The following is a 61949-nucleotide window of genomic DNA, read 5'->3' as shown; positions in this document are numbered from 1 at the left end:
CTTTGATGTATTGTGTTTCGGGGTGTTTAGGTTTGTGCAAACCATGGTCATGATATCCAATTTGACCCGTTAAAGTCTCTTAGTCGACTCTCCTGCAAGAGTGGATTGTATATAGACGAACACCATGTGTTGTTATCAGTTCATGTGTTGTTATCAGTTATATGGACTTTTAATGTATCAAAATGATGTTTTTTAAGTGTTCACATCGTTCTTATTTTAAGACTGTTTTCATTGGAGTGTTACCCTATATATATGACTTTTGTTGCTTACAACTGAGAAATGAAGTTCATTTATAAGTTTCATGATCTACACTATTTACGTCTAATATTTATGTCTAAGAAATGAAGTTCATTTATAGGTTTCATGATCTACACTATTTACGTCTAATATTTATGTCTAATAATTGCAGCGGACAAAAAAAAATCTACTTTAGGCATATAGACGAATAACTTTAACTAAGCTGATTATAGTTTGTTGGTCATCTTGAAAATTATTGTTATTTTATGTCATTGCTTACTTCTTTGTTTTTCATGCTTTTAGAAGTCCCTGTAAGTATTGTTAAAGGTGTGCGTGATGAAACGGCGACAACAACTTCTCGTAACTTTTTCGCTATTATCATTTGGTAAATGTGATATTTTTACAATACTAATGTAATATTTATTTATAACTATTTAAAATGATTTCATGTTAACAGTAACCATCGACGTGGATACTATTTAGTGGTCTTTCTTGATTTTTCGAAAGGGATATATAAGATTATTGTCAAATAATTAATAAAAGTGATTCTTGTTGGAGTGGCTGAAATACATACCTATTGAGTAATAGGTCATGTGTTTGATTTTTTTTAAATATACCCAATGTTTGTTGTAAAAGTCGATTTGAGATCCTTTTGGTTGTTTTTTTTTTTTTTTTTTTTTATTCTTTATTAGTTGTTTATAAAGTCTAGCTATATCTATAATAACTATGAATTTTCGAAAGAGATATATAAGATAAATGTCAAATAATTAACAAAAGTAATTCTTGTTGGAGTGCTGAAATATATACCTATTGAGTAACAGGCCATGTGTTCGAATATCCATGTGTTTTTTTGTTTTTATTCTTTAATATACCTAATGTTTGTTGTAAAAGTCGATTTGAGATCCTTTTGGTTTTTTTTTTGTGTTTTTATTCTTTATTAGTTGTTTATAAAGTCTAGCTATACCTGTAATAACTATGAATTAACATAATTAATATATATTTGTTGTTATTAGTGTTAAGATTAATATTACTAATTAGCATTCGAGATAACACAGTAACATTCAATTAGCCAGTATGTCTAGGATCTCAAAAATCTCCTAATAATCCATTCTTATAAATGAAGAAAAGTACGATTCAAACCATGATAAATTTTTTCCAAGTTTAAAACCTTACCAATGAGCCATCAACCCATTTATAGTAATACATATATTATTACTAATACAACAACTGACTTTTATCTTTATTATTACTGCTACTATCACTATTATGTTATTATTATAGTCGTAGCTGTTAGATCATTGTTGTATTGGTTTTACCATGATTAGTATTGTTGTTGTTTTAGTTTGAATTATTTTGTGCGTTTAGACTTATACTTTTTTTTTTCCATTTGAAACTATTTTACATATGACTTTAATGTCAAAGTTTTTGTATTTAGAATGCGAAATAAAATTATAAAGTAAATTCTTTTAAATAATTTGTTAATTAATAGCCGGGTATAACACTAGTTAGCTTTATTTGAATAGAAAAGAAATATGTGAAAGTCCATTAATAAAGTAGAGTTGTGCTAGAGTTACCTCCGTAGATCGTAAAGTATGGTTGATAATGATCATTTTGTATACTTGTATATAACTTTCAAAATAATTAAAACTAGACGTTTTTCAAAATATTGCAGTTAATGATGACTCCTAGTTATATAAGCGGCAAGAGTGTAGTGCCAAATTTTAGTCTTTGGCAAGTTTTTAACCAATAGAAAGATATCACGTGGATGTGTCAAAATATTGCTAACTCTTGCTAACAAGAAGCCAAAAGTGAAGGTATAACTTACTAATTTGCTAATGTTTGCCAATTTAGCAACGTGCCATGCCCCTAGTTCACATGGAAAGAGCCAATACATGCCACAATCGGCCAAAACCAGCCGAAACCAGCCGATATAACTTGTCAAAATTTGTCGATGTAATTTGCCGATGCATGTGCTACAGGCTTGCCAAAGAGCCGATACTAATCGATCCTTTTTGTCGATAAAACTTGCCGACTACACCCTTACCCCAATGTTTGATAAAAGTAATGATGTAGATTTGTGATTTAGTTCATGATATCCGCATGAATCATACGGTGTGAAATCAACAATATTTAGTTTAAGAAAAATGATAAATCCTCCTACTTAGTAGCCTAATTATCCTCTTAAAAGCCTTAAATCAAGAAAAGTGTAATCCATTTATTATTTCTCCTAAACTCATTCTTTGATTTCACTAAGTGTCATAATTACATAATTAAAAGGATTTTTAGTAGGATTAGTTAAGAAGATTAATCATTTTTTTTAATTTAATTGCATAAGTATTTGGTTCTGAAACCAATAAACTAATTCGATGTTTAGTTATATCTTTTACATCAACTGTCAAATATATTTACAAACATATTTACATTGAACAAATTTCTTTAAGTCAATTAGATTATCCCATTAATCCGATATAAATTGATTGAAAAAATTATGACTTTCACTTAGTCCATATCCGATATATCGTCGACTCACTACTACTACTAGTGACAAATCACAGATATTTAGTGTGAAATCAGGTTTGATGATAATAGCCCACGTGTCGGACAGTCCAAGTATCTTCTGATTCTCTACTTACAAACCAAACTAATAATATTATATTATAACTACAATTTATAAATAAAAAAAGCAGCCGCAGCGCCCAGTGTCCCTCACTCATTCCATCTTTTTTTATATTTTGGTTTTATTCTATTCTAGGGTTTATTAATCCATCCATCTTTAAAGTGGTAAATCCCAATTATTACTCATTTCTTTTATATTTTAATTCTGTTTTTCTTTTCTTTTTGTGCTTGTTATTATTACCAGTTATAATTCATTTCAATATACTAATACTACTCAATAGTAAGTAAATATGGAATGATTGTTGTTATTATTAATGATTAAGCTTTTCAATTTTATCACACTGAATATTAAACTTAGGGTTTAGAGTTTAGGGTTTTACATATGTAGTTTTGTTTAAATGGCCATACATACAGTAACTATTATAATTATATAGTTATGACCTATACATATAAGTTAGCTATATAAGAATAGGGGTAGAGCACATTTTGCATGTTAATTACTTAATGTTCAAGGGGTATTTTGAACCCAACTTATGAAACTAGTCTTTAGTTATTAGAGCTCTGCATACTTCCCAATTGGATGTCACTGATGTCTTGAATGCTAACTAGTAACTACTAACTCGCTGTTCCAAAAAAAAAAAATGAAACTAGTCTTTAGTTGTTAGAAATATTAGGTACTAATTTAGCGAGCTTAGACACACTTTTGGCTTACGTCTCACCTTTGAACTGAACAGGCAACTTGGACATTTTTAGCCCGAAAACGGGACTTTTTTTAAAAAATATAAGTAGGCATGTAAAAAATGGGGCCGAACGCCTAAATTTAAGTAGCTTTGCTCTTGAGACGACCCCGTGATGTTTTATATGTGAAAAAAAGGGTACATTACATAAAACATAGGATTTGTGAAAGTAGTTTCTATTACATTGCTGTTTTTGGTTTGGTAAATTGTGATACTCATGAGAACTCAAATATATATCGACTTCTATGTTCTGATGGCATCTCATTTTCAGGTTTTGGTTTTGAATAGTTGGTTTCTCTTGTTAGACAATATGGCTTCGGTTCATTGTCCTCGTATTGTTTCAAACCATCAACATGCTCATCCTGCTGGGCACATATCTAGTCTTCATTTACCTAGCTTTGCAGATAAAAATCTGCCTTTTAAATCCACCCTAAACTTTGGGTTTTCGTCTCTGAAATCAAAGCCTTTCAAACCTATTTTAAGGGCTGAATCACAGCTACTTCATTGTGCTGGGGGTGGTAGTGGTATTGGTGGCGTCGGACATAGCGGCGGAGGTGGTGGTGGTGGAGGCAGTGGCGATGGCGGTGGAACTTTAGATAGTCTTGGGCCGATGGGCTTTCTTCTTAGTGGGTGGAGAGCAAGGGTGGCTGCTGATCCCCAGTTTCCGTTTAAGGTCTTAATGGAGGAAGTGGTGGGTGTGAGTTCGGCTGTTATCGGTGACATGGCATCTCGTCCGAATTTCGGACTCAACGAGCTTGATTTCGTCTTTTCAACACTTGTTGTAGGATCCATTCTCAATTTCACGCTTATGTATCTATTAGCACCCACTATGGGATCTACAACAGCAGGCCTGCCTTTCATTTTTGCCAACTGTCCTACAAGCCACATGTTTGAACCTGGTCCGTTTAGCCTCATGAACCGTTTGGGAACACTTGTATACAAAGGAACTCTGTTTGCAGCTGTCGGTTTTGGCGCTGGCCTTGTGGGAACTGCTCTATCGAATGGGTTGATCAAGATGAGGAAGAAGATGGATCCCAACTTTGAGTCTCCAAACAAACCGCCACCCACATTGTTGAATGCTATGACTTGGGCAGCTCATATGGGTGTGAGTAGTAACCTAAGGTACCAAACTCTTAACGGAATCGAGTTCTTGCTGGCAAAAGCGCTGCCACCTGTTCTGTTCAAAGCTTGTGTGATTGGATTGAGAATGACAAACAATGTTCTTGGCGGGATGACGTTTGTGATGTTGGCAAGGGTAACCGGATCACAGAGTTCTGGTGCAGAAAAGGAGACCGAGAAGAATGCTAGTCTTCTTGATGAGGAGCATCGGGTTCAGCTCAAGTGAATGTTTATGTGTATTCATGTGTTTTTATATCAATCTATAAAAGGTAAATCGATATTAGGATCTATGAAAGCTGAATGATTTTTTGCCATGTTCCTTGAATTTGGGTATCAATCAGCTTACTTTTTGATCGTTTCTACCGCAATAAGAGGATCTGAGACAGTCGAGCTAGGTTTTTAGATTGTGTTTAGAGACTTGTTTTTAGCATTTTCCAGTATGGATAGTTGCGTTATTGCTTTCTTTGCATTAATAAAGTCCTCCAGTTTTACTTATATCGGCTTTTAACTTGTAATTTCTGTTTTCTGTATAAATTCTTGGGTCTTGTTATAGCCATTTATAATAGTTGATGTGTAGCAAAAGAGAGTAGAGTGGCTCCATCACAAGCATGGTGGTCGAGAGTCGAGAGTTAAGTTGCAGACAGTCCGAGTTAGTGACCCTGTCATCAGGACACATCACTTGGCCGAAAGGTATCTCATTTTCTTCAAGGCTGGACCTAAAGTCAAGGTTTGGAGTTTCCTTTTCAAGTTGATTATGCAGATAGTTATACAGATTATATAATAAGTAATATCAATGGACCAAGAGTAGCAGAAAAAGGATATGAAATAGATTGTCATCCTTCTAATTAAGTAATGAGTTTTAGTCTGAAAGTTGGATTTAATGTATATAACATGCACAAAGTAATGATGGCCGGCCGAAACTTGGCAGCTGACGATGGGGCCTGTGTGGGATGCTATGAAACTGTTCCATATTTTGGTTGAATCGTGCGGCTTGTAGCTTATGTGTGTTATGCTTCAGTGGGATGCATAGATTATGGTAGTTGATGTTTCTACTAGTTTATTCATGATGGGATCGGTTCAAGCATTAAACTTGCTTCGTGGAATATATATTTGGCTATTTGCACCTTTCTCAAATTGAATGGCTTAAAAAGTAATTTGAGTAGGAGTTATGCCGTATGCTCCATAGAAAATGCTTATACATTCTCATCTAATGTATATTTCTTTATACTTCAGTTAGATTAATCTTTTAACAGCATTTAGTAAGGTTTAATACAAAATAAAACTATTCGGATAACCCCGCTGGAATAAAAAAACATAGATACTAGAAATTAAATTTAACAAACCACACAGGATGATTTGTGAAATTTGCTCTCAAAAGTTCAAAATATTAGCCATTTTTACTGGAAAAAAGAGAGAAAGAAACGGAATAAAGTATTGCGATATGGTTTATTTATAAGTTTTTTATAATTCATTTTAGAGAGATGGGAAGATATTGCAATGCTAAAAACGATAGAGGGCAAATGACAAAAGGAACACAAAAGCAAAAGCCGACAGCAGCTCCAGCCTTAAAAAGAAAAGTAGTCGTAGCGAATAGCGATAAAAAAAAAAAAGGGTAAGAATGCATGCTGTTCGGGCTTGTATTCTAATGCAATGCACTTGTACGTTTCCTTACATCAAGAGACCATCCTGATGCGATATCTATCTACCAATTTTTCTGTTACTTTTGTTTAGGGGGCCGGTTTTCTCGCAACATCTCATTTCTCCTTTCTAACCAATCTTCATATGTCACTACTAATTTTTTAAATTTCTCACTCCTAATTGTCATTACAATTTTATTGGTAATGTCATCTTTCCTTGCATTTTATCCCTTATTACAATTAAATATATAAAAACCATTCAGGGACATTTTTATAATATATCAATCATTTATATGATATGTCGTGTGGCTGTGTCTATGAAATTTGCATTGCGTATTCGATTTTTTCATATTTTAAAGTGTAAAATCTAAGAAAATGATGGGTCCTAATCTAGTGATTTTAGAAAGGATTAATAATGGAGACTGAGACTAATGATAAAACTTAAGCGTAAATTTAAAATGCGATTTAAAGGTGTCCGTATGTGACTTAATCTAATGTCTTATAAAAAAGTCTTTTTACACCGAAATGCTACAAATTTTTAGAGGAAACAACCTTTTATAAATACGTAAATAATATATTAAAAGTGATTCAAAAATCTATATACAAGTTACCAGTGTTACTTTGTGCATTAACATTTGGAGTTTCAAATATTACGAGTAGTAGAAATGGTAATGTCGGATCATAACAGATGCCCATCTTCTACTCCTACTAAGTTTTGCAACTCCTTTGATAATCGGTATGTTGCTATTTTTATTTATTCATTATTTTTTGTTTCATGCATATTATATATTATGTATGTATGTATGTTACTGGTACTAATGTTTATTGTCATTCCAGCTTTAGCTGGGTGGTAGATTTCGGAATATTTGTGGTAATATAAGGAGTAAGAGTAAAAATGATGCAACATTTAGGTGTTAAAAAAGTAGTAATTTTGATTGCCTAGGGATGGGGATTGTGATTTATGAATTTTGGTAAAGTTAGGAAAGTGTAAATTCTTATTTATGTATCACAGTATCCAAATTCCGTAAAACTGTGACTCCTGTGTGTGAGTCTAGCGTACGTGCAGTGTAAACGCCGAGGTCAGAGGTTTAAATCTCGTCTTCGTGTTCCTTTTTAACTATATTGTTATATGATTTAGCTCTCTCGTGTTGGCTAAGGTACTAGTCGTTGAGGGTCAGTTAGGCTTTCTTTAGTAGGCTACCTACTAATTTAGAATCTCGTAGAGGGTTGGTGATGTGGCTGGCTCTACGGGTCTTTCAGGATGTCCGGGGTTTCCAGGTCACTAAATGTTCCCGGGAGCGGTTTCTTTTATGCAGGTAAAAAAGTAATAATAAAAGAAAAGTTTTCAAAGCAATTATGCGGGTTGGTAATTAGAAGCTTGTTTCCTGCAAAATTGGCTATCGAAGAGAACCAAAACATTCAAAGCAATAACTATAATTTTCAATAAATGCAAGCACATTGGAGTACATTCTCCATATGAAAAGAGTTAGATGTTTGTGTATAAACTCATGGATATTTTAGGGAAATTGACCCTATTCGTATGAATACTCATGCCGTTCACTCTTACTGCTTCAGAAGTTAGACTCGCCACACCAGTCCTATGTTACAGTCTTAGAATTTGGCCCAAAGCTACCCTCTGAAGAAAGACATACTTCTCTTCAGATCATGATTGTACACATTGCCTGCTCTGAATATACACTACTCATACACTATGTTAATATTGATAACATATAAGCTTAATTGTAATTAAGCAGCGCAACGATGTGTTGCAATATCTTTTTGTGTGATGCACATCGAAATGCATAATCCACATCTTCATGAGGCCTGTTGTTCATAACCTCTTGTCGTCACCAGATATACTAAACCACAAGTGTCATAATAATTGTTCTAAAATATTATACCCTCCTATTTCAGCATTAAGTACAATCTTCTCATTTTCCGGAGTTTCATCCTGTCATTATTTTAGTTTGTTTCTGCATCGATGTAGCGTATACTGTATTAAGTGTTAATGTGTTATACATGTTCCCAGAATCTTTTCAGATGTCCCTGGGGATATTACTATCACCGTTGATAACATCTCATTTCTACTCCACAAGTTCCCTCTAGTATCTCAAAGTGGAAAAATAAGGAAAATGGTGGCAGAAGCTAAGGACCCGAATCTTTCAAAGTTGGATCTCATCAATTTACCAGGTGGGCCCGAGGCATTTGAACTTTCTGCCAAGTTTTGTTATGGTATCAACTTTGAGATCACAACCGCAAACATAGCCCATCTTCATTGTGCCGCAGAGTACCTGGAAATGACAGATTATTACCGAGACGAAAACCTTATTACGCGTACAGAAGCCTATTTAGATTCAGTTGTGACTCAAAGTCTTGAAAAATCAGTAGAAGTCTTGTGTTCATGTGAGACAATACTACAGTTTGCAGATAATGTGGGAATTATAGACAAATGTGTTGATGCAATTGCCAACAATGCATGCAAGGAGCAATTAGTTGCAGGTTTATCTCGTTTAGAATGCAATAGTGGCCCCATAGAAGGAAATTCTAGGTTCCTAGAATGGTGGATTGAAGATCTTTCTGTTCTAAAAATTGATCTATATCAGAGGGTTATTTCAGCAATTGCAAGTAGAGGTATTCGACAAGATAGTGTAATTGCCTCTATAATGCATTATGCTCATTCATCTCTAAAAGGTATTGGGAAATCTCAAATTTGGAATCCAGCAAGAACAACTCCTGTTACAGTGGAGAAGGGTCAAAGGGTGATTGTTGAAACGCTTGTAAATTTACTGCCAACTGAGAAGAGTTCATCTATCCCAATCGATTTTCTCTTTGGGATGCTAAGAATGGCAATTATGGTGGATTCAAGTCTTGCTTGTAGGCTTTCTCTTGAAAGAAGGATTGCTGTTAGATTAGAGATGGTTTCACTTGATGATCTTCTGATTCCGTCAGTTCAAAATGGTGATTCTTTGTTTGATGTTGATACCATTCATAGAATATTAGTGCATTTTTTGCAAATAATTGAGCAGGAAGATGATGAAGATTGTGGGTATGAGTCAGATGGCGACATCGGTTCTCCCAGTCATGGTTCTTTGCTAAAAGTTGGGCGGCTGATCGATGCATATCTAGCAGAAATTGCTCCTGATCCTTACTTGAGTTTTCAAAAGTTTGTTGCTATGATTGAAGTATTGCCAGATTATGCTCGTGTCATCGATGACGGACTTTACAGAGCTGTTGATATCTATCTGAAGGTAACTTCCAATACAAAGTCTTCTATACCAAAAAACACTAAAGGTGACAAAATGGGCGGGTCAAGTGGTCTGGGTAACATGTCAAAATGGGTCTAGGTTCAATTGATAGGGTTGACTTGGAAACATTTTTTTGTCTGTATTGTCCATTATTTTGTAAATAGCTGATGCTTAAATCATGATTACAATAACCATGTTACTAATATATTAATTTAATTATTTAGTAGACTGCGATGTAGGAGGCTTTATCTTTAAAATTAAATTTTAAATGACTTTTGACCCATTTGATTCGATAGTGATAAACTAATACCCGACTGGTATCTAATCTCCGATTCTAGGACATTGATTCGTTTTCCACTACGGGCCTTGTATGTCGAGTCGGTCTTTCTGTGTTCCACTAGGGCCTTTTGGGTCTCCACTTAATGAAGTTAGAAGAAGTGCTTTCCGTTTATGAAATTTTTTTGTGTTACTGTTGTGGGATCTCATTTAGCTGAGTCTTATGTTAGGTGGTTTATTGATGTTAGGTGTTTATGTTGGTTCAAAGGTTAGGTGCTAGGTTAGGTCATTTAATCCCTATGTTATACTGATCCACAATTTCAGATATTACATATTATTCGCACAACTTCATATTTTGTTAATTTTTTTTGGGCAAAAGTCTTTACGCTTGGTTAATATTTTTTAGCCAAAAAAGGTTTTGTTCAGTTATGTCTTCCTTAATAGCATTTTGCAGTCCCAGATAAAAAATGTAGGCCAGGTCGACCCTTTCATAGAATGGGTAAAAATTGTCTTCTCTAACAGGATTCTTAGTGCTGCAGTCTAGTTCAATTCCTTACAAAACTGTAAACTGAAGTAACTCTACTTGGTTTCAACTTTTCTTACCCTACTTGAACTTCAAGTTACTTCAATCGAAACCGAAACAATTTTCTTTTCAGTTGAGTTTGTTGGTTCGAATCGTTTTATAGCTACTGCTTCATCTGATTTTGCAATGAGCAGAGGTGGTAAATGGGCAGGTCGGGTATGGACTAATGAGCGCAAATGATTGTAGGCCAGCAGGTTGTCTTGACTTAAAAATCTATATTTTTTCAGTAAATATTTTGCATCGCTGTATAACTACAAAAGCAAATAAAATAACTCATTGCATAAAACTTATTTAGGACATATAAATTTAAAAAAAAAACACACTCTAGAGATAAAAGACAACTCCAATTAAACGATTCAAAAGTGTTGATGCCAAATTTCTCTTATTATATTCGACTTGCAAAACTAACTGGTTATTGTGATGAATTAGGCTCATCCGATGCTGTCTGAACAAGAACGTAGGAAACTATGCAAAGTCATAGATTGTGAAAAGCTTTCCCAAGAAGCATGCAATCACGCAGCACAAAATGATCGTCTTCCAGCCCACATGGCTGTTCGTGTCCTGTACTTTGAACAGCTCAGACTAAAGACTGCCATAACTGGACCATCAGCTCTGTCAGGTTACATGTCCCAAAAGATGAGCAGCAGTGGCGCACCGAGTGCACCCATGTCTCCACGGGACACATATGCGTCTCTAAGACGAGAGAACCGTGACCTCAGGTTAGAGATTTCAAGAATGCGAGTTAGGCTAAGCGATCTTGAGAAGGAACAAGTTTGTATGAAGCAAGGGATGCTAGATAAATCAGGACATGGGAAGACTTTTTTGACTTCTCTATCGAAAGGGATTGGAAGATTTGGAATTTTCGGGGGTCCCACTAGTGGGAAACAACCCAAGTCCGGGAACGGGAGAAAGTCAAGGTCAACGACTCGGAAGAGGGGATACTCTATTTCCTGATTCGATATAAAATTGAAATCCTTAAACCTCCCTAAAGATGTGTCTAACAAGAAGATGAATTGACGCATGTCAAAATCAATGAAGAAGATAAAGTCCGAAAATGTATATGATATGTGTCAATTGTCGAATAGATTAGACATGTTTGTAGGCATATATAATTAGTTTATGTCAGATTACTCGACGTACTTATTCAGTTGAGATGCCATCAATCAGATTTGTTCCAAGTGAGATATTTTAGAATTTTGCTTTATTGGAGAAATGAAACACTCTCAAGGTCATAAACATATCTTGTAAACATGAAAACTACGTGATTCGTAAACGTAACAAATACACTCTTCAGATCCGTATGACTGTATGGGATTGCAACGAAAACACCGTGGAGTAAAACCGGTGGCGCGACCTCCGCATGATAGGGTATTTTCTCCTGTCTTGGTTTCCCGTTATTAACAAGAGTTTTTTACCCCCTTTTATGATTTTTGTAGTTAAGGTCTTGAGTTCGTTTATTGTATTTTATTGTAGAATTTTCTTTGTATCTGTTACTCTTATTTGTGATCTCTATTAACTTGCTAGTTGATCACCTTTTAATAATACTTTACTTATGGTTTTAAAAAACAACTAGGATTTGATTACATACAAAATGTCATGTTTAAAAAAATCGTGTTAATGTTTAATGAATATTTATTGATATTTTGGGGATGATAGGCCAATAAACAGTCGTAGTTAAGATGGGGTAGCTCACCCATACCAGCAAGCGTATGATTCAATATATATTTCATACATACATACGTTAATTTTCTTGTTAACCCAACACACAATATTATATTAAATTGCTACAATGTTTTTCAGGTAAACGACACTGACAAGTCCAACCTTCGTTGACCTTTTCATGATTGTATTATAATCATGTTGTATTAAAAATCATATATTACTTTAATGGGATCATACGACTTTTGATCTTTAATTGATAATCCCCAGAGTTTTTCAATACCGTTATTTGTTAGAGACACTCTCGATTTTATTCAAAACTAGAGTGAAGACCTGTGCAATGCACGGTTTGAATTTTATATTTTTGTCAAACGCTATATTAACGAACGTGGTTTCGTCTTATAAACACAAATATAAAACTTGGAAGGGGCTGTCTTGGAACGGTATATTTACTCAGTCTACCGCACCCTACACGGTTTAAAATCAAACTATAATTACCAGGTAGTCAAAGAAAGGGGCTGTCTTGGAACTGTTAAAACTATTGGTGCCAATATGATCACAGCAGTGGATTTATTCGCTTATGATTTCCAGTATTGTAAATGCATCCCAACTTGGAAAACTTGTCAATATTATCATCAAATCATAATATACAATTATATTCAATCCTAACACACAACTAAATTACAGTACTCCCTTATAAGAACAATACAAAAAAGGACATTTTCTTATGTAGTGTCTCAGTCCGGGCCCATTTTTACCCGCTACCCAACACGGCCCAAACTCTCCCATTTTATAGCCTCTAACCTAAACAGTTAGCAATATAAACACATTCAACTCGTTGCCCACCCGACCCGACTCACACACTTTACAGCCTCAAACCAAAACATAAGTAATAATGCAACCGTTTAAATCCATTGACCCATAGAACCAACTTGCCTCTCTTACAACCTCTAGACTAAATATCAAAAAAATAAATATAAATGAACTCATTTCAACCCATTGACCAAACTCAACAGAAAAATTTCCTAATTTACCACCTCTAACCTATACTTTATTTGAAAAAGGAAAACATGGATATTAAAAACGTGTTGATTATTATTTTCATTAGAAGTCAACCAATGATATATATCCAACACGTGTTGATCATTTTCTTCCTTTAAATTATTTATCCCTTTCAATGGGAAACAAAAGCTTCGATTGGAGTTGAAACCTGTTGCACGATCAGATAAATAGATTAGAGTTATAGCTAGTTAAACGATAACTGAAGACAATAAGATTCCTCGAGCCAATTTGTTTTGTAATGAAATGGATAACGTGAAAAGAGAGATATATAGAGGAGTGGATGATAGTTTCTAAATACCTATCATCTTGAATTGAAGTTAATGCTTTTACATCCTCAAACACTCTCTATACCCTGAAATAAGAATATCGGTTAAAGACAAACAAATATACAAATGCATATAAATCATTATCAAAGAATATGACTAACATAATACCAAGAATTCAGAAACCACTCTTTTAGGCATTTCATCAAACTCTTAAAGTGTAACCTTATAATATGGCACAACAAAAGCATTAAAAAGAAAAAAAACTCACAATTTTTAAGTACCTAAATTAAAAAAGAAGAGATGAAATAGAAACAGAGGAGTTTCAATCCAAAATTTTCATTCATTTTTCAATTTATAATAAATCAAAAAAATGGTCATAACCAAAAAGTAATGTCATAAACCGTATCTGTTCTTCACCTTATAGAGATGGATTGAAAGAACTGGTATGATAATTTTTGGAAGAAATTTTTGAGTAATAATGGTGGGAAATTGAATGGGTTAGTATGAGGGGCATCAACATTATAATTATTATTTGTTTGTATTTTGCAATTACGTAAGTGAAAGGATGGAGGCTGGGTTTATTTTTATAAAACCGATTGGAATCTTTTATGTTGGGCTGATGAATTATAAGGGATATCAAAAGGTTATAGTTAATGACTTAAATCATTTACTTGTACTATTATTGTCATACTAATACCAAATTACCAATATCAAAATGGTGAAATTATAGATTATTAATCCTTAATACTCCTTCATATATATAATTAAAACCTCATTTAATACCCTAATGAATGAAGTGCCAAAAAACATCAGGCCTTCAACTTTATATTATAATAGATTTTGAATTCGATCTTTATGAATGACAAACCTAAGGTTTTTTTTCCCTCCAGATACTTAACGGCTATGATACGTGCAAGACTTCACCATTATATGATGAGGTTCCCTAGTGTCATATCCCAACCGAGTGTTCGGAAAAAAAAATCCCCAAAAAATGCTAAATAAACATTGGATCCTCTAAAGCTATTGAATTATAAAATTAAAGATCAAAATTCAAAAGTTGTACTCGTATTTGAATTTCAAAAGATGCCTTAATATGATTGACCCACGTTGTAAATCAACGTATAACTTATCTAATTTAAAGGGAAAGATATATCAGAAATGAAATTACAAGGTGGTTTAGTGACTAGTCTATCCTGTTTTTTTAGGTTCAAAATTTCTTAAGTAAACATCTTGAGAGTGAAAAAACAAACTAGTCCGAAAGCTCATGGAAACATCCCCTTTTTAAAACGAACAAAAAAGACTTGACGTTTCCAAGTAACATAACATGAACATGAAAACCTTCTACGGTACCTATTTATACACATGGAAAATGCACATCTAACATCAACTACCATGTTATCATTCTCATCGAGTGAATTTATTCCATTATTTAAGTTTACAAAACAAAACATAAAATGCTTAAATTTTTTTTTTTTTAAAAAAAAACAACAACAAAAGGAAGCATGTTGACTAAAACGAAAACACGGTGTACGGACGTGACTAGTTTAGCACCTTGATTAATTCTAATTAAGAATTTTACTAGGTTGTGTGATTATGGTAGAACATTAATTTGTATAGGAATAAGTATTGGGGTTTGAGTATATAATAATATAATAATATAAAATAAATAAGATATGATTTAAATACACGTACGCAAAGATCGATGTAGCTAATATAATTAGCTAAAAAGTAGAGAATGTTGGGGGATTACTTGAGTGAAGGTATGACCAACAGAGTTGGGTGGGCAGTTCAGTCTACTCCATGACTAAAGTGATTGAGTGTGTAAACAATAAACACTAAATTTTCTTATAATCTCAACATGTTAGATTAATTCTCATGCATATGTATAAGTTTTGGACTCATTTCTATCCATTAATAACTTTTGGAAAATGCTAAATACAGCCTTAACGTGCATAAAAACACTTGTACTTTCCATATTAAAAGTCCACTCTTTAATTTTTATGATAAATATACAAATAATTTATGCACCTTAAATACAACCCTAAAAGCTGTATTTAGCAAACCCCATAACTTTTTTGGGAGTAAATTATATGATATCACCCCTTAATTTTATCAATTCTCAATAAATAACAACTCAAGTGGACCGTGACTGATTTTCATTTTTTTCGATTACTTTATTTTAAAAAAGTAAGCATTTTGTATTCTCGAATTAAGACTAGTTGGTATTAGAATATATACTCGCAGCAACGCAAGGCTTACTAACTTCTTTTGGTTAATCCGACGGGAAGCACTAACAAAATAAATCTCGTTGTAAACACTTTGGTGATGTGATGATATATGTTATTTATAGTTTTTTTTATTTTATTTTTTTGATTTACAGCAAAACTTAAATATCTAATAAACCATGCACTCGAATACTATAGAGGGTGGTTGCATAAGCTAAAAAGTCATAACTAACAAGAAGAATAATATAATACATATACAATTAGTTAATTAATAATAATGATAATTGTATATATTTTATCTGCAATTTGTGATAATTGGGGAGAGTTTATATATAAAAGGAGTGTGGGTCTAGGATGGATGAGCAGCTAGCCATAAATATATATTTTGCTCTCTAGCTACTCTGCCTGTCCCCAACATATATATCACCCCCGGCCCATTGTCAAACAGAGTGGTTAAGTTGCTTCTTCTACTCCCTTTCTTTATTCATTCATTACACAAACACACATTTTTGTCTATTTGTGTGTATGTGTGAGATATATAGAAAGAAACCATTATTTGAGCTCTCGAGATCTGTTTTCTTGTTTTTGCTTAATTAACCTTCCGTTTACTTCACGAACGTAGCAACTCAGTTTTTCTAGCCCCAACCATTTTCATTTTACACACATACACACACGTGTAGTGCATGTGTGTATATGTTGAGTTATAACATTTTCTTATCTGCCTGCTTCCAAATTTAGCTACTGCTAAATATGCTGATGCAACTTTGTTGAGCTATTTATTGTGTTACATAACATTCTATATATCTATATCTTGGTACTACATCTGAATTTCAGAGGAGTTCTAAAGGTAACACACTCTTGAATTATGACATTTTCTCATTCTCTCTATACATTCATAAATAATTTACACTCTTTTTTTTATATATTTATTTGTAAATCTTTTGCTAGCTAGCTAGGAAATGCATTAGTTTTATACTGTATTTTATGACGACATTATATAGTGTCAAGATCCATCAACGAATCGTTTTAGTCCCATGGTGGACAGGTTATTGTAAATATGTGTGGATTTTGTGTAGATGTTTACATAATTGTCTTTGTTGGAATAAACATGATTCGATTCGAGTGATAAAGCATCCCCAATCGTCCTGTGGAACCTGTAAGAGTATAAAGCATAATTGCTATTGATTTCGGGTTCCCATAACAAGATGATTGAGTAATAATGGGATGAACTCGACTAATGTTATGCACGAATTAGATGAGGAAGACACACGAAAATTAGTGAGGGATTAGTGTCTCATTAACCTTAACTTAGGGTTTATGACTCTCTATTTATAATTAGAGTATTTACACATTTAACCCCTTTGATGTTTAATGTGTGTAACATTAGTCCTCATAGTTCTAATCATCTAATGGAAAACCCTATAGTACGTCTTTAAGAGTAAATACCGTCCATTATATATTTATTAGACATAGGAATTTCAGTTATCGTCAATTATCATAGACGGTCACACTAACGTGGTTCCAACATGTCTATGAAAAAAAAATGAGAAAATGAAGATTTAGCAGTAGTGTCTAGCTATGGCCAGTTGAAAATTAAAATCTTCATAGTTATCAATTATTATTACGAGAGATAGTGTCCACGCGTTGCAGCGGTAAGATGGTGGGGTGGTAGGTAATAGCAGGTGATAAGGCATAGAGTATGATAGTTAAATGCCTTAGCCGTACGCCCTCGAATTTGAAAATTCATCGAAAGTATATCGAATGACATCTCTAATGAAAGAGTACGAAATTTTAAGAACACCCATGCAATTTTTATAATTTATCGATATACGGTTTTTGAGATAAAAGATCTTGAATAAATTAGAGGAATAAAATGATTTATGCAGGAGATAGAAAAAATGAGTGGTTGAGATTTGAGAAGAGAAAGAAAAATGAGTAGTTGAGATTTAAATGTATTATAGGTATATTAGGTAGAAATGTTTAAATTAATGAATAAAAAAGAGAGACAATTTAAGTACTTTAAATTCATCTTTTGAGAATTTCAAAAAAAGGGTCCTCCTTTATAATATATTATTATTATTATTATTATTATTATTATTATTATTATTATTATTATTATATTATTATTATTATTATTATTATTATTATTATTATTATTATTATTATTATTTTTGAACAGCTTCATAGTTATCAATTTGGTTATGGTTTTGGTGAACAAGAGTTTAGATTGTGTTTAGTCGTAAAAAAACTCAGTGTTTGTAAACAATTTGTTTGTAAGTGTAATATTAATATAGAAAGATTGTTCAAAAAAGATTATGATGACATATGATTTTTTAAAAATTGTATTCCTACACATCCTTTTAATTTAATTATGAAATCATCATACTTTTTTTTTGTTTTTTTTTTCCAACCAAATGTGTTTTAACGTGTGTCCATCACTACACAACTTTTGTTTCCGTTTAGTTTCATTTTTTACATAATAGTTTGTCACAACTTTCCAACTTATTTAACGATGTTATTATACATTTTAATATGACAACATATTTTAAAGCTATGAGGATATCATTCGGTTTATTTGCAAAACGTCTATTAGTTCGGGTTGATTAACTAGTACAAGTAAAGAATGAAATTTATGGGTATCATTTGGACAAATGGAAAGAAACATGAGATAGAATGTGTAAGGAATTGCAGTACCCATATATGTCTTTATTTGTAAAACAAAAATAAAAGAATAATAATCATAGCTGTTTAGTCTATTTCATTCCTTTGATGTTTCATGTATTACTGCTGTGCAATGGTACAATAATTGACTTGGCACCCTTTAGTTTTGTGTCTGCTAGATATATGCCAATTGGACTGTAGTTTCTTAGCATTTTGCCATGTTACTTTGAATTGGTCTATTTTAAGAATAAGGCCAACTCCTTTTGATCAGTTAAGAGCTGACCCTTTCTGTAGTTCTGTGTATACATCGATTCTTGAATTCGTTATATCATACATCGTTACTATAGTTTCTTATCATCCGATTCTATGATCAATGATTGTTAGAATCGACGGGGATTTGTCAAACTTTATGCATTGGTGTCATTGCAGGACTCATGCCTATAATCACCTCTGCGACATTTTATTGAGCTTGAGCCGAGGCAGAAAAAATGAAGCTGCATTCCGTTGAGGTTCAGTCTTTGCTGTTTTTCGTTCTGCTGATCTTGCCACTAATCACTGCTGATTTGAACTCGGACAAAATTGCCCTTCTGAATTTTGCTGCTTCTGTTCCTCAAGGTCGGAAACTCAACTGGAAAAATAAAACCTCAGTTTGTACATCATGGTCCGGTGTCAGTTGCAATGGCAGACGTGTAACTACTCTTCGGTTGCCTGGTATTGGACTCTACGGTCCTATTCCACCCAACACATTAGGAAACCTTGATGCACTTACTATCCTTAGTCTGCACTCTAATTTTCTTAATGGAAGTCTTCCATCTGATATTCTTTCCTTACCTTCTCTTAGCGATATATACCTTAACAAAAACTCGTTTTCTGGTGAAATACCTTCTGATCTCTCTTCACAACTAGTAACACTCGATCTTTCCTCCAACTCTTTCACTGGAAACATTCCTGACTCGATACAGAATTTGACAAATCTCAATACATTAAACCTTCAGAGAAACTTGCTCACTGGATCCGTTCCTGATCTCCAAAGTTCAAATCTTAAAAACTTGAATGTTAGCAATAACCAACTTAATGGATCGATTCCAACATCGTTAAAAAAGTTCCCTGCATCAGCCTTTGGTGGGAATTCCGGGCTTTGTGGGTCACCCCTTACCCAGTGTGTATCACCATCACCCGCACCCTCACCATCACCCACACCATCACCATCACCATCACCATCACCCACACCTAGAGCATCACCATCATCATCACCACCATTACCATCACCCTCAACTAATGTAAATATACCTCCTCCACGAATGCGTGTTCCTCCTGCCCAAAGATTACCTTCTCAACAAAAGGACAACAAGAAACTAAGCAAAGGCGCTGTAATTGCCATTTCCGTGGTTTCTTCTTCTGTGCTATTGCTTCTTCTTTTAACACTACTACTATTCTGTGCAAAAAAGAAAGAAGGTGTAGCAAGTGGGAGTAAAAGTAAAGCTTTAGGCATAGGGAGAATCGAAACGCCTAAAGAAGACTTTAGTAGTGGGGTGCAAGAACCAGCTGGGAGGAACAAGTTAGTTTTCTTTGACAGAACATCTTATAAGTTTGATCTTGAAGACTTACTTAGAGCGTCTGCTGAAGTTCTTGGAAAAGGAGGTTATGGCACCACTTATAAAGCGATTTTAGGAGAAGGGACAATGGTGGTTGTAAAAAGACTAAAAGAAGTTGTCGTTGGAAAAAGAGGATTTGAACAACAAATGGAGATTATTGGGAATGTTGCAAAACATCCAAATGTAGTTCCTCTTCTTGCTTATTACTATTCAAAAGATGAAAAGCTACTTATTTATGATTGTGCAACATCGGGTAGCTTGTCATCGCTATTACATGGTATGTCATCTATATTTTGCATCTACATTGTGAAATTGCTCTATGTTGATAATTTACTTGCTATATCACAAAAAAAATGTATATTTCATATAGCTATACATCGTGCACAATACTAGTACTTGTTCTGTATGGCTAAAATGTTGTATACTTACTGCTTCCCATGAAACATATATGACCCTTTTCTTTTTAAGCAACACAAGCAATCTTTAACCACAAGAAATTCCTTTTCATGATATAGGTAACAGGGGTTCAGGAAGAACGCTCGACTGGGAAACTAGACTAAAAGTTGCTCTAGGAACAGCAAAAGGAATAGCACACATTCATTTGGCAAATGGAGGAAAACTATGTCATGGAAACATCAAATCTGCCAATGTACTTCTCGATCAAGACAACCAAGGACATGTAACAGATTTCGGGCTAACTCCTCTTATGGGCATTCCTACTCTGCCTCCTAGAACATCAGGCTACCATGCACCTGAAGTAATAGATTCCAAAAAAGCCACTCAAAAGTCCGATATCTACAGCTTTGGAGTTCTATTACTTGAAATGCTGACTGGGAAAGCACCAGTCCAGTCATCATCTGCCGCGGGTCAAGATGAAGTAGTGGACCTCCCAAGATGGGTTCAGTCCGTTGTCAGAGAAGAATGGACTGCTGAGGTATTTGATGTGGACCTTATTAAGTATCAAAATGTAGAAGAAGAAATGGTTCAGATGCTTCAAATAGCCATGACTTGTGTGTCTAAAACACCTGAAACGCGACCAAAAATGGATCAAGTGGTTAGAATGATAGCCGAAATCAGGTTGTTGGATCATGAGTATCCTCAATCTTCAAGCCAAACGCCATGATTAAGAATTGTGTAATGTAACAGCATCTGCAGTTAAAATAGAATTCTCTTTATTTATCACTTGTTTGTTTGATTTTTAGAACATGTATGAAGGAAATGTATAATGTTGTTATAGAAATCATTATTCATCATTTGTTTTTGCTTTTAAACATTATAAAATTGTTTGTTTATCCAATTCAATTCAAAATGGTTCTTGTTAGTTTTTTAAGAGTTCTTTTTTTTTTGGAACGGTTTTTAAGAGTTAATTTAACTTTACGAAATTCAAATCTAGAAATCTAAATATACTAATTATAAAAAAAAAAAAAAGAAGAAGAAAACAAACTTTTAATTTTTAACAAGTGTTACTAATTTGAAAAGTACTTCAACTTGTACCAAATATTTTTAACTGATCATAAAAAAATTTGTACAGTTAGAAAAAAATGACTAGAACTTCTTTTGTGACCCCTTGACCAAGTACCGGTGAGGTGGTGATCATAATATGTTAAATTGATTTTATTTATTTTTTTAAACCCTATTTTTTATTCTTGCTTACATGTATATTCCATCACATTTTGTATATGAAACATAATATCCTAATCAATGGCGGAACTTGAAATATTTTTTGGAGGGGTCAAACTTCATTTGATGTTCGTGTGTTATGTATCGCATATTAAACATAATTTCATGATTATTTTTATATTTAGCTTATTGATGTACTCATTATCACTATCTATATTTGTATAACTAAACAAACAATACAGCTAGTTAAGTATATGTTTTATAAGTGATTTATAAAATTACATATATACTATTATAATCTATCATCAATCATCATGTATATATAATAAACTATAAATGAAATAGAATAGAAAAGGTTAAAATAGAAAGGAGGCCGCAATGGAAGATAATGAGAAATAACAAAAAAGGGGGGGGGGGGGGGGGGGGGTTGGGGTTCAAAGTTCAAACCCCTAACCTCTCAAACATAAAACAATATTTGTATTTACTAACAAAATATACATATCTTAACCTGAATTTTTTTTCACTGTGTTACAGTTCATTCCGTTGCATATCATTGGTGTATATAATAATATGTCTGTGATTCGAATTTATAAATTAGTATTATTTATTATTTAATTATTATTTATCTACTAATGTAAATAAATGTGATTGACAATTTTTAAAACAACATAAAACTACATTTTACCATCATGATTATAGATTACATAATATTATTACCAATATGTTCATTTGAATCCTTAATTTTTCATGAAACCCAAGGACCAAATCCTAGCCATTTGATCATCTCAATCAAAAGATATGATTGAAACTTATGCCTTAATTAAAAAAACATGGAGGAGCATATATGTAAATTTGCTTAATAAAAGAAAAACTTTATTTTTCCCTTTCCTCCCCCCGATGGAAACACACACAAACACACACTCTCTCCCTCTCTCTTCCTCCTTGGACGGTGACCACCACCACCATATCCGACCGCCGCCACCACCACTACCACTACAATCTGGATCTTTATGTCAAACCACTAGCAACAACAACAATAAGTGGAAGATGATGTTTTAGATATTATTAGAATGATACTTTATGTAGTTTATGTTTTTTTATATAAAAAATGGATAAACAAAGCATTTTTATCCATGATTTGTAGTTTTTTTCTCTTATTTTTGTTTTTTATATGATAAGAAGTTGTATCTTTGGTTGTTGTTGTTTAAAAATTTTATAATGAGTTTTGCCCACAAAGTGTTTGATGAAATGTTTAAACCAAAATGTATGTACTAAATCAAATTTGATTATATACGTATTTACTGATTGTACAGCCAATCATACTTGATTATACATAAATCTATTCTAAAATCTGAATTTGTTAAATTTGTGTTTTGTAACTTTGTTTGTGCAATCAAATTTGATTTTGTATTGAGGTTTTAGTTACTTGTGTTCTTATGCCTAGAATCATATTTGATTTTACTTTTACAGTGTAAAAATCCTATATATAATGAACTATACAAAATCAAAAATGATTTTACGCATACATTGCGAAAATCCTATTCAAAATCAACTATTCAAAATCAAAAATGATTTTACGCATACACTGGGGAAAACCTATACAAAATCATATATGATTTTTTATAACACATTGAGACAAAACCAAATGAGTTTCATACAAAGAAAACCATTTAAAATCAAAAATGATTTTACCCATAGAGTGTCAAAACCCTATACAAAATCATATATGAATTTATTCATACATCTAGCCAAAAAAAAGTGAGTTCGGTATCATTAAACATATTCAAAATCATATATGATTTTGTATATGCTTCTGTACAAATAAACTTATTCAAAATCAAAATTGGCTTTAAGCATACACTATGAAAATTTTATTCAAAATCATATGTGATTTTACGTATAAATTTGAGACAAGGCAAATGAGTTATATACAAATAAACCTATTTAAAATCAATTTTGATTTTATGCATACAGTGTGAAAAACTTATACAAAATCATATATGATTTTACGCATACATTAATTGTCAAGAAAATATACAAAATCATATATGATTTTGTGTAACACATTGAGTCAAACCAAATGACTTCCTTAAAAAGAAATTTATTCAAAATCATTTTTGATTTTAGTCATAAAGTCTGAAAACCTATTCAAAATGAAAATATTTTACGCATACATTAGGGAAAAGCTATACAAAATCATATGATTTTGTATAACACATTGAGACAAAACAAAATGAGTTACATACCAAGAAACCCATTTAAAATCAAAAATGATTTTAAGAATACAGCGTGAAGGCCCCCGTGATCACACTTCCCCCTCGGATTAGCTTTTAGCCCCCAAGGGTTTAAAGTTTATGGTTTTAGAATGCAATTTTTCTAAAATGTATACATAAAATCATATATGATTTTGCATTGATATTTAACATTATACATGTGAAATCAAATTTGATTAGCAATTAAGCTTTAGTTTAGGGTTTGAATTCATAGATTTAGCCTACGACTTCAAACCCTAAACTAAAGCGCGGGGCCGAAGGCCCCCGTGATCACACTTCCCCTTCGGATTAGCTTTTAGCCCCCAAGGGTTTAAAGTTTAAGGCTTTATAATGTAACTTTTCTAAAATGCATGCATAAAATTAAAAATGATTTTGCATAGATTTTTAACATTATACATGTGAAATCATTTTTGATTAGAAATTAAGCTTTAGTTTAGGGTTTGAATTCGTAGGGTTAGCCGTTAGACTTCAAACCCTAAACTAAAGCGCGGGGCCGAAGACCCCTGTTTTGGTCAAAAATTACCTAAGATAATCTACGTTGAAGACTTAGATTAATTATGTAACCAAACTTTCGTTCGTGAGGTTGTGTGCTTAAAGATCTTGAAAGGTCAGTATACTGAGATGTTAACATAATTGCGAAAATGTACCGTATTGCTAAATATTGAATAATCATGTAAAATAATGTTAAAATGAATATTTTTTTATCAAGATAGGACTGTAAAAGTAAAAACCTACTTATAAAATCTAATAAATAAACATTTAAAGTGCCAAGATCTTGAATAAAAAATGTTAAAACGTGATTATACTTAATAATTCGTTGAAAAATAATATAAATGCATAAAATATGATTAACTAAAGTATTTGAACGTAAATAAAAAGATTACTTTGTAAAAGTTGATCAGATTAAGCAAAACGTAAAGATATTAGCGATAATTGTAAGATAAACGATAAATAAAGTAAAATGCATAAAAGGAGTATGAACACCGTGATTTGTTGACGAGGAAAAGCCCTTAATCCTTCTGTTTTGCCGGCATAAAACCCCCGGAAGGAAGCAATCGTCCCTCTGTGCTACTTTTAATATTATAAATCTAAGATAATTACAATTCGAGAGCGTAAGTGATTGATCCAAGTGTTACAACGATGAAAAGTGTTAAAAGTATAAAGTTGCACTGCCCAGCTTGAGTGTCATTTTACATTTTCCAGACTATGTTGGATCTTTTTAAATCTCTCTTTTGGTTGTGAGATACGAAAATACAACCTATGATACTCTGGTACCTTTGTTTCTGGTGAGGTATCAGAAAACTTGTTAAAGTTAGAATAACAAAAAAAAATTTAGTTGGCTGTCAATAATACATATTATATGGCTTCAGAAAACTTGTTACAGTTAGAATAATGAATTTTAGATCTGATTTCAATGGGGGCTTTAGATGAAGGTTATAATAATCTGGTTTTGGATAATGGAATGAAACTTTGTAGCAAGTTTGAGCAAGAAACAGAGGCAGTTTTATTAGCTTTGAGAGATGCTGTCAAAGTTTCACCGGAGGTTTAATTGTAATTATGCTTATAGTTATATGTTCAATATCGTGTTTTAAATGTTTATTTACGGATTGTACGAGCTAAAAGATGAAATTTGTAAATAGTGATTTGCTCTGGTTGGATCTCTCGCTTATAATCCACTTTTCTCTAAGTGGGTTGGTTATATCTGGAGAAGTATGATTTAGTGCTTCCACCTTATTCATAATTTCATATATCTTTATGGATCTAATTATGTGTTAACTTACTCTTTTTTTGTTTCCCACTTTCAGTTTTCTTGTACTGGTCCCTGTGAGCTGCAATTGGAAACTGGATGCCTTCTATTTCGTTACAGTGAGATGAAAATATCTTTGATTAATCATGAAACTGGGAAAGAGAAGCTAAGAAAGCACATATCCAATGTTTTCATAACCGGATCGGAAGACGAACCGGTGTTTTCTTAACCGGACAGGAAGGCGAACAAACATCCAATTTCTAATCGCAGGCATCTGTAACAGATGAAATCGACTTATTAAAGACATTAAACAATTCCGTGGAAGTAGACCTGCAAGAAATGCAAGAAAGATACTCAGAAATAAGTCAGTTTGCAGAAGTTGAGAGCCAAAGGGAACAACTTCTAAATGAATGCGACCAACAAACCTCAAGAACTAGACGAAATGAGAATATTACGGGTCCTATGGTTTTCTTTGATTTTTCCCACCTAAGTATATCTTAATTCGAAATATCACAAGCCCATGTCATGGATCGATAACATAGGATATATAGTAGCAGTTTACATTGTAGCATAGCTAGGGAGTCTAGCTGATAACAATACCAGTAGTTTTGTTACAATATAACTTGGTGAAATCTATATGGTGTCACAAGTTAGTTTCGTACAGTAGACTTTGTTGTAAATTGTAATACATGTAAGTTTGTTATACTATAACTTTTTGCTTAGTTTCATTACTTCATATTAACATCCAGAATGGGTATTAAGGACTAATATTATTAAAACTCTATATACCTTGATTACATTACACGATACTTGCTTTGTAGTGGGTTGTGCATTGCACAGCCGGATGAACACTAGTTTTACCATACTTGATAACTCGAAAGCATGTAATTAACTCGGAAGACAGGCATTGTTAATCAAAAGGTAAACTGTAACGGAAAACAAATAGTTTTTTTAAACCGCTAACATCCACATTCCAAACAAACATCAAAAGAACAGCTTAAGGGTTATATCGTTTCAGCATATGAACACTCGTGACTAGTGAGAGCCCTGTGAAAGTTATATGATTGTTTTGCTCGACTACCACAAATTGGATTCCATAACTTCTAATACAAGACCATGGCTTAATATGGACACTATAACACTATGGCAGACACTTTGCACACAACATATAAAGAAAAAAGAAATCCAAAAAGCCACCATGATACTCTCAAACCAACTGTATGCAAATGTTCCAAAGTCCAAACTAACCGTATATTCAAATCTTCATTCTGAGACCACAAAAATCTTGACAAGCAATAACCAAAAAGTCACATCTATCACATTTAATCATCTGATCATAAAGCAATATGGACACTACCAGAAGGGCATCAAGTCAATTGTGACATACCAGATAGTTAACCATCTACTATTAGTTGCTAATATCTGTTACAAACATTGCATTCGTTCCTAATATAACATCAAACATTCTCAAAATAACATTAAGCTCAACAAACATACAAAGATTATTCTTCCACAAGCATTTGTTCTTTTCCTTTATCTTTTTGGTTGTTGATCGCTTCCTCAATCTCTGTAGATGTATCAAAACAGAAAAATAAAAAAGTTAGTACCCATTTAACAGATATAACATACAAACAAAAGCAAACAAATGTGATTATACCAATGGCAATGTCGTCATCATTTAAGATGTCTTCAACTTGATCCATATATATAGAGTTACTCGACTTCCTAACCCAATCTTGTGTGCAAATCAACGCTTCCACTATGTTTGTTGACAACCTTGTTCTATAGGGGTCTAACATACCGCGGCTCATCCTAAAAGCCGATTCAGACGCCACTGATGAAATTTGAATTGCCAAGATATCTAACAAGACAATATAATAATGTTAATATAGGAACAAGGTAATAAAAGAAAATAAAATAGAAACTAACTTGCCTCTAGCCATGTGAGCAACAATTGGGAACCTATTTTCATTTAAACTCCACCACTTGAGTATGTCAAATCCAGGTTCGAAATTCACCTCCGGCTCATGAAGATACCTTATTAATTCGGTTTCAGTTGGAAACAAGGCATGTCCTTCCATGTGTAAATAGTCCGCGAAGAAGTCATTTTTTCCTTGAGACTTTACAGCATCTTCTTCGTTACATGCTTCTTGAGATTCTGAACCACCAGGGCCAAACCTTGCTTCGTATGTCTCAAACAACTTTCCTAACCTATTCTCAACATCCCCGGCCAAAACTCCCACCATCTTCTCAACGAAAGTTATAGACATCGGATTTTCCTTGGTTATTGCATTCGTAATCACCACTCTAAAACAATGTCTAACAAAAACTGATTTCATAGTGGGGTCCAAGATAACAGCAAAGTAAAAATAGTCATTAAGCTTATCTAACCTTCCCCAATAATTATCAAATTTTTCTCTCAATTGCCCAGCTATATTACAAAAATCAATGTCCCTCTCCCACACACGTAAATGATAATCTACATCTAAGACTTCTCTAAGAAAAAGATGTGATAAAGGCTTTGAAGTTGCTGAAAGAATTTCTGTTTTATCTTTGAACTTCTCTAGAAACAGAACTACTTTTTCACAAGCATTAAAGTCATCACGATCCGGTAATCTTACTAAATCACGCCTATAACATTGATCCACACTTTGATACTTCGAAAAGATTTTTTGCAGGCCCACGGCATTTTTCAACATCTCATACGTGGAATTCCACCTTGTTGGATAATCAAGACATAAAAACATTTCTGATTCAATCTTTTCTTTTTCCATGCATTCTTTAAACTTTGTTATTCTTTGTGTTGAACGTCTAATGTACCGGATTGCCTTTTGCACGCGCTCAACATGATGAGTTTGACTACGTAAAGCATCTTTCACAATTAGGTTTAAAATATGTGCCATGCACCTAACATGAAAATGTTTCCCTTTATCATACAAGTTAGGCAGCTCTTTCAACAAGTACTCTATAGCTTTATCATTACTAGACGCATTATCAAGCGTTATAGTCATGACATTTTGAATCCCCCAACAATCTATACAACGCAACAATTCAGGACCTATGTCATCTCCACTGTGACTTTCAATGGGTCTAAAGTTAATAATTCTTTTATGCATGACCCAATTTTCATCAATGAAATGAGCGGTTACTACCATATAGTTCACTTTTTGACAAGATGATGTCCATGTATCAGTAGTCAAGTGAATGGTAGTCTTCGGGTCACTTAAATATAAAAACAATTTACTTCTTTCTTCTAGGTAGTATTTGGCAATGTCCTTAGATAGTTTATGACGTGATGGTAATTTTACCTTCCCATTCAATTGGTAAACCATCCTAACAAAAGCCCAGTGTTCTACAAGCTTAAATGGCACTTCCGCACATACAAAAAAGTCTAATAAAGCTTCCTTAATTGCTAGATCATCATGGCTCCAAACATTAATGCTACTACTACCCTCCCCACTAGCATCTTTGTTAAACACTATGCTGACTCCTTTACTAGCTCTAACTTCGGGATTTACTTCACAGCTGATAAAGTGTTTTTTAAGACCAGGCGTACCATTTATTATCGGTTCAGCTTCGATAAGCTTTTTGCAACGCTTGCACTTCCCATACTTCTTTTTCACTCCATCCAATTGATTCTTGTAAACTTTCTCAAAATATTGCCAACATGCGGACCACTCATTTCCTTCCTTCATAACTTTCTCTTGAATTGCTCGTTTTCTTTTTAGTTGTCTGCTTTCTTTTGATATAGGCTCCACTGTTTCTACTTCTTCCGTGTTATCTTTCAAATCAGCATCAACTTGTTCACATTGAGTCTTATCAAGAAAAGTATTACCATCCTAATCAAAAAAATACATAAATTAATATCATCTTTTTTGAGGATCAAGTAAAGAAAAATAAAAATTAATTAGAATCTCATCAACATAAATCTTGCGTAAAGTCAAGAATAAGGCATACCAGTTCTATAACCTTAAAATCAACACATTAATTATTTAATACGAAGTGCATCAGCATCACTATCTAGTAACTGTTAAAACATATATCAAATGAAAATTTTAATTAAAGGGGAACAAATTTCAACCATGAGAAACTACAAAGAGATATATAGAGTAGGGATGAGCAATAAGGTGTCATATGGACCTAAATATATAAATATACACAAATAATAAACAAGATTCATCCAAAATAAATAAATTATAAGAAATTAAATATTAAATGAATGATCCCTAGATGGATCATATTTGATCTTAGTTGATATGGTATTTGTTTTTAGGTTGATAAACCATATATGTAGCATGAGAAGTTGGAATGGCTTTTTTGTATGGAAGATGGATGCCACAATACAATGGAATTTTCTTTTGCAACTACAAGACTAGTCGGGACTAGTTTGGGATTTCCAGATTTTCCCAATACGGGCATGATTAGTTATATAGTACCGATTTAGGGAACCAACAAAAGTGGGTACCCGGTGAGATTATATTACAAACTTTTGTGCCCATTTATATAACAATCTTGAAGGTGAGATCATCGACTCGCAGTTGTGAACTCAAAGTACAGAAAGGCTTACATTAGTTAAAGATGGCGTCGGCGCAATATCTGTTGTAAGATCGTCAGAGCGAATCTGAATGTTATCCGAGTAAACCTTCTCAGAATCCTCAAAATGCCCCAGCTTAGCTTCAATCTTTGCCCACTGCTTAGCATTGATGTAGGTATGGGACAGTCGCTTCATCTTTTTATACATAGAAGAAAAATGTGCCACCACGGTTAACCTTGCGCACTTGGGTATCAACTGTAAGAGAGATTTGAACTCAGACCCTATCCAACTAACGCGGTCATAGTTTGGATTTCCACTTTCAACCTGGAGTTTCAGTTCTGCCATTTTTCCCTTAATAACATGTGGCATCAATTCCACAAGCTGCCACTTTGTTCTCTCCAATGTTTGTATTTTGCTACGCAGCTCTCCAACTTTACATATAGTTGGTATTTTAGCCTCCCACACTCTCTTGACTTTGTCCATAGTCCCTGCTTGCTTATTTTCTGCCTCTACCTTGTTTGCCATTCCATCATTAGGTATCGGCTCCCTTAATATCTTTTGTGGCACCTTCAATAGAAGTAGATTGATTACTCATAAATATTGTGCTCATAACACTGAACAAACTGCTTTTTTGCTAAATCTAGATACACTTAATTTATGATTTTTCAACGGTTTATCCCAACGTCTAAGTCAATGATTCTATATCACTCGTTAGTAGTAGAAATAATCCGTGCTTAAAAACGTATAGAAATAACATTTAATGAGGATTAGGGCCAAAACTCCAAGATTATAAAGAAGAAAGATACATAGAGAGTCAACCAATAATCCAGAATGAGAATTGAGAAGTCTGGAGTTTTAATCAATTTCTCACTTTTATATGTGGAGATGAATATTCCAAGTTTATGTCACTTTATATTTTTCATGATGAATTTGATTATTGTTCCCAAAGAATTCCCTTTTGCCTTCTGATTTGTGTATCCTAAATCAAAATTAATGATTGATTTATAGGAACTTTGTATATGTACTATGAAAAAGAATTATTAAAATGTTTAATTACTTTATTTTTAAACTTCTCTGCAGTCCTCATTTTTAAAGAATCACCAAATCAGTACGTTTTTATCCTTGAAACAAAGAAGACTACCTAACTTTTACAAGCTCTATAGGAAAAAGTGTGATTATTGGTCTACATATTTACAAAATTTCTTGGAGAAAGATGTAATGGTTGTAGTCCAATGACCCATCCCAATATACTAGACAAGCATCCTTAAAAAATCACATACACAGGTCCAGCGCTAGTATATTGACAGTTTAAATAAAGACCCCGAACATCAGTAATAAGAAAATAAACCAATTTGCAAGATTCAACATTAACATCGGTAACTGCAGTATTGAATATGGTTTAAAGGTTGCAAAAACATAAGAAATATACCTGAGGTGAGTCCATGAGGAAGGTAGCATTTGGAGAATTCTCCAACAAGTAGTTTTTGGCTCGAGTGGGGTAACATGACACTACTCCAAGTACCTTGAGGCACTTCAAGTTATTAAATGGACAACGTTCAAGGGAGAACTTATCCAGACATAACGAGATGGCCTTCACTCAGTAAATACAAATAAAACACACATAAGCTGATAAGCAATAGAAAAATTAATACTTTCGTCGTACAAACGCAAATGCATAAGGTACATGCGAACTTTCTTCAGGTAATAAGTTCTAGCTAATGAGTTGTTGCGCAATACCTATAACATTTTCATTGGTTTTACGACATTCTCCATGAATTATCTAAGGTATTTAATTTGAAAGATTTGTTTGGTTCAATTAAAATTCTATTGTTACTCTTACAACTAAATGTCACATTAAAGAAGTATTAGATAGCATCGAGAACTAGAAGAGTCGTAATAGGGACGACTGAGCATTGTTGGCAGTAAAGCCATTCAGCTCTACACATTCTTGCTAACGTATACAAGGTGACTAGATGCAAGTAAAACCTCACAACTGTCAGTAAGCGTTGGGCAGGCTACGGACATACTTCAGAATCGCAAAATTTAGGTATATATAGAACACTTTTCAGTTTTTGAAGGGGAATATATATACACATATAATATATAGATGTATATATATATACACATCGGAGATCAAATAACTCACGCTCTTAGCCGGCAACCTTATGGTAGGTGGCCAGCTTGGTATCACCATTTAAAACTGTAGCCAGAAATTGCAATTCGTATGAGTAATTTTCTATCTTGTCAAAAGAAGTGTGAGTCAATTTGCAAAAGAGGTTGTAAATAATTTGTTCTTCTCTTTTTGTGATGCTCGTCAACTTCTTAAGCACAACAATCATGGTAAGCTACAACACTTATATCCATGTTACACTCTTGTGACAATTTTTGGTAAAAACATAACTGGTGTCTTTGTGACAAATCACAATTGCGGTCTACCATTTAACTTAAGACCTTTATCCCCAAAAAATTAAACTAACTCAAGACTAAAAACTCATGATTCTGAATAACATCAGCAATGCTAATAAACATTAACCAAAAAAATTGATATGCATATACCTCAAAGACGTGTTTATCAAGAGTAAGGACTGTAGCACTGCAAAACATATGATACATATCAACTAGCAAGGGAACATGTATCTTTTGATGTGAAGAAAGTTTCACTTTCTCAAGCGAATTGAAGCCCTCTGTGAGCAACTGCAGCATAGAGTACGGAGAACAGCCATCGGTTACTGACGCTGTAAGATTCTGAAGTTGAGGTGCAACCACATTAATAAGTTTTGGCAACCCGAATGGCTTTGTAATAGTAAGATTAGAAAGTTGTGGAGCATAAATAATGAATATCCCCACCTCGAACATGGAAAACCCATCTAAAGTAAGATTCTTTAGATTCACACACATGGAAAAGGGGTTGAGGATCTTATCTGCTTTGAAATAGATGTTTGTCAAATTTAAAGTTTCTAAGGATGGAAAGTCCCAACCTGATACCGTTTCGACGCATGTTTGACGACAACGACCAGGAATACTAGTGAGAGTGAGATGTTTGAGTGTGCGAGAACTGAAAAGACATTTTGGAAACGGTAAAAAACTTATTTGAGCGCCACATCTCACAGTCAGTTGCTTAACATTAAGCGAGAATGCATACTTTATAACATTTCTAACAGCAACATGGGCCGGTGTTCCTGTGGTGTTGAGTTTAACTGTCGAAACCAATGCGTTGTTATTCCGACGAGATAGTAGATGCCTCACGAATTCGGTAAATTGAGGCAAGCTATGGAACTCTGAAGTATCTAAGTTAAGATAGGGCAATGTAGTCCAAATATGCCTCCATCTCCTAGAAATCTTACTAGTTCGGATCGCATCTTTCATGCCAACGAAAGCCAGAATGCGATGAATAATCGCATCCGACAATTTGCTTATTCTATCTTCTTCTGCCACGATAACATGTGCCAGATCCATCTATTCAATCTCTTGTTGCACCTGAACTACCATTTCAGTAAATTTAAACTATTATTCTTTTTAAACTACCAAATCTAAGATATATACAAAATGTCACCCAAAAATAACTTAATTATTTGTACAAATATTCAAATTGTTTATTTAGTCTTTGTAATTCTTGTAGCTTTTTGTACACAATAAAAAATATTGTAAAAATGATAATGTAGAAATGAGATATGCATGCCATTAAACTAAAAAGATAAGATATAATTAGTTTATTATCAAGAAATAAATAAAATAATGAAGTCTTAATATCGATGATGATTAAGAGCATAAAGGAGGGCTTACAGTTGAGTAATCGGTGGCTGCAAATAAAATAATGAAATCTTAATATCGATGATAATTTTCGAACCCTGTGTTTGGTTAGGGTTTGTATGATTGATACTGGTGAGTGGATGTCCTTGACACTGCTTTGTTATAGGCGGCTGATACAATTTTAGCGGCGACATTGTCTGGTTCGTTATCTGTATGACAGTCAACCGTATTGCTTTTTATCCTTCCTCGACTAATGTCCTGTTATAGACAAATCGATACTCTTGACTATTCAAACGCTGTATTATTATTATTATTATTTTTTGTTATATATACGATTCGTTCATTTGTATTCTTCCATCGCTCTCTTTCGGACCTAACCGAATTGAACATTAAACATGTTATTTTACGGTTAAAAGATATGAGTATATTTTTTGTAAATAATTTTATTAAGAGTATTATATAAATATTATGTGGAAATATTTGAAGTATTGAATAAATAGTTTGGATAAATATAGTTGTAAAATATTTTAAGGATATTAATCCTATTATGAGTAGATTTAGTTTGTAACTTAGGAATGTATTAAAAATTAAAGGTTTTAGGTATTTTAAAGATCGAAAGTTGGAAATAAAGAGAGTAGTTTGTTTATACTAATACAACATAGATATAGATTAAAAAGTATAAACATAAAAAAATTGGACTTTTTTTTATTGAAAGGTGAATTTCGCTTGAAACTTTGTGTCGTGATTCGACAGCAAGAAATCTAGCATACGTTGTTTTAACCGGGTCCGCGCTAAAGAGCTCTCTCGAAGTAGAAATGCCTATTTTAAATAGGCAATGGGGAAAACCCCTACTAATCCGACCGAAAGCATGACGATTAATAGGAGTAAACTCTGCTCCCTCAGACTTGAACCTGGGTATACCCAAGTCAAGCTCTCATAGAAGGACTACTTTATATCTCAAAGTTGGTGGAATAGAGATTCGAATCTAAGACCTACAGGTCATCAAGAGAATTCCAAACCACTACAACAACTTATTATTGATATAGAAAATGGGGAATGATTAATCCTCCTAATTCATTAGCTGAAAAATCCTTCTAATTTATTATATGGTGACATGTAGAAATTCAAGAGAAGATTTAGTGAAATACACATGTTATATTCATAAGGCCGTAGGAGTATCTTAGAATAAAAATTTAGGAGGAATCATTTTCCATAAAAAATTTGGACATTTAACATTGACCTCATTTTATTTCTATTTAATCTAATCGAACCGAATATAAAAATTAAAAAATAAAAAAAAACACTACTCCAAATTAAGTTAATCTGTAGTCTTAACAGCAGTAAAGGCGAACAACAGTCTATCTAAAATTGGCGCATCTTTCTCTCCCAACTCTATTGCTACCCTCTCTTCAATACGTCGTCGTTTGATTAGGGTTTGTAATCAATCTTTTTATTCTATTCTTATTTTTTCATTTTATAATGTGATTTATTGTTTATTTTTAACTTAGATTTCTCAATTATGGATTAAAACCCCCAAATCTGTTATATTAATCATTGTATGTTTAAATTATATAAGTGATCCCGATATATACTCCGTCCACCCGTCTCGAAATAAGTGTCCACGAGAAAACGATAAAAACGTAGTTTTAGGAATGTATAGTTAATGTGGTTTTTTAGTTGGTTTGAGTTACAGTTTTGTCCGAATAAAGTTGAATAATTTACAGTTAGTTTAGCTTCCATTTTTGTTAAGAAATTGACAAGTAGTTGCAAGAACGGTTATTTTGGGAAAAACTAAAATAGAAAGACGGAAGAGATGACCCGTTTCTTTGGTTTGTTTACCGGGATAGCTTGAAGAATAAATGTATTTTTCTACCTTTCGAGTTTCATAATTTCATCTAAATATCGTAATGTAGTAGGGTACACGGATATGTTTATTTTTATCTTAATCCATAAAAAGATGACTCAAGTTCAAAAGTCACCGACTTTTTAGCTCTTTACAGACCTTCATTTAGACAAACGCTAAATCTATGTAACAGTTAATGCGTGAAAAACAAACAAGCCTTTAATTTGAGTATTTATTTTCTGTATAGTGCTTATGTCATTGATGCACAAGGTAGTTGCATCACACTTATGTCCTTTTTAAATACACACATAGTTAAAAAATTTTGAAAAACACTTTTGTGTAATAATGGGTGGAATGGTGAAGTATCTTAGAAGTGGATGGTATTTGGAGAAATTTGAAATAGGTAGCGGGTGGGCAGTAATATTGAGACAAAGTGATGTTCTTTTTCATGTAGGGATAGAGGTTTGGAGAGGAATATGTTGCAATATATTATGGCAGTTTCTAGCATTATTAACAGATTGTGTATTGACATGTTTTCTTCTGGTTGTTATCTTTGTGGTGGCGGTGGATGGGAGTTGGTAACAGTTTTTCTGTAAAGTAGTTATGTTCATATGCTACTTTGTATATAGTTATATTATGTTTAGTATATTATATGCAGTCATGCTAAACTTTGATTATTTTTCAGAATACGCTGGCATAAATACGGTTCACATCAGAATGGGGATATGCTTCTCTAGGGTGAGTATTCCTTGGTCAGTGCCTATTAACATCACAAAGTTTGCATTACTTTGCATGTTTTGACAAGAACACACTAGTTTTTTAATCTCATATGAATTCTTCCACTTGGTTACTATTTATATGCTTTAACACTTGAATCCATTATCCTTAAAATAGCCGTTGTCGTGAATTGTGCGTATTTCCACAATATGAGGGATTTTGTTTTTTTGGTAATATGGGTGTCAGACATTTTGCCGACTAAATATATGTCGTTAGAGTCCCCCACCATACAAACTCCCTAAATGGCTGCTCTGAGTTGTTGAACATGTCTACTTGTGGATTTGGGCTTTGGACTTGCTGGGAGGTGGAAAATAAAGTTGGTTGCTTGAAAAGCATTTCAATTTAGAACATTCTACCCGACCATCATACGTTTTTGTTTTTTGTTCATAATTATCATATTTCTGCCAAAATTATTGATGAGGCAGGAAGTTATTTTGTTTTGTTTTTTAGGTAATGATATATCAACACTTTATTTAGTAAGAAGAATTGATACACCCTGAGCAAGTGAGCATGCAAATAAATGTTAACCAGTAAATTCAAGAGCTTGGAACTTGAATGAAGGTTTTTCTCATGTTGTTGTCCATTAACCAAAACTAATATGATCAATATTCAAGATAGATCTCTTAAAAGTTTTTGTAACAAAAAAACTCACTAGTCTATTGATATCATACAACTTTGATGATGCCAAATGAATTTCCAATTAAAATGACTAATCTACATTATGATAATACCTGTAAGCAACATAATGACCTATATTTAGTAAACAGGTCAACTATCCATGATCTGCAATAACGATAATTGTCTATGATAATATATATAAGCATGATAATAAAAGTATACAACTACTACCTCCTATTTATAGATCTTCGTAAGAATGGCAAACATCAACATTGTTCTTCACATTATGATGTAGGCCAATCATAAACATGAGCAGTGTTCTCTTTAACTGGAGTCTGGGAAGCTAGGTATTTGTTGGTAGTATAACAAAATATATGACCTCAACAAGATAGCAATGAAATTAAGTTTGGAATGTGCCTTTCATGTAACTCCCTAAAGTCAGTTTATATCAACTAATCTAAGTCCTACTACATGGACTTGTTAGAAAATCAAATCGGGGGTATTACTATACAGAGAACATTAGGAAAAGTTAATAGGCAATTAGGCATTATCGTCAAGGGCATAATAAGGGCTACAGTGGGATAATCATATGCATGCCTAAGGTCCCACTTGAATAGTAGTTTAAGATCTGAATGGTGTGATCAATGAAGACATGAGCATATGTGCATCCTATCTAAAGATAAGTTTCAAAGATTTTGCTTAATTGGTATGCACCATGGTACACAATGCCGCTTTCTATTGACTGTTCTGCTCTATAGGATGCATTCAGGGTCTTTGCTTCAAAAACTTTTGCATTTGTATTCTGACCTTAATTCACCGAGCTCATGTAAATTGAACCCTATACCCTATGCATTCCAGTATATTTGGTTGAAACTTTCAAACCATTTGTTTTTCTTTTAAAAAATTTTAGAAATACAAGTAATCACAATAGTTCCAATTTATCAATGGGATTGGCCACAACCTATTGGTTGATGAGCCACCTTGAATGCCGCATGGACCTGGTCTTATTCAAACAAATTAACAGAACAATTCAGAGATTGCTGCAATTTAACTATGTTTTGAGGTTGAGTGGTACGGCTAATTTAGTATGGAGAAACAAGGGAATCATTTTGATGGTCAATATGGTTGAAATACATCGCATGCATCTCAGCTTCTTATTGATTATGTGAATACATGAATTCCCCTCATGTAAAGTTGAACCCTTTTTGGCCTTTGTTCTTCCCAAAACTCTTCCTAGTTCTGTTTGCTTATTTATAAGATAATATAGATGAGTTAGTCTATCTCCCTATGGGTTATCTATTAAATTTATATAAAATTTTAAAAAGATGAGAGTATGATCCTATGTTATTATCTCTAGTTGGCTTGGTAACCAGGATGTTGGCAGTGAGTATAATTAACACTCATGTTTCTTAATCATATTTGGTGGCTCACTTAGAGTGTGCATTGCCTCAATTGGTTATTCATATATGTGTACTATGTGTATGAAAATCGATGAGATAAAGCCTATACCATTTTGGGAGCTGTATTTCGGATTATTTTTTTTTATATTTCATACCATATATGTGTTAAACAAGTAGCATACTTACAATAGTATAGCATGAAATATAAGTGTTTTTGATAGTTAGTCTAAAACTTATATATATTGAAATTAGATGAACCATGAAAATTGATGCATCTATTATTTTCAGAGTCAGAACGATGGAGATGACTCTGATCATCATGCTGAATTTGCTGGAGGTAATGTGACTCTTGTCACCACCAAGGATGCTTGGGATCAAAAGTTATCAGAAGCAAAGAAGGAACACAAAATAGTAAGTAATGGGTCGTATTTTGATATTATTAAGTACCTTGTATAATTTATATACTGTAGAGGTGCAGAAAAGGGTTGGTTATGAGCCAAAATGGATCAATTTATATATTGGTCAAAACGGGGTAGGTTGACCCAGAACGCTTTTTTGTCAAATTGTTATAAATAATAAGGATATTCAAAGTGATTATAAAAACTGTACATTTTCGTAGGTTTTTTAACTTATTAGATAGCATGATGTAACATATATGTATTAAAAGCTCACTTTGGGAGACTTTCGACCCATGTGACGCATTTCCTTTCAAGATAATTTTTTGTACTTTACTCGAGTGAGATCTTGACAGTTTTCAAGTTTGTGTTAATCATCTAAATTACCTTTTAGTTATTGCGGAAACTATGAAGACCTTATTGACCAAAATCATTAGCTTGAGAGACTTTCAAATGACAACAATAAAGAAATCGGTGATGTTTAGCTTGCAACTTTTTTTCTTCCAAATAAACGAATCTTGTGCAATTTTCGTGGGACACCCAAAAATAGATATCATTGCGATTTGTAACATATAGAGGGAGCAATATTTATTGAAAAGCAGTACCTGCTATATGTTTGTTTTGGTTACAGGTGGTTGCCAACTTCAGTGCATCATGGTGCGGCCCTTGTAGAATGATCGCACCATACTACATTGAGCTATCTGAGAAACACCCTTCTCTTATGTTTCTATCTGTAGATGTTGATGAATTAACAGTAAGCTATACTTCCTCCTTGCTTGTTCCTTGTACTATTATATCACTAGTTTCTGTTGTTCTTATTAAAATTGAATAATAAGATTCAATCTCTGGAAACAGATCCTAATGATGGAAATGTACAACGAGTACTACTTGACTTATATTTTTGAAAGACAATGGCTTACACACACACCTATCCAACTTTGCTTCTAACAGGTCTTGAACCGACAACCTACCTGAGGACGATACCTATTTCATTTCCACAATGCATTTAAAGTCAAAGTGTTATTTTTTTTAGATTCATATAAGTGTTTTTGTCAACTTTAACACCAATATCAACTATCTAATTTGAAATTGAAATTCAGCCTAATTAATATAATAGATCAAAATGTGTCCCTTTATTACGTTCTAGGAAGAAACAAAGTCCGAAATGTCAACATTTGTCCCTTCTTGGAGCATATGACTCTGTTGTACGTCGAAGTCGCAAAATGGATGAATCAAATAGTTTGGTTCTGTGGTCAAAACTGGTCAATTTCTGGTAGGTTTTTGTCCAAATAGTTCTTGTTCTTTCTAACAAATGGTGGTCAAATATGGTTATCAAGGTTGTATATTACATTAACTTTTTGGAAGATTTTATGCATTAAAAATACATCTTAAATCTATTTAACACGGTTGTACCATAAAGCCATTTCTGCCTCCTGTTTGTACTCACGCTTGTTTAGCAGCATCTTGAACCAGAAATTCCAATTGCTATGTAAGTGTTTGGCTTCCTACCACCTAATGATGGAGTCTTTCTTATGTGCTCATGCAGGATTTTAGTACACAATGGGATATAAAAGCTACTCCAACGTTCTTCTTCCTTAGAGACGGAAATCAAATTGATAAGCTTGTTGGCGCCAACAAGCCTGAGCTGCTGAAAAAGATAAATGGAATTGTGGATTCAGAACCCCGCCACCATACATAACCCCCTCATGGTGTTCACATGCCAAAACCTGTATGGAGTAGGGCATTGGTACATAACGAAACCTCGAGTATTCTGTCTTTCTTTTTCTTTTCTTTTTTTATTTTCTATATTTGTAGCTTTGTGAATGCATTTTGTTTATGCAACATATGATCTTCTGTCATGTTTAAGCTGACAAACACAATATAAGTGCTCTATTACTCTACATAATGGGATTCATTTGTTGCATATTTCATTGAATCTAATTATCAGTTGGTCTTTAATTAGTGTTGGCATATTTACCTTGGTTTATGAATTATGATGATGCAAAGTCAGTTAAACGAGGTTTGTTGCCTTGCATTTTGCTACTCGCACTCATCTATTAACACCTTTTTGTTTATCAATACTTTTTTTGTTTATGTTTAAAAAACTCTAAACTTAAGTTCTTGCAAACTACATACGTTGTAGTGTTGTACTTTCATTTCTATCAACACCTTTTTGTTTATGTTTAAAAATCGAAAACATTATTATAGTTTAGAGGGCTCTCAATGGTGTTCATCACTTGCAAATTAACGTATGTCATTTTTATGACACCATAGGCACAACCTCGCCAGTTTTGCAAATCACTTCCTTTCGTGAGTTAAGTGACGAGCATTTGACGAGAGAGGCAATACGGTTGGTACCCAACCAATGTAAGCCACTCTTTCTGTTTTTTCATTTAATATTTGGTTAAATAATTGTAAAAATTAATAAATTAATGAGAAACTGACGAGTTATTGTTGCCTTGTTGGTAATGCTTTGAAAATGATATCTCAAATGATATGTTGGAGCTGTTGTAAATCTGACATACATAAAAATAAAAATGACATACCACCATTCAAAGTCCTCTTATACTTCAAACTTCTACAATAAACTATGTTTTGTTTACTTTGATTATATCCTACATTATTATCTACAATATTTTATAATCTATTAGATAAAAAATTTATAATTTTATCTATGAAGTACTACAAATTAAGTTACTTTGCTTTTGTTTTTTTGTTTTTTTTTTGCTTAAAATTAGTTGCCATTGTCGATTTCTAAATCTATTGGAATTATATTCATACTGAGTGCATTCTTACGCATACACGGGGCTTCATTAACACTTGGATACTCCATTTAAATATCATCATTATATAGCTTAATATGAAAATTATAACGTTTAGATACATCCACTTCAACAACATTCAGCAAAAAAGTATGTCACCTTGCCAAAGATCAAGCAAACCAGTAGCAGATCACCGTTTCAGCTAACGTCCATTCAGGTTCATAATCTGAGAGAAAACATCACTCCCCGTCAAACCATCAGAATCCACAGTAGCAAGACTCTGACCCCCTAGAGTCGTGGACAGACCGTTGCTAATTGTTGAGTCAGTCAAATTCCCATCAATATTCTTGGACTTTGCATTAAGTGGCATCTCATCAGAGACTTCATCTACCATATTGGCTGACCCATCATCTCTGCTCTCTTGAAGCTTTATAGCAGTGTTGAGGTTATGTAAAACATCCCACATTGAGGGCCTATCAGTCCCTACATCAGCAAGACACTTGACTGCCGTTTCAGTCACTATCTTGAAACACTCGGGTGCAATTTTCCCTCTTAAATACGGGTCAATAATCTGATCAAGCATGCCCACTTTGTGAGAATGTAATGCCCATTCAGCTAAACTCACTTGCTCTTTTGGAAGAGCAGGGTCCAGAGCAGGTCGGGCTGTTAAGATCTCAAAAAGCACTACCCCAAAAGAGTACACATCTGACTTTTCAGTCAACTTCTGTCTCCTGTAGTATTCAGGATCTAAATACCCAAAACTACCCTTTACAACCGTGCTTACATGACTGTGGTCCATGGCAGGACCCGTTTTGGATAGCCCGAAATCTGACACTTTAGCAACCCAATTTTTATCCAAGAGAATGTTTGTTGTTTTCACGTCACGGTGGATGATGGTGTGCTTGGCACCCGTATGAAGATAGTTTAGACCACTGGCAGCCCCTATACAAATCTCGAGGCGTTTCTTCCATGTCAAAGGCAGGTTTTGTGTCTTGTAAAGATGTTCTCTTAAAGTTCCATGAGCCATGTAATCGTATACAAGGATCATTTCAGTGTCTTCTTCACAATAACCAATTAAAGAAACAAGATGACGATGCCGAAGCTTCGAAAGCATTTCAATCTCGGTCCTAAATTCGTTCACACCTTGATCAGAAAGTGGGTTCCCTCGTTTTATAGCAACTTCAGTCTTTCCATCATCGATTTCACCTTTATAAACCTTCCCAAATCCACCCTCACCAAGAAGCCTAGCCTCATCAAAGTTATTGGTTGCAGCCTTAATCTCTGCAAAAGAAAAATGGCGCCCAAGGTTTGAAGGTGCAGATCGTGCATAACTTCCTGTAGTGTTTGTCTTAGCAGTTGAGATTGAAGAGTGTGTGTTTTCATATAATGAGAGTGGTATCCAATTAGATGTCACATCACTCGAGTTTTGGTTCTTTTCTTTTCGTCTACGTGAAACAAAGCAAAGAAAGAAACCAACAAGAAAGATAGCAGCAATACCACCACCAATCGCGCCACCAATTATCCCATTTTTGTTACCTGAATCATGTGGTAATACTCTTGACAAGTCAATAATATCTTGTTTCTGAATGGGATTTGGAAGTGCACCTGCAAGATTTCCATCACTGGAGTTTATTTTGAATATCTCCAAACCGTTTAAGATTGCATCAAATCTGTTTGGTTTCATGTAAGTGTTGGGATGCAATTTAAGCCACAGATCTTGTCTCGGACTCTCGGATGGAAGATATACAACATAATCTTTATATACAGGAACCTTACTCTTGGTTGTCCAAGCAATAACATCTGCGTCCGGCTGTGCAGTTTCATTGTTTATAAAAATTTCGAACACCCTTTGGTTAATTTTAGTAATATCCGGAGCAACTTCACAAAAATGAAGCCTAACCAGGTATGAGAATCCGGTATCAACGTCAAAGTACCAAGAAAGATTGAATCCAAGGTTGATTTCTGGAGTTGGACCCATGGATCTAGCAGTTTCATACACATCAACTGGTGCAACATAATCTGGCATTCCTGCAGGATAACTAATCGTTATATTTTGATCAGTATCAACAGAAACCCCAATAGCAGTGCCAAAAATATAAGCAGTGTCACCCTCCCACTGTCTATACATCCCGGTATCCCCATTAACTGAAATAGCCTGCCCGCCAACATTTAACCGGTATACATTCTCAAGAGCAGTAAAGTTATCAATGTCAAAACTTCCGAATGTACCAACAAGCATAGAAGTTCCCGCATATATATCAGGGTGAGATACAATTTCAATCCCATTGATAAATGCATACGAATTAGGAGTGTCCCGAGAAGGAGTAAATGTCACATTCAAAGTCCCAGATTCCACATTTATAGAATACTCTTTAGAAATGAAATCATAGTTGAGATTAGTAGCGGTATCATATGCACTAAAGTTTTTCAAAAGAGTATACTGTCCAGCGTTTACAGAAAAAACGCCTTTAGTAACATCAAAGTTAGGATAATCTGCAGGGTAGAAGTAAAGGCGTAGAAACTTCCTGCCAGATGCTAATGGAAAGCTATAAGTGTATTCAGATGAAAATACCCGAGCAGTCATGTAAGGAGTTATAGGAACAGACGGTTTTTGAAGAGTAGCATCTGAAACTATTGAATTCATTCCAGGTGGTACATACTTTGATCCAATATCCGTGATCCATTTCCTACCATCAATATCACTTGTTTCACCATTTGCACCGCAATTTAGCAAAATTTTATCCCTGGGAGCATAATTTGCAGCTAAAACCACATGAACAAGTAGTACAAAACAAGAGAGCTGCTCCAGTAGGAAATATATATTGCGATTTTTCATTGTATTCGCACCAATTTAATGCTGAAAATATTCACAAAATAAAGCGTTAATGATTTAATATAACAACATACTTTTGCATTTGTCTTTCTTATTTGTTTTTTAAACCATTATGTAACTCAAATATCAAAAAAGATTGTAAATTCTTGGTAAGCAGATCATATACTGCCTTAGCACGGATGTCCCTCTTCAAGCGCCTGCTGCTTGGATGTCACTACTAGGTTCGAACCAATAACCAACTAACACACCGTTCTAAAATTAAAAAAAAATATAATATAATAATAACTTACATTTGGATTTTCAGAGCACTATAGTTAGTAAATTATGTCATGTCATACTTAGCTTAAAAGATATTACTATCTTTTTCATAATTCGGAATACATGACGATCGCAAGAGAAAACAAATTATAAAAGGCCGTAGTAAGAAACAACTTAAAAATTTTGTTGTTAATTAGAATGACAACATCGTTCATCAAATTTCATCACAAATATACATTAAAAAAACCCATATATAAAAAATGATCAATAAACAGTTATATTTGCAGCAATAATACTTACTAGGGGTTTAAGAAGGAAATTAAAAAAAGAAAAGAAAAGATAAAGCTAAAAAATGACAGATGAATGAAAACGCGTGAAATAAGCAGATCTACGAATTATATTATTAAAGAAAAAAAAGGTATTATAAAGATGATAATCAAGATAAAACTTACCTGAAAAATGGAGTGAATTTATAAAGTTGGTGAAGAGAGTTTAGAGGTTTTACAAACAAAAGAAACAGGGGATGAAAAAGAAAGCAGAATATGATGATTTGCTTATTATGTTGTGAAACAAAGAGTCAAAGAAACAAACATTAAAAAAGGGAGAGTGACGATTGTTTTTTCACCTGATAAATTCTCTGTCTTTGTTTAATATTTTTTGGGGAATTATATTTATATGTACAGACAGAAGCGGACTTGTTTATATAGTCCCGAAATATGTGTGATCTTTTTGTACTATGTTACGAGATTTGATCATGTGTGATTTGTGTGTTATCATATGTCTTTGATATTTTATATCATTTAGATTTGAGACCATGAAGTGGTTGAGATTAGGAGTGATCAAAATCAAAATACGTGTCAATCCGTCATACCTGTTTAACCAGTCCGAAACAAACCGAGCCCGATTCAACGTGTTAAGTATTGGTCAGGTCTACGAGGCTATATTTAATGAAATCTTGGGTTATGGGTCGGGCTAACACGGGGAAAACCCGAGAATCTAACCAACACTACCTTATCAATAATATTAAAAAGTTACATTAGAATTCATAATTACATTATTATAATAATATATTTATTAGTATTTTTAAATATTTTCTCTCCGTGCAATTTTAAATGTCTTAGTTTGACTTTCAAAGTTTTTTTCTTTAAACTTTTAACGTAAATATTTTTGTATGTATTTCATAATAATTGATGAAACTTATATCATTGAAAAGTAATCTATTTGTATATTTTATATCAAGTATTATATAACATAACAAAATATAAATACAGTCAAAGATTGAAGAAAAAAAACTTTGAAAGTCAAATTTGGACACTTAAAATGGGACAGAGGGGGTATGTATTTTAGTATTTGATTTGGTTTTCAATTCCATGCAACAAAAGTTTTTTTTAGGTAAAATCATGTTAATAATGTAATTAAGAATTCTCACATAATTTCTTAATGCTGTTGTTGATAGTTAAAGCATAACCAAAACGAGAACCATAATGAGATATTGTGTTGTAATTAAACTATAATTACGAGATAATTACGAGAACTATAAGAACAGTTAAAAAACCATAAAATATATTGTTGTTTATCGGGTTACAGGTTGGCCCGCAGAAAACCCGAGTCCGCATGCTAACCCGGACTGGATCAACCCAATGAAACATGGTCGGTCTTTAGTCCACATATTTTCTAATTTTTGGGTCGCAGACCGGGTCGGGTTGAGCCCATGATCACCTCTAGTTGAGATGATACATTCAATAATTTTAATTACTCGTGTAATTTAAAATATGTTTTTTTATGTTAAATTAGGAGGTTTTCGATGGTGTTGAAATATGAATGAGGATATTACCAATGAGACAATGATACTTGTCACTTTGTCAGTGATTCAAAATAGTTGGCAAGAGTTAATCTTGAAGAGTAAATTAAAAATATTGATTCGGTTAAAAATAAAGTTAGTGATGGTAAACAACGGGGTAGAAAAAAAAATGGAGTTTTAAAGCATTTAAAAAATGTGTTGTTAATGACCGAAACCTCCCTCAAAACCGTCCCCTACCCTTCTTTTAGTGTAATTAGGAAACTTCCTTAAAAACTAATTATCACTTAAGTCATTCTTCTTTTAATTAATAAACTTATTTAACTTTTAACGATCATTTGTTAATCATTTTGTGAACATATTAATTAAAATATTACATTAAAAAGATTAATTAATTACATAGAGTATACGTGTCATTTTGTGTCACCCCGTAGACTTAAATAATTTCTGGACATGCGTTTATTTAACGTGATCATGTCAACACATGCATGTTGTTCAACATTGATAAGTTATATTCATATTTAAGTATTCTTGGTTTAGGGGATAAAAATAAAGTAAATGATCGATTTTGAACCAGGGACTTTTTAAATTATTGTTGAAAAAAAATATATAAACTAGTGAGACGTTTTCTACATATACTGGTACTAATTATATATATGGATAAATGAATTTTGAAGATTAAGTTATAATTAATCAATAAGTGGTTAGATTTTTTTAGCATATTATATTATATTATATACTGTATGAAAACTAAAGGTACGGGGGATTGTGCCAACTCACGATTTTTTTTATTTTATTATATATGTGGGGCCTGCATGCCATTTGAGGTTTTCTTCTTTATTTTTTCTTTTTCGTTTTCATGGCTTGTGAGAACTCAGAATTTTTTTATTTTATTATTTTCATGGGCCCACATGCAACTTGAGGTTTTTGTTTTGATTTTTTTTCCCCGTTTTCATCTCTTTTGGTTATGAGATTCTGATATAGTGGTTTTCTTCAGCCCACTATTGTGTTGTATCTACATGTCTCATCTTTAAATTTATGCAGGAAGTTTTAATTTTTTATATTTCTTTCATTTATTTTCAATCAAACTAAAGTATTATTTACATATTCTTTTTATTTTATAGTATTGTCATGTTACTATATATTCGAAGAAGAGCTCGATTTATTTTTATTATATACTTTTTCTTTTCCTTATGTCTTCAAAATCTACAGAAGAAATAAAATTAAACGATGTTTTCGTTAACTACAATATCTATTGGTTGCCATTTCATATGTTAACAGCCGCAGCGAAACGCGAGTTCGTTAACTAGTATATATATAAAAAGAAGATACGACATGCTAAATTAATATGGATATAAGCATATATCTCGATAACTACTAAAATAAATAATTTAGACCGTATAAGGTAAACTAAAGTATAAAACGAATATATAATTTAAATAGGACATGTGTCGCCCCACCACTAGACCGTTATCATCACCGTCACTGTCATATTATTCGAGTACCGTGTTAGTTAAAGAGGGATGCTAGAGTAACAAACAAAATACAAATAGATTCTTACAAACTCATGATCCACCAATGAAAATTTAGAAGAGAAAGAAGAGAGAGAAAACACAATCAAATATTATTGGTCAAATTCACATATAATGTCAGTTTGTAACTTTAAGTTTATAAATAGTTTGTAAATTTTGCATTTCTCTTAGTTAAATATGTTTTTTTACTGTGAACTCCCCAATGTTTTAAAACCGGTATTTTAATCATACCGGTGTGAAAAAAATTTCCGGTATTATCGGAATTACCGAAAATACTGGCTTGTACGACTATTTTAGTTTATTTTGGTATTATTTTACAAAATTTGTTATAATTTAACGAAAATAGTTAAAAAAACAATTTTTATTCACTCAAAAATAATACAAAATAGGTATTTTATAACAAAATATAAGGTTTAAAGTTCACAAATAACAAAATCTAGCATTAAAGTATCATAAAAAAAGAATTACAAAATTTTTTTTAGAAAAAATGAAAATACTGGAATGGTAATACCGGAAATACCAACAGATATTAAATAGTGAAAATACCAAAAAAATATCGGAAATAAAATATCGAGAATCTCAAATACGATAATACCGGCCGGTATATACGAGTATTTAAAAGATTGAGAAAATTTCATTACATACCCCTGTGGTATATCATATTATCAAGTTCCGTCCCTCTCGTTTCTTTGTATCATTAGATACCCCTATGGTGACTTTTTGTATCATAACATACCCTTCACCCGTTTGTCAGTGTCCGTCAACACTTTCGTGTGCATTGAACATGAGGGTATTTAAGTCTTTTTAACATATTCTCCACCACAAAACACATCTTGAACAACTTGCACTAGCCGATCTCGTCTTCTTCATATCTTCATATATATATATATATAGATTAATAGATAGATATATGTATTATATATTTCCACCAAACCCAGATTTATCCTAATTTTAATTCCCACTAAAATAACAAATGGCTTATGTTCCAAATCCAATTTTTATCCCATAAACCACATAAACTACACGCAACTATCAGAAATCTACTCCCACCCACCAACCCACAAATCTAGATACAGTACCCAGCACCATAACCCGCCGACCACCACAACGAAATCACCCATTCTCTTTATAGAAAGAGATCTGTGTAGATTTGCGAAACCGCCACCATCGCGTTTTGTGTATCTCAATTACTACTACCGTTTTGACCAACAATCACCACTGCTGAAACCACCACCATCGCGTTTTGTGACGAGTAGTTGTTTTCATCATTCATCTTCGTGTTGATGTCGTGATTTGTTGGATTGTTGGGTTATGTCTTTCATCTTGATGGATGTAAAAAAAAGCTAGTAAGTTGGGTTTGATTGTTTGAAGGAGTTGCTTCTTATTAAAAAAAATTGAAAAAAAAAAAGAAACATAAGGATTTATCAATGCCGTTAGTTTAAGTTTTGCATGTGAATTTGAAAGACCATATATGTTGGTTTGAGTTTTAGGATTTACGGGTATATTTTGAAAGTTTAGATAATTTTTTATTTCATTTTTGTTTAATAAATATTATATGGGGAAGGGAATATGAGGCTGTTAGACACCTAAGTTGGGTGAAAAACCCCTCACATACCTTTTTTTAAACCATAAAAATCATGAGGGCCAAATATTTATTCAAAATATTAAAAGATTGGTATGTGAGGGGTTTTTCACCCAAGTTGGGTGCATAACAGTCCCATACTCACTTTTCTCATATTATATTTATTTGTGATTGTGATGTAAAATGGGTTTTTATGGATTTGTTCATGTTATTTTGTTTTTGGGAGATTAAAACTATAGCGGTAATGAATTCATTAGATGATGGGTTTTAAAAATTTTGGTTAGATGTTTTTGTCTGTGATATATTGAATGGGGAAAGAGAAGCTAGAAAAGATGAGAAGCTGAAAAAAGGGTCAAACTGACTAAAATACCCATGAGAGGGTTGATGGAGACGGACAAACGAACGTTAGCTTGAAGGGTATATTATGATACAAAAAGTCACCATAGGAGTATCTAATGATACAAAAAACGAGAGGGGCAAAACTCGATAATATGCCATACCCCAGGGATATGTAATGAAATTCAAATACGGCCGCATCCCAAAATTGCCAAAATAGTAGTGTAGTACACTACTGTTCTGTTTAGACGTCACCAGCTGTTTTTTATTACGATCCCACCTCGGCTAAATGTGGAGCCAGATGTGGGATTAGTCGGTGGTGCCCTTTTCCTACACGCACACGCAGAAGATCGAGATCTCAAAAAATGGAATGGAGCTCTACCGGATTATTCTTCTAATACCTTCTCTCAAATATATCAGTTTCATCATCTTATTTACTGGTAGATAATTAGTTGAATAATGATTTTAAGTTTTTCTACTCTTATCTTTATTTTTTAGATATTACACCATTATTAGATTAAATGAGTTAATTTCGCTTCCTATAAGGAGAAGAAATAGTAATTAGGAGCAAGAACCTGAAAATAGGCTTTGATCTTTCTGGTTCTGAACTAATTTGTGTAAGCAAAAACGATTACCGAGTTAACCGAAGGTTAGTGTTGTATAAATTAAGAAATAAATTCCTTAAGCACAACGAAGGTAGTAATAAGTTGTTTGCTTAGAAATTTCGGAAAGTGGAAAACCTTGGTATTGAGAGCAATGTCGAGGGCCTTGGAATATGACTGATTATGTGTATTTAGATATGATTGATAAGGTCATGGATCAATATCCAGAGCTTGCGCTAATCTTATCCGCCGATTTTATGAGAGACGACGATGTGTATGTGATGAATTTAGGAGGTAGTTGGGCAATCAGTGCACAACACGAACAAACAAAAGATCCAACCCAAAGATAGGATATCGTTGACTGATACAGTTGGGGCGGGGAATGACACAGTATAAGAAGTTCCTGATCAAAAAGAAATACTTCAAGATGCCAAAAACAAGGACCCAGTGATGGTCATAGTAACTGAGCTTATTACTGGCGGGACTTTAAGAAAATACTAGTTGAATATGGACCCAAACAGATTGGATACTTGTGTTGGCATAGGTTTCACACTCCATATCGCTCCTACAATGAAATGTTTTCACTCGCACGGGATCATTCACCGCGACTTAAAACCAGGCAAGTCTCACTTTGTTTTGCTGTAATATGTTATGCAAAATTTACAAGTTCTTTATCATAGTTTATTGGACATATTATTGCATGCAAACAATCTGTTATGTTTAGACCTTTACAAGTCTCGACTGACTCATTAGGCGTGTTTAGATATACGTAGATGACTAAATCACTGCATCATAACTTCTAGGATAAACTTATTTTCAGAAATCTTGCTGCTTAGAGCTGATCGTAAAACCATCAAAGTTGCTGATTTTGGTTTGGCACGAGAAGAATTCCTAACTGAGATGATGATTGCAAAACCCAGAACCTATCGCTCCAGAGGTATTATTCTTTTTCTTTATTAACCTTTTGTTACTTTTCACTAGAGGTGGTAAAATTGGCTGGTCGGAAGGTTTGGGTTGACCCACCATCACTAAACATAATTAAACGTGTGAAATATGACTACAAAAAGTATATATCTATACTATATTATAAAGCATAAAGCCTCTAAATTTTCAACATTGAACTTAAATTTTCAATATTGATTTTAAGTACTTTCCCAAAATGCCCCTCTCATCTATTCTATATTTACCTAAAATAACTATAATATCCTTTCTCTCTCCTTAAATCTCAACCAATCATTTTTTTTCTCTCTCCTCCATAAATCATTTTATTTCTTCTAACTCTTTCAAAATCTTTTATCTCAAAAACTGTACATCGATAAAATTATAAAAATTATATGGGTGTTCTTAAAATTTTATGCTCTTTCATTAGAGATGTCATTCAGTATACTTTTGATGAATTTTTAAATCCGAGTGCGGAGCCCGCATGCTAAGGCATTTGGCTATGACACTCTATGACATATCACCTCCTATGACCTATCACACTCTATGACCTATCGCCCTCACCATCTCACCGCCGCAACGCGCGGGTACTTGCTCTCGTAAAAATATAACTCATTTACTTATTTTTTTAGGCAACTGTAACTGGTTTCAGCAATAACAAAACTAACGATTTTTATTTAGCTTTACAACACAGTAACTCTGAGGCAAGGAGAAAAGAAGCATTCTAACCACAAAGTAGATGCCTACAGCTTTGGACTTGTGTGTGAGAACTCATACACAATAAATTACGATTGAGGTCTACAGGCTGCCTACGCAGGCGCTTTAAAGGTATTCATCCTCTTCAACTATAGATGGCAAAATGGGTGGGTCGGACATTGATCTGAAATTTTTGGGGTAAATCTCACTTGGCTGTGTTCAGTAACGGGTCAAAACAGTTTTGAGTCAGCTTGAGTTGGCTCACCAACACTTTGTTGCACTAACAAAAGTTCTGTTTGACAATAATGTATTTTGTAGTGTGGATCACTAGATCGTTCTTTAGATAAAGCCAAATTGTGGCATTAAACAAGCTCAACTGATATATGTTTTTGTTAGTTATTACAAATATTTTTCTTTTGAACTGCTCTGTTAGTTACTCATTGATTAATTAGCACATAAGCTACTCCACTCAGATCTAAAATCTTAATCGTTACTCATCATATCTGATTATTAAATTAGAAGGCATATCATCAAAAATGTTGGAACTTTAGGTTCAGAAAATATTTCAACCGACCAAAATAACTTTCATATGAGCATATTAAAATGGGGCAATAATGTCACTAAAAAGTGAATTGTTTTGGCCAAGTTAGGTACTCAGATAGGAGCCCTTTTGCTACAATACCACCAACCTTTTTTTTGGGAAGAAAATAATTCTAGTAAGTAATGTAGTTTTGCTTAATTTTGTTTTGGGCCTTATACTTTAATGCCATAAATATGGGATTGTACTTTGTTCTTCGTTTCTACTTGATGCACCGAACTTTATTATGAATGAATCACTAGAGGCGAGATGGTCTCTATAATAGAAACATAAATTGTTATTTGTATGCTCTATCCTTTGTGGTTTTAGAAAACACAACCGCTAAAAGGCTTAAACAATAAACTTATTTGGACTTATTGTTTTCGAACACCCTGCGGACAGACTTCGACCCGTGTTTTTAAGCAACGTTTCAGCTATATGTCCATTCGGGTTCATTATCTGAGAGAAAATGTCACTCCTTATCAAACCATCAAAATCCTAACTCTGCCCCCCTGCACTCGTGGACAGACCATTCGTCAAATTCCGATCAATATTCTTGGGCTTTGCATTGAGTAGCATTTCATCAGAGACTTCATTTACCATACCTGCTGACCCATCAGCTGTGCTCTCTTGAAGCTGCAAAGCAAAGTCGAGGTTCCATAAAACATCCACCATTGAGGGCCTATTAGTCCCTGCATCAGCCAGACACTTGACTGCCATGTCTGTCACTATCTTGAAACACTCGAGCGCGATATTCCCTTTTAGATACGCGTCAATAATCTGATCAAGAATGCCCTCTTTGTGACGATGTAACTCCCATTTGGCTAAACTCACTTGCTCTTCTGGAAGAGTATGGTTCAGAGCAGGTCGGGCTGTTAAAATCTCAAAAACGACAACCCCAAAAGAGTACACATCTGACTTTTCTGTCAACTTCTGTCTCCTGCAATTTTCGGGATCTATATATATCTGAAACCACCCTTTATGACCGTGCTTACATAAATTTGATCCATGGCAACAGTGCAACACAAGTTTTTTATCGCCCAAAACCAGACACTTAAGCAACCCACTTTTCATCCAAGAAAATGGTTGTTACTTCACGGCCAATGACGGTGTGCGTATGCACACTGTGTGAAGATATTGTAGACCTTTGGCAACACCTATGCAAATCTCGAGGCGTTTTTTCCATGTTAAAGTTGGTTTTGTGTCTTGTAAAGATGATCTCTTAAAGTGCCCTGAGCCATGTAATCTTATACAAGGATTATCTTTGTGTTTTCTTCACAATATCCAATTAAAGAAACAAGATGCAGATGCCGAAGCTTTAAAAGCATTTCAATCTCCGTCCTAAATTCGTTCACAACTTTATCAAACAGTGAGTTGCCTCGCTTTATAGCAACTCCAGTCTTTTCATCGTTGATTTCACGTTTATAAACCTTCCCACATCCACCAACACCAAGAAGCCTAGCCTCATCAAAACCAACTTTAACATAGCTCAGGGCACCGGTAGTTAAAGGTATACGACACAAAACCAACTTTAACATGGAATCATCAAAACCACAAGGATGTAATCGTATACGAACAAAAATTGGCGCATAGTAGTTAAAGGTGCAAATGGTGCATAACTTCCTTTAGTGTTTGTCTCTGCAAAAGAAAATTATTAAAAGTTCTTTGGTTAAAAAGGAAGAAATTTCATATTTTAGGTAGATTAGTGATTAACACCCGTTTACTATTGTCAGATATTAAGGGGTTTGTCAATTGTGATACCTGTGATGATTTCCCCACTGGATGACTGGTATGGCCGTTAGTCATAGTAATGGCCGTTAGGCGGAGTGGCAGACTTTAACGCCCGTTCAGCGGGTCAAAGGGGAGTCAACTGTGGGTCATAAGGTGAAAAATCAATTGGGTTTGGTTGTTGGGCTTCCTTGTAACGGACATAAAAAAAGGGTTGGTTTTTTTATAGGTTTTGTTTCCTGTCAGCCTACACGCACACAACCGTCACAACCCATAGTAATCTTTTTTCCTTTTTCCATTCTTATTCTGCTTTTTCTTCTCCTATTTCCATTCTTTGGCATCAGGCTTTGTTTCTTTTAATCTTTAAGAGTATTCTTCTTCTTCTCTCTTTTTTTTTCTTCTTTTTCTGTTTGTTTTCAATAGATATGAAGTGTTCTTGCTTAATTTTGTTTGTATCTTTTCATTGTTACTATTAGTATTATGTTTTTTCTCTATTTATTAGTACTATTGTTATTTTTATTTTATTATTATCTTTTAACCGTGGGCTTATATTGCTAATGTTTATTTGTCAAGATTTACTTGAGGTTTATATTAATTTGTGACAATGAGCATGCATCTAAGATTTTGATAATGGGGGGTTGAGAGATTTTGTGTGGAATTTTTATACTTTGTAATCAGCTAGTGTTTTGCAAACTTAACTTATTAAAAGTTTATTTGCTTAATTATGTAAAATTAGGATTCATCCTTTGGTTGATTTAAGTTTTATATATTTGTCATTAATTTATTACGTGATTTATGCTAATACAAGAGGATGGCATGTAAAGGTTGTGAATTGTTGGTCATTGCATATGTTGTGCTTTTTAGATCTTTTCTTTTAGTGTCATGTCTTTGATGAGGAATAATGAGTATTAACTTGGCAAGTTTTATTGAATTTATGTAAATAGATGCATGCATATACATGAGGATTAGAGGATACTTTGAATTTAAGCATGTATAGTGGTGATAAGTTTAACAATTTTGTAGTTCTTTTAAACAAATATTTTGAACTCATTATGTGTTGGTTGTTTATTTTGTAGATGGCAGGCACAAAGCATTTAACAAAGTGTCAACGTGTATTGTGTGTAACCAAAACAACCAAACAAATGAACCGCCCGCAATAGCACCTTTCTCTTTACCATGTCCCTTCTCATATAGATACAATGCTACACACTTGGCCAAATTACACGGTACCTTTTCAAACATACAATAGAGATAAAACAAATTTTGAGAACTGACATAATTCGGACAACTACCGCGGTTTGAAATGGACTCGGCCAACCACGCAAGAGAATTCCATGCAATGGGTTTGTCATTGAAGACGACTTGATGTTATTATGATAATTTTGTCGGCCCAAATGATATTTATCCCATAAGGTTAGCAACATTTATTGTTGATGGCCAAGTCGCCAATCCTTTTTCTTGAAAGCAGTCGTCTTCCTTCATTTGCCGTGTATAAACCCATATTCATCCTTAATTTAGCATATGACATAGTGTGAGCTCGACCCCCTAATTCAAATGTCATCGGTGTGTCATTGACCTTGGTCTATGTAGTGTTCAAGCGAAATGTACTAACTAGTTATGCACAAAATGGCCTATGCACGGCCGTCCTTTTGGCAAATAGGTTCTTCCAATCATTAGTCTAACAATTTTTCCGCTTGCTCCTTATACCCCAATGCCTTTAGACTAGCAAAATCAAGTGTATAATGACCGATAATTTTCTTACACGTCAATCAATGGGTCTGTCATTTGGGCTGACCGGATTACATAGTTGTCAAAAGCGAAGGCGACCTCAAAGCGCAAAGACCCCATATAGGGCGAAGGCGAGAGGCGCAAAAAAAGCGCACGCCCGGAAAAAAAAAACGCACTAAGTAAATAAATATAAAATATTTATATATAGTGAAAAATAATAGTAAAAAAAATCAGATGTCAGTTATAATGCCAAATATCATTCAAAAAAAAAATGTAAACTTTTCAACCAAAAACTTCAAATTATTATAAACATATATAAAAAATATCATAATTTTTCTTCCCCCCGTTTTATATTTTCACTCTCTTTCATCTTCTTAAACAGACTATGGTCACTCATTTTGGCCGGAAAATATTAGATCTAGCCACGATTTGGCCGGATCTTGAATGATTTGGTTGAATCTTGACCCATTTTACCTTTTTGACCACCGTTGACAACCACAGTTGACCGTCGTTGACCGCCTTTTTCATGGTCGACTTGGGCCTAGGGTTTCAGGCGCTTGAGGTGCGCCTCGCCCACCTTTTGCGCCTAGGCGCAAGAGGCGCTCGCCTTTGACAACACTGCCGGATTATCATAACAGCATCAAACAAACCCATTGATTGAAGCGTAAGAAACTTATCGGCCGTCGTACATTTGATTTTGCTAGTCTAGAGGCATTGGGTTATAAGAAGCAAGTGGAAAATTTGTTAGATTAATGATTGGGAAAACCTATTTGTCATAAGGACAACGGTGTATATGCATTTGTGTGCAGAAGTTTTTAGTACATTTCGCTTGAATACTATAGAGACTAAGGTCAATGAGACAGTAATGACATTTGAATTAAGGGTCAAGCTCACACTATGGTATATGCTGAATTTGGATGAATTGGGTTTATACACGATAGAGAAAGTAAGACGACTGCTTTAAAGAAAGCATTGGCGACTTGGCTATCAACAAGAATGAAGCTACCTTTTGGGAAAAACATCATTTGGGCCTACAGGATTATCATAATAACATCAGACAGTCTTCAATGACAAACTCATTGCATCGAATTCCTCTTGTATGGTATAGTTGAGTCCATTTCAAACTGCGGTGGTTGTCAGAATAATGCCATTTTTCAAGATTTGTTTTATTTCTATTGTATGTTTGAAATGGTACCATGTAATTTGGCCAAATGTTTAGCACTCTATCTATATGAGAGGGGACATGGTACAGAGAAAGAGAAAAAGAGAAGGGTCTGGTTCATTTGTTTGTTGTCTAGATATTAGGATGGGTCTTGTAGTTGTTAATGACACGGAAGGATTGGTGGTTATATGGTTAGTGTTACCGTTGGATTAATTAATAATGTGGCTTTGCGCAAAATGAATATGCTTGTTAGGGACGGTTCAGATGAGGATGGTTCACACGGAGAAGAGACTGGGGATGGTCGAACCTAGCCTGGGGGTTATCCAGGATCTTCCTTATGATTTTGCATATTTGGGTAGTTAGGTGGGTCAGCTCGTGACATACCATACACAAACACAACTACTAGAGCAGCAGACAGATGTACTAGAGCATTTGAGGTATATATCTAGTCACCTGAGTTGTCCTTTTCCATGTGGTACTTGCAGTTCGGGAGCTGGAGCAGGTAATGGACACGCCATTGGTGATAGTCCTGAGCTAGCCATCGGAGATTCCATGCGGCAGTGAACATAGGTGGATGTAGCTGTCGTTGTCACGGGTAAGGAGGCGACATTTTTCATTTAGTATAGTGTTTTAGACATTATTACTTATTTCATTCAGCACTTTCTATGTTATATCGCCGTTGTTGGCGATGAGACAATTTTCTATTTCTGTAGCTTACTTTATTGTTAGACTTTTAAGTATGATTATTGTTGGGTCACGTTATTTTGGATACTTCTTGTTATGCATTAATTTGTGTGTTTATGTTGATAACAAGTTGATTGTTATGTGCATATGCTAGCAGTCCCTTGAGCGACATATTTTGGTTGGCATCATTCAAACATGGAATACACCGTCACACCAGACGAGTTTTTCTTGTTCCTTATTTTCTTTTTGTTTGCTTTCTCCTATTTTCCATAATTTGTTTTAGTTCATTGGACATTAAAGACCATTGTCTGACTCAAGTGTCGGCAGTAGTAAATATGAAAAAGTCGAGTGGATTTTGGTAGAATTGCTTTTGTCACTTAAATTTAATGATATTAGTAAAGCAATTTGACTACCTTTGGTACAAATTTAATCAGAAAATGTGTCTTTAATGATTAATTAAGCAATCCTTTTTGGATAAATAAAATGACTTGTATATTTATAGGCTAAAACACCAAATATGTGAGGATTCATTTTCATTTCATATATATATATATATAGCACATCTTTTGAGCTAGAATTCTCTTTGCTATGAGTGTGTTGGTGATTATGTTGATTTTAGAACTTGTCTTGGTTGATCATTTTTAGATCGCAGTAAGATCACTTTGGTGATATATGTAAGACTAGATGACGCAGGGGCAAACTAAGGATTTAACCATTGTTCTTTGTCTGTTTACCTATTGTTTTGTAAACATGTGTTTATGTGCATGTTTTGTTCATGTGCTTAGTAACTAACCACGTAGGTTAATGAACTATCATGTTGAACTCATTTTTAGTGCAAGAAACAATAGAAAACATGTTGTCATAGCCTGTTTTTTGTGTTATTTCCACCCTAAATATTACACCTATTCTATTTATACGGATAGTCAAAATCCAGGTGAGTTATTGGTTGTCACTCCTCGTTTGGATGGTTTGGGTTTGTTTTATTACGTTGGGTTAGTATATTCTCGTCACTTAGAATAGATTGAGTTTGTCAAACTATTTATTCAAAGTCTAGATTATTTAGATTAGCTAACCATTGCATGATTTGTCACCATTTTGAATCTTCCAAAAGAGAAAATCAATTCTTTAAAAGTTTCAAATTTTTTTTGAAAAGAAATGAAAAATAAAGAATCAAAAAATAAACTAGGACTGCCAATTGATATTTCTCACATTTAAGTCAAGTCGTTTTGTGTATATTTTTTTAAAACCAACAAAAGTTTTATCACTTCTCATATTTCTCACGTTGGAGTCGTTACATTATTTGAACCAACAAAAGTTCTAAAATTTTTCATATTCTTTACATTTGGAGTTGGTACGTTCGTGAAGCCAACAACGAGATTTGCTTTCGTTGATTGAGTCGTCTTTAACATTATACACCACAATCATGGTCTTGATCGAGCTATTGGGTTGTATTGCTTTTTATATTCCAAGTGTGTTGTAGTCATTAGTAAGTTAGTTGGTGTAATAAATTTTAGATATGGATTTCACACATCACATACATTTCTCTTTTATTCACTAATTTAGATATCTCCACTTAATATATACCTATAATACACTTAATAAATAAAGTTATATACAATATACATCTCTTAACCCTTAAAATAACTACACTACCCCCATTTATATCAATTACTTTAACATCAATAACCACATTGCCACCACCATTGCCGCCGCCACATGTCACCTCCACCTTCACCTCCGCCACCCGTTATCACCGTCGTTGCATTGCACGAATACCCGTCTAATGAATGATGAGGACATTCTAGATAACTTATGAGTTGAGCCATATATCTTTTTTGATCGTTATGGGTGCTTTTACTTTTTCTTTTATTCTAAAGGCTTTTTTATACGTCTTAAAATGAGCACAAATATAGGTTTGTTGTGTATTCTATTTAAATTTTGAGAATACATAAAGATATATCAATTGTATCCACACACTAATATTTGTATACCTTTTAAAAACATGCATTGATCATAATAGTTATCAAGCCATTTGGAGACAATGTTTAAACCTCAATCTATTACATAAGAAAGGCAATTCGGTCTGGATTTCAACCCATAATCACCTTAAAAGCTAACCATCTCCAAACGAAAACCCTTCAAACAATTTACAAAACATGTATCAACAACAATAATCTTGAAAATAATTTTATAAAATTTTTAAAAACTTTTGATCTTGATTATTATCTTATATTCAAATCGTAATATTTATGTGACAATAATGTTGTTGTGGGGAAAAGAGGAGAGATTAAGGTTAGACAAAGAAAAGACGGAAAAGATGCTTGAAGATAGGGGGCTAACGTTGGAGATGAAGGCCAAAGAAATCGATCAAAAAATTGAGACTCAAAAGACGCTCCAAATGGAAGCCGATCTTCTGTTTCGATTTAGATCCATACAAAATGTAAGTTAGATGTTTAAAGTTTTAACGCATTCAAGGAAAACGTTTAATTAATTATTATTTTTTATTTGTATTTCAGAAAATTCGACCTCTAAGAGAAAATGAGCAACAAAATGTGACGCAAAATTTGTTAGAGGCGAATCACTGAGCTTCATCATCTTTTAAATAATTTATTTCTAGCATTTAGACTTGTGGGGACACGAACGTGTGAAATAATGATTTGTAGATATTTTAACTAAGGAGGGATTCCCTCAAGTTACCTTAATATAACTAGTCAATCTTAATCCTTAAATGAAAATTAAAGACCAAGATTCAAAGATGATCTTTAATCTTGATCCTTATTGATACTATCTACCAATATAACAATGTTAAAGAATAACAATTTTTTCTATCGAAAAAAAATGTTAAAGATAATTAGATTAATTTCTTTTTTGAACGTTCGAATGGTCAGAGTCTGTTAGTCTCATTTCTCGGTCCCTACATTTTTCGGGCAGGATGTTATTCGAATTTTCAGGGAATCACGGAGGGAGAAAAACATTCTATTAATCCGTCAAACGATAAAACGAATTATATCAGTAAACTTTACACTCTAAGGATTCAAACCTAGGTCTCTTAGCCCAAAACCCTCATTTAGGTCAATGATTAACTTAGAAATAGTAGGGAGGTTGTTAGTTTGCGGTCCTTGTAAATAAGACAAACTTTTCGTAAATAAATGAAGGCCACAATTTATAATGGTCCTACAAGTCTACAACTTGTGTTTCACGTGTTTTAATTATATATAAACATATACGAGTAGTCCTTTTTTGTTCCAATCTAGTTTCTTCGAAATTAAGAATTGGGTTATAAAAATACAAATATTGTAATTTGATCTTTTTCTAATATTCAATTTGAAACAGGAAAAGGAAAAGGGGCTATTTGGAGACTATGATTCATTTTAACTCAAAACAGTAATAACAACAACAACGATACTTAATTTTGAGAAAACTTCGGATTTAAGAGCGGTATAATATAGATAATTTTATTCATATCAACTCATATCCAAAAGTAGAGAGACGACATCTAGAAGGACTTCCATTTTAGGGTTTTCACTCTTGTAAAATTTTTTCGACGGCTTTGTTTTAATCTCAGATTTAGAGAGAAAATTCTCGATCTAAAGAGAGATGTAAAGAGAGAAAGAGAGAGAAAGCCGCTAGAGAGTTTGTCATTTTGACTCAAATATAATGGCCTAATTGTTTCTTTTTTCTCCATTACTTATTGTGGTTATTTTTCGTGTCACGTGTAGAGAGTTTGTCATCCGAATTCGCATAAGTGTGTCCACACCCTCCAAACTGACTTGCACCCTCTCGACCAGGCATAAACAATGAGCTACTCGTATCCCAAAAGAGTAGAGTAGCCCAACATGCCTGAATGCCTAGTATTC

General features: G+C 33.6%; 6 protein-coding genes, 1 long non-coding RNA gene and 1 pseudogene across 9 annotated transcripts; 5 read left to right on the top strand and 3 right to left on the bottom strand.

Annotated features, from left to right (window-relative positions):
- Positions 1 to 2903: 2903 nt before the first annotated feature.
- LOC122592579 (protein RETICULATA-RELATED 3, chloroplastic-like) lies at positions 2904 to 5204 on the top strand. Its single transcript, XM_043764841.1, has 2 exons — positions 2904 to 3018; positions 3862 to 5204. The coding sequence occupies exon 2, from the start codon at positions 3901 to 3903 to the stop codon at positions 4933 to 4935; it is 1035 nt and encodes a 344-aa protein (XP_043620776.1). The 5' UTR covers positions 2904 to 3018; positions 3862 to 3900; the 3' UTR covers positions 4936 to 5204.
- A 1792-nt stretch (positions 5205 to 6996) lies between these two features.
- On the top strand, positions 6997 to 11864 carry LOC122594092 (BTB/POZ domain-containing protein At3g08570). Its single transcript, XM_043766568.1, has 3 exons — positions 6997 to 7082; positions 8376 to 9594; positions 10880 to 11864. The coding sequence occupies exons 1-3, from the start codon at positions 7012 to 7014 to the stop codon at positions 11402 to 11404; spliced, it is 1815 nt and encodes a 604-aa protein (XP_043622503.1). The 5' UTR covers positions 6997 to 7011; the 3' UTR covers positions 11405 to 11864.
- A 4561-nt stretch (positions 11865 to 16425) lies between these two features.
- On the top strand, positions 16426 to 21171 carry LOC122593765 (probable inactive receptor kinase At5g58300). The gene is made up of 3 exons (XM_043766210.1): positions 16426 to 16509; positions 18753 to 20195; positions 20434 to 21171. Exons 2-3 carry the CDS (start codon positions 18812 to 18814, stop codon positions 21039 to 21041), a joined length of 1992 nt encoding a protein of 663 aa, XP_043622145.1. The 5' UTR covers positions 16426 to 16509; positions 18753 to 18811; the 3' UTR covers positions 21042 to 21171.
- Positions 21172 to 26854: 5683 nt separating this feature from the next.
- On the bottom strand, positions 26855 to 33980 carry LOC122591014 (zinc finger BED domain-containing protein DAYSLEEPER-like). 3 transcript variants are annotated; one of them, XM_043763201.1, is made up of 8 exons: positions 33876 to 33980; positions 32940 to 33574; positions 32649 to 32837; positions 31522 to 31683; positions 30126 to 30659; positions 27492 to 29397; positions 27216 to 27419; positions 26855 to 27125 (listed from the first exon to the last, which is right to left on the bottom strand). In XM_043763201.1, exons 2-8 carry the CDS (start codon positions 33546 to 33548, stop codon positions 27061 to 27063), a joined length of 3669 nt encoding a protein of 1222 aa, XP_043619136.1. In that variant the 5' UTR covers positions 33549 to 33574; positions 33876 to 33980; the 3' UTR covers positions 26855 to 27060. The 3 variants fall into 3 exon arrangements, with proteins under 3 accessions (XP_043619136.1, XP_043619135.1, XP_043619134.1); XM_043763200.1 differs by having other exon boundaries at positions 32649 to 33147; positions 33235 to 33574; XM_043763199.1 differs by having other exon boundaries at positions 32649 to 33574.
- A 1154-nt stretch (positions 33981 to 35134) lies between these two features.
- On the top strand, positions 35135 to 40834 carry LOC122593062 (thioredoxin H-type-like). Its single transcript, XM_043765405.1, has 5 exons — positions 35135 to 35275; positions 36371 to 36423; positions 38769 to 38891; positions 39507 to 39629; positions 40422 to 40834. The coding sequence occupies exons 2-5, from the start codon at positions 36403 to 36405 to the stop codon at positions 40572 to 40574; spliced, it is 420 nt and encodes a 139-aa protein (XP_043621340.1). The 5' UTR covers positions 35135 to 35275; positions 36371 to 36402; the 3' UTR covers positions 40575 to 40834.
- Positions 40835 to 41703: 869 nt separating this feature from the next.
- Positions 41704 to 45309, bottom strand: LOC122592403 (receptor-like protein kinase FERONIA). The gene is made up of 2 exons (XM_043764619.1): positions 45181 to 45309; positions 41704 to 44494 (listed from the first exon to the last, which is right to left on the bottom strand). Exon 2 carries the CDS (start codon positions 44471 to 44473, stop codon positions 41840 to 41842), a length of 2634 nt encoding a protein of 877 aa, XP_043620554.1. The 5' UTR covers positions 44474 to 44494; positions 45181 to 45309; the 3' UTR covers positions 41704 to 41839.
- A 7979-nt stretch (positions 45310 to 53288) lies between these two features.
- Positions 53289 to 54328, bottom strand: LOC122591705 (annotated as a pseudogene).
- A 2109-nt stretch (positions 54329 to 56437) lies between these two features.
- On the top strand, positions 56438 to 58175 carry LOC122592408. Its single transcript, XR_006322708.1, has 2 exons — positions 56438 to 57771; positions 57894 to 58175. It is a non-coding gene; the product is annotated as an uncharacterized LOC122592408 (long non-coding RNA).
- The last annotated feature ends 3774 nt before the right edge of the window (positions 58176 to 61949 follow it).

This window comes from Erigeron canadensis, chromosome 3 (assembly GCF_010389155.1).
Source record: "Erigeron canadensis isolate Cc75 chromosome 3, C_canadensis_v1, whole genome shotgun sequence".
In the NCBI taxonomy this organism is placed as follows: Eukaryota; Viridiplantae; Streptophyta; class Magnoliopsida; order Asterales; family Asteraceae; genus Erigeron; species Erigeron canadensis.
The sequence above is the reverse complement of the archived record's forward strand: the minus strand, read 5'-3'. Positions and strand labels throughout refer to the sequence as shown.

Coding starts and splice junctions, on each gene's coding strand:
- LOC122592403 (XM_043764619.1), bottom strand. CDS start 44,473: ATGAAAAATCGCAATATATATTTCCTACTGGAGCAGCTCTCTTGTTTT.
- LOC122593062 (XM_043765405.1), top strand. CDS start 36,403: ATGGGGATATGCTTCTCTAGG. Junction 38,892..39,506: donor CAAAGAAGGAACACAAAATA/GTAAGTAATGGG, acceptor TTTTGGTTACAG/GTGGTTGCCAACTTCAGTGC. Junction 39,630..40,421: donor TAGATGTTGATGAATTAACA/GTAAGCTATACT, acceptor GTGCTCATGCAG/GATTTTAGTACACAATGGGA.
- LOC122593765 (XM_043766210.1), top strand. CDS start 18,812: ATGAAGCTGCATTCCGTTGAGGTTCAGTCTTTGCTGTTTTTCGTTCTG. Junction 20,196..20,433: donor CTTGTCATCGCTATTACATG/GTATGTCATCTA, acceptor TTCATGATATAG/GTAACAGGGGTTCAGGAAGA.
- LOC122592579 (XM_043764841.1), top strand. CDS start 3,901: ATGGCTTCGGTTCATTGTCCTCGTATTGTTTCAAACCATCAACATGCT.
- LOC122591014 (XM_043763199.1), bottom strand. CDS start 33,548: ATGGATCTGGCACATGTTATCGTGGCAGAAGAAGATAGAATAAGCAAA. Junction 30,660..31,521: donor TCCTCATGGACTCACCTCAG/GTATATTTCTTA, acceptor CTTCTATTGAAG/GTGCCACAAAAGATATTAAG. Junction 27,126..27,215: donor TGATGACGACATTGCCATTG/GTATAATCACAT, acceptor ATACATCTACAG/AGATTGAGGAAGCGATCAAC.
- LOC122594092 (XM_043766568.1), top strand. CDS start 7,012: ATGGTAATGTCGGATCATAACAGATGCCCATCTTCTACTCCTACTAAG. Junction 7,083..8,375: donor TGCAACTCCTTTGATAATCG/GTATGTTGCTAT, acceptor ACATGTTCCCAG/AATCTTTTCAGATGTCCCTG. Junction 9,595..10,879: donor CTGTTGATATCTATCTGAAG/GTAACTTCCAAT, acceptor GTGATGAATTAG/GCTCATCCGATGCTGTCTGA.